A 72089-nucleotide genomic window follows, 5' to 3' on the forward strand; every position below is an offset into this window, starting at 1 on the left:
AATCAGGCCTTGTCACTATAGACATCCAGCTTAAACTTATTGCTGAATGAGTAACAGATAGCAAATCATACATGACCTATTGATTGAGACATGTATTCATTTATCCCCTAAGTATCTGTTGAAAGCCTTGTTTAAGTCTGACACTAGATAAAGTGAAAATAGACCTATAGGATTTAAAATGAAGTAAATATAACAACCTACCCTCAAGAAGTTCCCAATTTTGTTTAATAAAAGATTAAAGAAGTTATAATTAAGGACAAAAGTTATAACTAAATATTAAAATAAAAGAAACGTTCTATAGAAGGGTGAAGAAAAGGGCAAATTAGTTTAGAAGATTAGGAAAAGTTCCTGGCAAGCCATGTTGTAAAGGATGAATTAAATGAAAAGGGTGAGATAGAAAGGAGAGTATATTTTATTTTATTTTTTATTTTGAGAGTCTGTTTATTAATATTAAAGCTGGGAACAGTGAAACAGAGTAAGGACTTAGGGTAGAAGAAAAGCAATAGGAGAGAGACCAGCCGGTGCTCTGCTCCACTCTCTAGAAACGTTCTGGGAAAGAAGTGAGCCAAGGTGGGGCTGCTTTGTCTCCCTGGGAAGTCAGAGAAAAGGGGGCTTTGAAGACAGGTGCAGGGAGTTAGCTCGGGATGAGCTGTCACTGCCCATTGCTACCATGGTTGCAAGCCTCCTGGGATCCTTAGAGCTTAGGGAGAAAAGGTAAAGATACACAGCTGGGGAAGAAAGATGTGGTTATGCTCAAGACTAAGGCATCAGAAACTAAATGGTATCTTCTCTGTATTATAATCACATATATATATATATGTGTACGCGCGCGTAATATGCAAATTAACCAGGCATCATGACCAGCTCAGGAAGAGGCTGCATCATGACAACTCAGGAGGAGATGCGCACACAGATGGGTGGGAGGGGACAGTGTGTTGCCCCTACCCCAGCAGACACACACCAGGGGTGGGGGTGTGCTCCACGTGGCTGTGATGCGGCTCAGAGCACGCCCCTGGTGGGTGGGGGCAGTGGCTGGAGCGAAGCAGCCCAACTCCCAGATGCCTGGTGGCAGCTGGAGCAAAGCAGCCCGGGTTCCAGTGGGTGCAGCAGCAGCCAGAGCAAAGAAGTCCAGGTTTTGGGTGCAAAGCAAGGCCCATTCTTGCGCGAATCTTCATGCATTGGGCGTCTAGTGTATATTATAAAACCAAGTTATACAAGCATGTTACAATTGGATTGATTCCAAATGCAGGATTGAGCATGATTATTCCACGGTGTTTTTTTTTACTTATGTGGATTAGTGAGCCTGTGGAAGAGGTCTTTGCCAGAAGTTTTAACTAGTAAAAGTGGTTTCCGTGGTCTAATTCTATTCTCACCATAGGTAATGTCTTTCAGTCTCTGTGGTAATTCCAGGAGTTTGCCTCCTTTAAGTCCTCTAACAAGTCAATATAACTTAGGTTAGTAAACAGAGATTATATTGATTTCATTCATTCAGAAAACATTCACCGAGTGTTCAGGCACTGTGGATATCAAGATGAATCAGAAATGCGTTCTACCCACAGAGAATTTGGCCTGAGGTGAAGGTATGTCACAGATACTTAGCTGGCATCTCTGTTGAGAACTTGAAATCCAAGTATTTTGTGTTGTTGATCTACTGACTTGGGGTATAGACCAATAAACAGGTGGCATGTGCCAAAGTTATCACTCTGGTATAAAAATGGAGAAAGGCTTGATTGGTATTTTCTCTTTGTTGCCTGGAGCCACTGTTCTTCCTGCTCTCGGGGGAGGGATCTTTCCCTCCAATTCTGGCCACCCTTTCCTGATGCCAGTCCCTACGAGATTGTAAATCTTTTAGTCATCAGATGGTAACCCAACTCCATTAGAGTGTTAACTGTACAACTTCACTACAGTGAAATGTAACTTCAAAGGAGTGATTTAGCTCCCCTCCCCATGCTCTCTCCTAAGGAAACTATAAGAGATAGATATAACATGTATGTGCATATATATGAAAAGATCAGAAACAATTTATTTGTTGATTTGAGAGAAGAGAGAGAAACATCAATTTGTTGTTCCTCTTATTTATATATTCATTGGTTGCTTCTTGTATGTACCCTGACTAGAAATTGAACCCAAAACTTTGGCATATCGGGACAATGCTCTACCCAACTGAGCTACTTGGCCAGGGCTAGAAATATTTTAAATGCCAAACAATTGGGATGTGGTAAGTAAATTAGGGATATCTTTATGATGTAATACTATGCAGCCATTAAAATGTTTTATAGAAAAGAGGAAAATATTCACTATATGATATTATAAAAATTGCTTATAAAACTATAACATGGTATCAATTATGTTTTCCAAATGTGTGTGTTTTCATGTTTCTGTGCACACACGCACACACACACATACACACACACACACTCACACACACACAAAACTAGAACAGAAGACTTAAATTAACAGTGGTTATTTTTGGGTAGTAGGACTACAGGAGAGTTTTCATCTTTGTGGTTTTCCTGTATTTTCAATTTATCCAAAATGTACATGTGTTACTTTCATTATTTGAAACTAATTACATTTTAAAAAATAAAGACCAAAAAGTGGTCTTGCTCTTCCTATTTTGTAGCTCTTTTTGACAAAGAAGTTTCTTTTTTTAAAATATATTTTATTGATTTTTTTTTTTTACAGAGAGGAAGGAAGAGGGATAGACAGAAACATCGACCAGCTGCCTCCTGCACACCCCCAACTGGAGATGTGCCCGCAACCAATGTATTGTACATGCCCTTGACCAAATCGAACCTGGGACCCTTCAATCCACAGACCAACACTCTATCCACTGAGCCAAACCAGTTTCGGTTTGACAAAGAAGTTTCACCAAATTCCCCAAGGCCTGGAACAGAAGGCTATTTTCGAAATGCCAAGTGTGCCAACTTAAAACATTACTTACAGAATCTGTATGTAGACCCAAAGAAAAGAGTCACTTCCCATTCTTTATAGGGCACACTCACCAGAAACTGAATGAAGTCTTCTTACATTTGTTGTTTTTTGTTGTTGTTGTTGTTGTTCAAGGGTTTTTCATTATGATATTCCTGGTGATTCAAATCACCAAATTCTTTGCCATCTCTCCCAGTATACTAGATGCACATGTGCAAACAGGATTGTTGGTGGCCTTCAGTAGTATCCCAGGGATTCTTAGAGAGGCCAGCAAAACAGGCCCTGTTTGTGGAGATAGAACAATATATCAGTTAGGAATGCAGACTCTATAGTCGAAAACCTTCATTGGAATTCTAATACTGAAACGTACTAATTGTGTGAACTTGGGTACATTATTTACTCTTTGTGTCTCAATATCCTCTTATGTCAATTAGGCCACAATAATATCTACCTTATAATGTGTCTATGATGATTAAAAATCATAATGCAAGTTAAGTACTTAGTCCAATGTCTGGCACAAAATAAGTATAAAAAACACAAGCTATAATATTACTATGATCAATACAATAAATAGATAAAAATAAGTATTATGGGAGATCTAAAAGGGTACAATCTCTCCTGGTTGAAAAAAAATGAAAAAAGGCTTTGTAGAAGGAGAAAACTCAGATATTCTAAGATAAGGAGTAGAGACATTTCAGTTGATGGTAACATCAGTGCATAGAGGTGAGGAAGCCATAGAACATAGGTGCTAAACAGTTTTTCTGGACAACACACATATAAAGAAGTCTTTAGGCCCTAGCCAGTTTGACTCAGAGGACAGAGCGCTGGCCTTTAGACCAAAGGGTCCTGGGTTCTATTCTGGTCAACAGCACATATCTCGGAAGGGCGCATACAGGAGGCAACCAATCGATGTGTTTCTCTCACATGCATATTTCTCTGTTTTTCACTCTCTCTTTCGTTCTCTCTAAAAATCAATGAAAAAATATCCAGGAGTAGAAGATTTGGGGGGAAAAATGTCTTTAGGAGACAAGAATGCCAGAAAGAAGTTTAGACTTAGCTTTGAATACTAAAGGCATCTAGCTGAAACCGATTTAGCTCAGTAGATAGAGCATCGGCCTTCGGACTCAGAGGTCCCAGGTTCGATTCCGGTCAAGGGCATGTACCTTGGTTGCGGGCACATCCCCAGTGTGGGGTGTGCAGGAGGAAGCTTATCGGTGTTTCTCTCTCATCGATGTTTCTAATGCTCTATCCCTCTCCCTTCCTCTCCGTGAAAAGTCTACAAAAATATAAAAAAAGAAAAATAATAATAATAAAGGTATCTACTTATTATAATTTTTATCTCCAAATAATTTTTTATATATTTTATTGATTTCAATGAGGAAGGGAGAGAGAGATACTAGAAACATCAATGATGAGAATCATCAATCAGCTGCCTCCTGCACATCCACCACTGAGGATCAGACTTGAAAACCCAGGCATGTGCAGGAAATAGAATCATGACCTCCTAGTTCATAGGCTCATCTTCAACCATTGAGCCATGCCTGTTGAGCCTCAAATAATTTTCATAATATCATATAGAAACCTCTTTTTGCAATTCACCTGAGCATGAATAAAAATACCCAATCTGCCCATCTCAACCCTCCAAGTCTCTAGTTAATACCAAGTTCTAGCCATTGGTAAGTCAAAGAATCTCCTGGATATCACATAAAATGGTCTTCAGGGCAAAGGAAGAAACAAGAAATAGTAGTAACAGAATAAGAAAAGCATGACTCTTTCTATAGCTATACAGATACTTTAAGGCATCAGGAGAGATAAAAGTTATGAAGGTTATGTGTGGTCTTGGTGAGTAGGATCATCTTCAGGATAAACATTTAAATGACATAAAAATATATGCAGAAAAGAAAAAAAGTTCAGGATGGATAACACCTGATTTCAAGATTTCCTATCAAGCTACAGTAACAAGACACCTATGAACCAGGAGGTCATGGAGCTTTTGGCATCAATATGGCCATGTTTCCATGGAGAGAGGCTGTGGCGGTGGAGCTCCCACCTGAGGCATCCGTGTGCCCGGACGGGAGAATGTCGCTTCCTTGGTCTGGGCCACTGTCCAGGCTGTGAGCAAGAGGAAGCTGCAGCCCACCAGAGCCGCCTTTACCCTGACACCTTCGCAGTGAACAAGATAAAATACTTCTTAGTTGGTGCTGAACCAGGGGTTGTAATGGCCTTTCTTATGCTCTAGAATACATGAAAACAGAGAAGATTCTGAAGTTGTTCAAGGTGGAGTCAGAGGGCTCATGGGAAAGGAAGCACAGCCAACACTGTAGGGACAGAAATGGACTATGTCGAAGACAAATTACCCAGTGCATTTGTGTTCAATAACCCAAACATCAAAGGAGCGCGTGGCTGTGGAGAAAGCTTTAATGTTTGACTCCTCAGGACTGCTCTGGCTGTGAGGTCCAGGATAGCTATGGAAGCCCTGGGCTTACTGGAGAAATCATGTGACTGTCATGTGCTTAAGGTTTATAATGCATTGCTGCCTAATGAGACAGTAAAGTAATGCACATTGAAAATGAAACCAGTGTATTAAAAAAAAAAAAAAGACAACTGTTCTACTGATGAAAGGATAGACATACAGATTAATGAAATACAATGGAATAGAAAGCCTGGAAGGTGTAAGACAAATGGAAGTCTCATACATTGCTGGTGGTAATAAAAATATCATACAGCCATTCTGAAAATGGTTTGATAGTTTCTTGTTCTTAAAAATTTTTTTTTAAATATATTTTTATTGATTTCAGAGAGGAAGGGAGAGGGAGAGAGGGAAACATCAATGATGAGAGAATTATTGATTGGCTGCCTCCTGCACATCCCCCACTGGGGATAGAGCCTGCAATCCCGGGCATGTGCCCTGATCAGGAATTAAACCATGACTTCCTGGTCCATAGGTCAGTGCTCAACCACTGAGCAACACTGGTCGGGGCATGATAAAGCTAAACATACACTTGACATATAATCCAGAATTCTACTCCTAGGCATTTACCCAATAGAAATTAAAACAGGTCCAAATAAAGACTTGTCCATTAATGTCCATAGCAACATTATTCATAATAGTCCCAAAGTGTAAACAACCCTCCTATTCATTAATAGGTAAATAGATAAACAAAGTATTATATACCCAGACAATTAAATACCCAGCGATAAAAAGGAGCAAAGTACATGTGCATGCAACATGGATGAATCTCAAGACACATGTATGTACTAAAGGATACAAACTGTGTGATTCCATTTATATAAAACTAGAGGCCCAGTACACAGATTCATGCACAATGAAAGGAAATTAATTAGAAGTTGGCTGGTAGGGCAGGGCAGGGCGGGACTGGGCAAGATGGTCCAGACATGCCCTGGAGCCAACCTCCTGCTGTCCCTCCCTGGCCAACCACACCTGGGGCAGTGCAGGGGCTCAAAGGGTGTCTAGGAGTGAGCGGGGTCCCTCTGGCAGGTGGGGTCTCTCAGTTTGGCCTGTGGGGATTGGGCCAAAGCCGGCAGCCTGACATCCCATGAGGGATCCCAGACTGCAAGAGGGCACTTTGCAAAGTTGCTGTCACTCAGCAGCTCCTGCATTGAGCATCTGCCCCCTCGTGGTCAGTGTGCATCATAGTGACCAGTCGATAGGTTGTTCGGTCACTTAGGCTTTTATATATACAGATTCTAGAAAATGTAAACTAATCTACAGTGGCAAAAAGTAAACCAGCGATCACCTGGGATGGAGATGAAAAGTACCCCAAATGACTGTAAAAGGGCACTTAGGGAACTTTGGGGAGGTTCTTCTATCTTGGTGAAAGAGGTTACACTATTGTCAAAACTCATTATTGTCATGCCCAGTAAGTGTGGCTCAATGGTTTAGTGTACACCTATGAACCAGGAGGTCATGGTTCGATTCCTGGTCAGGGCACATGCCTGGGTTTCGGCTCAAACCCTAGTAGGAGCCTGCAGGAGTTAGTTGGTCGATGATTCTCCCTCATCACTGATATTTCTATCTCTCTCTCCCTTCCTCTTCCTCTCTGAAATGAATAAAAATATATCTTTTAAAAAACACATTGGACTGTATACTTTCAATAAATGCAGTTTATTGTATATAAATTATATCTCAAAAAGTGTGAGAGATATTATATATACCAGGTACAATGCTAAAAGCTTGTGGCACACACAGATGATAAAATATTACTATTTCCTAGGCTGCACAATTAAAAATAATATGTACATAGTTTTCAAGAAAGATAGAAGTAGTTTTCTCCTTCTTCCTTCATTCTTCTCCCCTTCTTCCCCTCAAATCCTCCTCCTCCTTCTCCTTTTTTTGTTGTTTTGTTAATCTTCACCTGAGGATATCTTTTTCCCATTGATTTTTAGAGAGAGTAGAAGTGAGGGGGAAAGACAGAGAGAGAAACATTGTGAAAGAGATGCACTGATTGGTTGCCTCCCATATGCACCTGGACTGGGGCCAGGGATCAAGCCTGCAACAGAGATCCTTGCCCTTGACCAGAATCGAACCCCAGACCATTCAGTCCGATAGCCTGAAACCAAAAGTAGCAAGTAATTTTTGCATAAGATATATAAAATATATTTATTTTCTTACCTTGGTTATATGTAACCAAGGTTACAAGGCGGTGGATTAGTGTCAAGGTCAATTGATCGATCAAAATGCAACTTTTTTAGAGGTTGGTTTCCCTTTAAGTGCCTCATGTTGTTTTGCAAAGTCCATGTAATTTAAAACATGTAATCACCCTTTCAACACAAAAATTTTCCTGATGTTGCCTTATGCCAGCAAAAATAGCACTATCTGATCCAACAGACTAATACTCCTGAGACATCATACAATAACAAACCAATATGAACACTGGGAAAAAGAAAACCAAATATTGACAAAGAAATTAAAGTGTAGTTTTATACTCTTAAGGGACTAACCTCACAGTTCTAAGTTAAACATCAAATCTCAGGGCTGCTTGGGAACCTTTTACTCATACATAGGAGTAAATTTCTTATGGCGGAATAACAATCTTTCAGACAATGTACAGATTACAAATGTGTTTTTTTAATATATTTTATTGATTTTTTTTTTTTTTTTTTTTTTTTTTTTTTTTTTTTTTTTTTTTTTTTTTTTTTTTTTTTTTTTTTTTACAGAGAGGAAGGGAGAGGGATAGAGAGTTAGAAACACTGATGAGAGAGAAACATCAATCAGCTGCCTCCTGAATACTTCCCACCCGGTATATGCCTGCAACCAAGGTACATGCCCTTGCCAGAATCAAACCTGGAACCCTTAAATCCATAGGCCAATGCTCTATCCACTGAGCCAAACCAGTTAGGGCTACAAATGTGTTTTTTTGTTTTTTTGTTTTTAACTTCTGTTTCTCTGGTTTTGATAGGTAAAGTTTTATTTCAGAATTGTGCATTTACTAATAATATTGCAGACTCTCAGATAATAATAGTTACTTAACCTGGCAATAATTATAGACTATTTTTCAGAGAATTAAAAACATAATATGAACCATGCATCAGATAAAACTTTGCCTTCAAACAACAATATACTTGCCTTGGCTGGGTAATTCAATTGTTTAGATGATTATACAGACATGCCAGGATTTAGGTCAGATCCCTAGTCAGGACATACAAGAAGCAACCAATGAATCCTATATAATAAAAACCTAATGTGCTAAGTGTTCAGTCATCTGGTGGGCCATTCAACCAATCAAAGCATAATATGCTAAGGCCGCTCAACTGCTCACTATAACATGCACTGACCACCAGGGGTCAGACAGTCAACTGGTTAACCAGTTGCTATCATGTGCACTGACCACCAGGGGAAGAAGCTCTGACATGTAGGTGAGCTTGCTACTAGGGTCCAGCTGAGTGAGATGGGCCAGACACACCATGGAACCCTCCCATGGTCCCTCCCTGAATGGCCAACCTCCTGCATCCCTCCCTGGCCCTAATAGTGCACCGGTGGAGTTCCTTGGCCTGGCCTGCGCCCTTTTGCAATCCAGGACCCTTCAGGTGGTGTCAAAGAGCTGGTTTCAGTCCGATCCCACCAGCCCAGCCTAAGGACCCCACTACTGCACAAATTCATGCACTGGGGTTCTAGTGTATAAATAAGTGGAACAACAAATCAATGTTTCTGTCCTGCTGGTGTGGCTCAGTAGTTGAGCGTCAAACCTATGAACCAGGACACAGTTTGATCCCTGCTCAGGGCACATGCCTGGGTTGCAGGCTCAAACCTGGTAGGGGGGCATGCAGGAGGCAGCCCATCAATGTTTCTCTCTCATCAATGTTTCTATCTCTCTCTGCCTCTCCCTTCCTCTCTCTCTAAAAAACAATTAAAAATCTTTTTAAAATGTTCATTTGAATGAATACATTTATAAGACATTTCTGATTTTGTCAGCTAAACCAGTAGTTCTCAAAGGGTGGTCCTTAAATCAGCAGCAAGGGCATCACCTTGAGTTTGTTAGAAATGCACAGGCAACTTCGTATGCCTGGGTATGGTCCTGAGCAAACTGATTTAATGAGCTATTCAGATGATTCTTATGCCTGTTACACTTTGAGAACCACTAATCTAGACAGTACTTTTCTTTAAAAGTGAATAGCATTTTCTAAATCTCAAAAATATTATGCTGAGCAAAAGAAGCCAGAAACAAAAGAGTACAGAATGAATTATTCAAAACCTGAATAGTGGTTGCCTGGGGTAGGAGATATTTAAATAGAAAAAAGCATAAGGAAACTTCCTTAAGTGTTGGAAAGTTTTATCTAAATTTTGATGGAATATAGATTACATGGGGGTAAGATAAGTCAAACATATTAAACTGGATACTTAAGACCTGTGCATTTTATATAAGTGAAATACAAACAAAAGAATTAAAATAAAATACTATATTAATGCCATTCTAATTCTCGCTACTTATGTTTTTTCAGGTATATTTTTACATAGCAAGCCTTTCTTTTTTCTTTTCTTCTTCTTCTTCTTCTTCTTCTTCTTCTTCTTCTTCTTCTTTCTTTCTTTCTTTCTTTCTTTCTTTCTTTCTTTTTTTTTTTTTAATATATTTTATTGATTTTTCACAGAGAGGAAGGGAGAGGGATAGATAGCCAGAAACATCGATGAGAGAGAATCATCGACCAGCTGCCTCCTGCACACCCCTACCAGGGATGTGCCTGCAACCAATGTACATGCCCTTGACCGGAATCGAATCCCGGACCTTTCAGTCCGCAGGCCAATGCTCTATCCACTGAGCCAAACCGGTTTCGGCTCTTTTTCCTTTATTTAATTCTTTTTTTTTTTTTTTTTTTTTTTTAAATTGGTTTTAGAGAAAGAGGAAGGGAACAACAAAGAGAGAGAAAACAATGATCAGTTGCCTCCTGTATGCACCCAAACTGCGTACGGAACCCAAAACCGGGGTATGTGCCCTAACTAGGAATTGAAACCACTACCCTTTTGTGAACGAAAGGAGCCACATGCTAACCTGACAAGCTCAGGGGAGGCCTGCTTGGCAGTCTTGCAAACTCAGAGACCTAAAATAACCACAAAAGATGGTTTGAAAATTAAATATTTAAACTACAAACAAGTTATAGTGGGTAGTCATGTCCTAGGCTGATATTTTCCCTAATAAAGATCAACTTAGATCTTCTTTACTGAGCCCATTTGCCTTTTTTCCCTCTAAGATAACATATCTGTGAGATGTCTGGTTAATTTGTAACTTCCCTTTTTCTGGAGCCCCTAGGGCACAACCAAATGTGGTGGGCGCCTGGACGGTTGGCACCAAGACAGATGCCTCAAATTCTTTCTTTATCATGTTAATTGTTCCTGCTCTCACCTAAGTACGAGTCCATCATTCTACTTTTTACCCAATCCTAGGGGTTTCCCACAGCTTTGTTTTATCCCACCTCCTTAATCTGTCACCAATGAATTTCATGTAACCCACCTGTGGTCCCTCCTTTGATTACAATGTATAAATAGAAATGTAACCCCGCCATTCTTCAGAGCATTATCTCAATCTATTGAGGTTCTGCTTCCTGGCATATGTGGACAGTTTGGCTCAAATAAACTCACTAAAATTCTTTACAGGTTTCAATGATTTTTTCGTTAACACTTTGGAGCACCGGGCAATGCTGCAACCAACTGACCCACACTAGCCAGGGCACATAGCAATCTTAAAATTATCTTCAAGATCTTACATAATATGACCCCTACCTACTTTTCTAATATTCTGTTACCAAGCTCTCCCCTACCTGCTTTTATATTTTTCTATTACCAAACCACTATCACTTTTTATACCTTCAACAGCACTAAGCTTTTAGTTTCCCTATGATACATATTTCTATCCTGCCCCAGGACCTTTGCTTACGCAGTTACTGCTCCCTAGAATGTTCCTCTTTCTTCCCCTCCCCCTGGTTAATTCCCATTCTTCTTTCAGTTCTAATTCTTCTGCTTGCCCCTAAGGAAAACCAACCCAAATCTTACTTTATTGTCTGTGTCCATGGAACCCTTTGTAGGGCTGCTGTGAATGCTTGTGCAGGTTGTTCATCTAAACAAGCATTCCAGCTGAGGTGATAAGGCTGAAATTCAGTTTGTGCTTCACTCACAAAGCTTCACACATGTGCCGAGAGCCAATTCCAGCATGTATTAATTACAAGAGTTTTACCAAAAGGTTGGTGAAACTTGGGGAGCTCAACAGGATTGAGCCACAAGTAGTTTACCTATTGGAAAAGGTTCAAAGCATCTCTCCCAAACCTGAATAGGATGATTGTTAACTGCCAGACAGCTCAGGGCATTTTATTGTCTTCTGTTGGCCAATAGGTTATTCCCCAAACAGATAGTTTCTGTAAACCCTTTGATACCATACCCTTTGAAGTGTATATTTCCACCTTGCCTTGGGACAAACTGTGTTTAATAAAAGCACGGTTCCTTGGTCAAGGGTGGAGCCTTCTAGCTCCTTCAGCTGGAAGCTCCTCTGACCCCCAAATACCTACCAAAAAGATCTTTTGTCCCTGGACTCCTTCTTAATCATCTACGCTCAGCCCTTTCTCCAGAATGCTGAACCCTTTGTAAGGCTGGGGGTAAGAACCCTGGCAATTAATGCCCCAATGAGGGGCTCACATGGAGCAGGACTGTGTCAACCTGGAAGAAGAGCTGTCTTCCTCCCTTCCTTCCTTCCTTCCTTCCTTCCTTCCTTCCTTCCTTCCTTCCTTCCTTCCTTCCTTCCTTCCTTCTTTTAATTCTCACCTGAGGATACTTTTCCTATTTATTTATTTATTTATTTTTATTTATTTGAGAGAATCCAAGGGAAATAAGGTTGGAGAGAGAATGTGTGTGTGTGTGTGAGAGAGACAGAGAGAAACATTGAGGAGAGAGAGATGCATGGATTGGTTACCTTCCACATGCGCCCGACCAGTACCTTTATTCATGTGATTATTTGTTTCTCCCACTAGACAGCAAGCTCTATGACCAAGGCCAGGATGGAATCTGCTACCCAAATTGAATCTGTAACCTTTCAGTGCACTCGACACTCTAACCCACATGTGTCAAACACAAGGCCCGCGGGCCAAATCCGTCCCGCCAGGCCTTGCAATGTGGCCCGCACCGCGCTGTCATCACTGCACTCCGCTGTGTTTCCATCACAATGACAGTTTATGACTGTTCAGTAAACCATTCGGCCTGCAATTTAGGCTGGATTTTAGATTTTGGCCCCTTCTCTGATTGAGTTCGACACCCCTACTCTAACCACTTAGACACACCAGCCAGGGTTGGGCTGCCTTTTTCTTTTTTTAAATGTTTTATTGATTTTCAGAGAGAAGAAGGAAGAGGCAGAAAGAGAGAGAAACATCAATGAGAGGGAATCTTTGACTGGCTGCCTCCTGCACACTCACTATTGGGAATCAAGCCCAAACCTGGGGAATGTGCCCTTACCAGGAATGGATCTGTGACCTCCTGGTTCATAGGTTAGATGCTCAATCACTGAGCCACACCAGCTGGGCTGCCATTTTCTAATTCATCAAAGATACAGTCTGCTTGCCAAGCTCTGCTACTCTGGGTTGGTTCTGTCTCTGGGGACACCTTTTTAAAAATAGCACAAAGATACAATGGTGGCAGCAGCAGCCCTGACCACGTGCTTTCCCTTCAGAGTATTTACAACAATTGTAATTTTAGCTTTATTCACCTGATTATTTGTTTTCTCCACTAGACAGTAAGCTCTATGACAGTAAGAAGCTGCCTGGTTTTGCTTAATATCAAGGATTCCCAGCTCCCAGAACAGTGCCTGCCACATAGTGCGTATTCAGGAAACATTTATTAAATGCATGAGAAATTTTTTAATTTTGAAAGAATAATAGGCTTTTTGAAAGAAGGCACAGTGTCTAATTTTCCCTATTTTTATTTCCTCCCTGAACCACAATTACCATACTGCTTTGCACATAAATGGCATTCAGTACATTCCTCTTGGTTGATTTAAAAATATTTAAAGAAGCCATATGATGCTCTGTTCATAGGAAACTAGATCTGCAAGTATATGATTACACACTGAATGAGTGATGATGAACAGCTGCTATTTATGAAGCTGAAAAGACCAAAAAAATGAATAAGAAATCAATTTCAATTGAAATGTGAAGGATTTAATTTAGCTTTTGAAACTCGTTTCCTGATATGAAGTTTACAAGATACCAGAAGACAATACCCAGGGAGTTGTGAATTTTCTTTCCTGTGTAAGATGATCTTTGAAAAATTTCCAAGATAGAACAGCCACTTATTTGAAGGCTAAGCGGTATTTCTGACAAGAGTTCTCATCAGTCTAATAAGAGATCAATTTTATTATTTTTAATATATTCTTATTGACTTCAGAGAGAAAGGGCAAGGGAGAGAGAGTTAGAAACATCAATGATGAGAAAAAATTATTGATTGGCTACCTCCTGCATGCTCCTGACTGGAGATCCAGCCCACAACTGGGGCATATGCCCTTGACTAGAACTGAACCCAGAACTGGTCCACAGGCAAACGCTCTATCTACTGACCAAACTGGCGAGGGCTCAACTTTTATTTTAACTAGAGACCTGGTGCATGAAATTCGTGCACAGGGTGGAGGGGGTGGTGTCCCTCAACCCAACCTGCACCCTCTCCAATCTGGGACCCCTTGAGGGATGTTAAACTGCCCAACCCCATCAGGATCAAGTCTAAACAGGCAGTCAGACATTCCTCTCACAATCCAGGACTGCTAGCTCCCAACTGCTTGCCTGCCTGCCTGCCTTCCTGATTGCCTCTAACTGCTTCTGCCTGCCAGCCTGATCACCTCCTAACCACTCCCATGCCAGGCTTATTGATGTCTAACTGCTCCCCTGCCAGCCTGATTGCCCCCAACTTCCCTCCTCTATTGGCCTGGCCACCCCTAACTGCCCTCCCCTGCAGGGTTGATCGCCTCTAACATCCCTCCCTTGCAGACTTGATCCCTCTCAACTGCCCTCCCTTACAGGCCTGGTGCCTCCCAACTGCCTTCCCCTGCTGGCCATCTTGTGGTGGCCATCTTGTGTCCACATGGGGGCAGGATCTTTTCCACCTGGGGGCAACCATCTTGTGTGCTGGAGTGATGGTCAATCTGCATATTACTCTTTTATAAAATAGGATAGAGGCCTGTTACATGGGTGGGGGCCAGCTGGTTTGCTCTGGAGGGTGTCCCAAATCAGGGTGGGGGTTCCTTTGGGGTGTGGGATGGCCTGCACAAGGGGCCTTTGGTGGTTTGCAGGCCGGCCATTTCCCCTGGTGACCCAAGCAGAGGCCATGGTGTCTGGGATATATTTATCTTCTACAATTGAAACTTTGTAGCTTGGAGAGGAGCCAAGCCTCCTGGTTACTCCATGGCTGCAACCATTTCTGTTTGGATTTGTTTACCTTCTATAGTTGAAATTTTGCATCCTTGAATGGTGGCCGAGGCAGTCCAGGGCAGGTGGAAAGCTTGGCTTCTTCCATTGCCGGGGGAAACCCTAGCCTGTTCTCTCCAGCTCTGTGGCTGCTGCCATTTTTCTTGGGATTTATTTAGATGTTCCCAGATTTTCTTGGAACTTTATTTAGATGTTCCCAGTTTCTCCAGTTATGCACTGTCCCAAGTGAGGCAGTATTTTGTCCTCCATGAGAGTATGAAAGCCTGACCAGTGTGGCTCCATTTGATGAGCATTATCCCATGACCCAGGAGGATGCCAGTTCGATTCCCAGTCAGAGCACATGCCCAAGTTGCAGGCTCGGACCCTAGTAAGGGGGTGCAAGAGGCAGCTGATTGATGTTCTCTCTCATTGATGTTTTTATATCGCTCTTCCTCTCTAAAACCAATAAAAACATATTTTGTTTTAGAAAAAGAATTTACTGTTTAAAAAAGTAGTGTAAAGAAAAACAAATAAAAAGTAGTGTATAAAAAAAGAAAAAACAACAACAAAAATAAAGAGGAAAAAAACCACAAAGAAGCAAGAAAAATACAATAAAATAAGAAAAAGGAAAAAGAAAAAAAACCTGGCTGAGTAGCTCAGCTGGTTAGATTGGTCAGAGCACTGTCCCAATACGCAGAGGCTGTGGGTTCAATCACCAGCCAGGGTATAAACAAGAAGCAACCAATTAATGCATAAATAAGTGGAAAACAGAAATAGATGTTTCACTCACTCTCGCTCTTTCTCTAAAAATCTCTCTCTATATATTTTTTAAAAGAGCCCTGACTGGTATTGGCTCAGTAAAGAAGATCTAAGTTGATCTTTGTCAGGTGAAATATATATGTCAAGTAGATGCTCAAGAAACTTTAGGTCCTTTCTGTTAACAACAACAAAAAAAAAAACCACTTGAAACCTGTAAAGAATTTTTGTGAATTTATTTGAGCCAAACTGTTGACATAGGCCGGGAAGCAGAACCTCAACAGATAGAGATAACGCTCCGAAGAATGGCGGGTTACATTTCTATACTTATATATTGCAATCAAAGGAAAGGGACATAGGTGAGTTACATGAAATTCATTGGTGACAGATTAGGGAGGTGGGACAGAGCAAAGCGGAGGAAACCTCTGGGATAGGGTAAAAGGTGAAATGATGGACGTGAGCTTCTTTTACAGAGATGGATACAGGATACTTTATAATTAACAGCTGACAATTAACTTGATAACAGTAACAATGAGGGAATGTCTTGAGGCCATTTGTTGTGCCCCGAGGGGTCCAGGGTAAAAAGGAAGTTACAAGTTACCCAGACATCTCACTGATATGTTATCTCGCAGGCGTCCTCAAACTTTTTAAAGTGGGGGCCAGATCACGGTCCCTCAGAGAGCTGGAGGGCCAGACTATATGAACTACTAATTCCTACTGTAACACCTCAGCTGTGCTCACTGCCCAAAAAACCTGGTGGGCCGGACGGATCAGACTCCTCTGCGGGCCGTTTGAAGACTCCTGGGAGGCTAGGGAAGGCAAATTGGCTCAGTAAAGATCTAAGGTGAAATATCGGTCTAGAAAATGACTACTCACTATAACCTGTTTGTAGTTAGATATTTAATTTTCAAACCATTTATTGTGGTTATTTTAGGACTCTTGAGTTTGCAAGACCATGATGCAGGCCTCCCCTCAGCTTGTCAGGTTAACATGTGGCTCTTTTCTTTCACACTTCCTATCTCACTTTACATATGAAGACAATGAGGCTCCCAAAACCAAGGAGATAACCAAGTACTACAAAGAGGGTGTATGTGTTTGTGTGTGTGTGATCACTTTCCTTTTCTTGCTGCTCTTCCGTTGTTGTGTCTTAATGATCCATGTAACAAAATCACCAGCCTCACCAATGTATTTGGCATCTGTCAAGCACCTAGATATGCTAACATTTACAGGGATAAACATTTTGGTGATGTATAACAGTTTTGCTGCCTTCCCCTACAATTTGTGATCCTGGTGTGCCAAAAATGACTGTCCGTCCTTTAAGTCTGTCTCACACACAGTTGGGAGATAACCCTTGGCTTTGGGGACTTGGCATTGTTTAGGGCCTGGATGATTCTTTAACAAAAAGAACACTCTGGACTCGTAACTCTAACTGGGGGTCTAAAAATCATTACAAATTTTATCCCTACTTAACTCTGATCCGATATTGGTACCAATTGGGTGAGGATAACCATTCAGTACAGTAAATATTCATCAAGAATTTAGCACTCATCCAAAAACTATGATTTGGTAGCGCTTTGATACCCACCCCGAGGTATGGAAACCCGATGAGACTACCTGGTTCAGCAAACAAGACTTGGAAGAGGTGGGGCTTGGGAGAGGCGGGCCCGAACGTCCCAGCGCGAGAAAACGCCCAGACGCATGCGTCCTGCTTAGCCGGTAACTTCCATTGGCTAGATGGGGGGAGGCAAGTGGAAAGCAGTCTGCGGTTTTAAAATCCCTATTCTTAACCAAAAACTTAACTGTGAACACTATCGTGAATCACTTGCGGAGCCTTATTTTCCGAGTTCGAAATTAAGAACATGGTGGCCTACACCGCTAACGCGAGAGGCTACTCCTCGCGTCTTCCCTGTCCCCCTGGGACACGGGTGGTCTAGTCCATTCCCCAGACTTTCGAGTCCTTGCAGCGGGTCGGAGACCGAAGAATTGGGCCAATTGCGGCGGCTGAAACGTCTTTGGAAGGAGGAAGGGGGCGCGGGAGCATCCCTTTTTGAGTTCCGCCTCTCCTTTCTCCAGGCGGTGGTAGGGAAGGGGAGGGGAAGGACGAAAAAAATACTGGCCCTCGAAAACCAAACGAGCACCACCTCTCCGTGCAGATCGCCCGGAGGGCGGCGGGAAAAGGGCTCTGACGGGAGCGGGGAAAGGGCAGGAGCCGGGAAGCCGCGCGGGAGGGCGCGCGCGCGCCCCTTTTTCAGCAGTGTGGCGGGGTCGCACGCACGCCCGCCTCGGCGGCTGGGCGCGGTTTGCGACAGTGGGGGCAGCGGCGGCGGCGGCGGCGGGGGCAGCTTTGCGGCAGGCTCCGGCCGGGCGTGCTTGACGGCGGTGTGGCGGAGGCCCCGCCCTCGGCGGCAGGAGCCTGGAGGGAGGCGGAGGAATATGTCCGAGAGGGAAGTGTCGACAGCCCCGGCGGGAACAGACATGCCTGCGGCCAAGAAGCAGAAGCTGAGCAGCGACGAGAACAGCAACCCGGACCTCTCTGGAGACGAGAATGTGAGTCGGGGGTGGGGGGCCCTGAGTCGCTCGGGCGGGACTCTGGGGAAAGTTTTCAAAAAGTCTTTTTAAACTGGGAGCGGGGGCGGCCGGCCGGCTGTGTTGGGGGCGGGGACGGGGGGTAGAGAAGGGGGAAGGGCGAGGTGTCACTCTCTCTCCGCTCGGGAAAACGCGGGCGTGGGAGAGAGAACCGAACTCGTCGCCGGGGTTTGGATGGGGGGCCCAGGGCGAGCAGAAACTCGGCGGAACGTGGTCTGGGAGAGCGCGGGGGGCGGAGGGGCGGCCCGGGTTCTTTTTTGCGGGGACGCGGTGTGCTGGGGCCTTGGAGGCACTGAGGGGCACGAGTGCAGGAGCTGAGATTCCGGTTGTTTAAAAGGCAAGTTAGAGATTGCTCTGGGGAAGTTGCGGGGAGAAGAACCCAGCGTGTTAGGGACTCTCGTGAAGGAATTAGGGACCGTGTCACTCCCAGACCCTCAGGGACAGCTGGCAGGGAAGAGTAGGTCGGCAGAGGTTACGATCTCTTAAAAGAAGCCGAAACCGGTTTTGGCTCAATGGATAGAGCGTTAGCCTGTGGTCTGAAAGGTCCCGGGTTCGACTCTGGTCAAGGGCATGTACCTTGGTTGCGGGCATATCCCCCAGTAGGGGTATGTAAGAGGCAGCTGATCCGATGATTCTCTCTCATCGATGTTTCTAACTCTATCCCTCTCTCTTCCTCTCTGTAAAAAAATCATTAAAAAATATATATATTTTTAAAAAATCTCTTAAAAGAAGATGGTGCTCCTGTCCTGTCCGTGGAGATGAGCCTGGGCATGTGCCCGGACTAGAATCCAACCCGTGACCTCCTGGTAGAATAACATTTTTAAATGTGTAAGATACAGTGAAAAGATTAAACACATAATTATAAACTTATGTGATAAAATATTTCGGATATTTAAGAAAATATTTTATTTTCATTTACAAATAAATATAATCAAAACACTAATATTTGTCACGAATACTGTTAGCATTCTTTTAATTTATTAGAGTGACATTGGTTAATAGGATCATGTAGGTTTCATGTGTGGATTTCTGTTACTACAAGGTCTGTATGTTGTACTGTGTGCCCATCATCCAAAGCCAAATCATCTTCTGTCACCATATATTAGGTCCTGTTCACCACCTCCACACCTTCCCTCTGTCAACCACCACACTGCTGTTTGTGTCCACGAGTTTCAGTTTTATATCCCACATATGAGTGAAATCATATGGTTCATAGCTTTTTCCTGCTGACTTATTTCACTTAGCATAATGTCTGCCTTTGCTGTAATTTCTCATTTCCTTTTTTTTTTTTAATTGAATTTATTGGGGTGACACAGTAGAGGGTATTCAGGAGGCAACTGATTAATGTTGTGCTATCACATTGATGTTTCTTTCTTCCTCTCTAAAAAAACAAACAAATATTTTTTAAAAGATGTTAAGGGAAGAAATGTGATACTGTTTTTGGTATCAATAATAGAGGAATAATGCAAACTGTCCAGGATGCCATCACAGTAACAACCAAACAGCAGGCTGTGTAGGGCGACAAGGCCAGCAGGGGGGTTAGTGAGGGACAACCAAACGACTGAATAGCAGGCTGTGTGGGGCGACCAGGTCAATGCGGGGGTGCAGTTGGGTGCGACCAGGCGGCAGGTGGTAGGTGCCGGCAAGCAGGCCAGCAGGCAGAGCAGTTAGGGATGATCAGGCAGGCAGGCAGGCAGGTGAATGGTTAGGAGCCAGCGGTCCCGGATTGCAAGAGGGATGTCCGACTGCCAGTTGTCAGACATTCCCCAAGGGGTCCCAGATTGGAGAGGGCACAGGCTGGGCTGAGGGACACCCACACCCCCCATGCACGAATTTCTTGCACCGGGTCACTAGTCCTATATAATAAAAGCTTAATATGCAAATCAGCTAAATGGCAGAACAACTGGTCTCTATGATGCACACTGAACACCAGGGGCAGATGCTCAATGAGGAGCTGCTCGCTGGTGGTGGTCAGTGCGCTCCCACAGGGGGAGTGCCTCTCAGCCACAAGCTGGACTGATGGCTGGCGAGCGCTGCGGCTGTGGCAGGAGCCTCTCACCTCTGCAGCAGCGCTAAGAATGTCAGTCAGACATTCCTCCCCCCCAACCCCCTCAGCTCCCAGCCTGCTAAAGGGCACAGGCCAGGCTGAGGAACATCCCTCCTCTCCAGGGCATGAATGTTGTGCACCAGGCCTCTAGTATTAAACTAAAAAGCGGGGGGGGGGGGGGGGGGGGGGCCCACAAGTAGGGGGAAGAAAAGGATGCAGTGTGCCCTTATTATTTTCAAATATATTTTTATTGATTTTACAGAGAGGAAGGGAGAGGGTTAGAGAGTTAGGAACACACCTGATAAGCATTGATCAGCTGCTGCCTGCAACCAAGGTGACGGATGCTCTATCCACTGAGCCAAATCGGTCAGGGCTGTGCCCTATAATTAACAATGTTTTGTATGGCTTCTTGTTTAATTTAATTTATTGAAGTGACATTGGCTTCGAGGGTATAGTTCTATAATGCATTGTCTGTATATTGTGCGCACCCCAAGTCAAGTCTCTTTCCATCACAATTTATTTATTCGCCCTTTACCCACTCCTGCCTCCCCTACCCCCAGTTGGCTTCTGGATTAGAATGTAAAGAAACTGGTGAGTAATATATATATTATAGTTTTATTATTTTACTTCTCTAAGGTTAAAAGATAATTTTTAGAAAAAGGTAAGTGAATATATGTTAAATTTTTATTTTACTCATGTGCGGGAACTGGAGAAGTCAAACAGTACAAATTAATAAGGACTAAAGGAATGTTTAGGTGAGATTGCAAATGGGGTCAAACACTTTTTTTCAGAGTGTAAGGGAAGACATTTTGAGCCTCTACCTTTAGAGACAGAATTTGCATTACTGTGGATAACTAATTTAGTTATCCATAACTTGAAAAAGAAATGTAAGGTTGGTCAAATGCAACTAGGAGGACTATAATCTGATACCATTGGAAGAGTGTACTATAGATAATGCATAGTTTTCCATTGAAACCCAAAATTGTTTTCTACCCTAGATATTGACTGTTTAAATACACTGGGAGGTGGGGAGAAATTGGGAAAGAGAAAAACAGTGATTTCAGCCTAGGAACTGAACTTTAAAATTTTACATTTTTATATCCTTTTAAGGCAGATTATGTTTACATTACATTGTTACGATTCATGTTTTTTTAAGCATGTCATTTTGGTAGGAACCATTTACAGCTTTGAAAGCCACCCCCCAAAACTACTTTTTTAAAATGTATAAATCTTTATTGTTGGAAGTATGACATAGGTTTTCCCTTTTCCCCATTAACCTCTTTCAGCCGTTCCCATCTTCCCCCTCCCCCATTAAGTGCATTTTTAATATACTTTTTGTTCCTCTAGTTAAATTTAACCTTTATAATATAAAGCTAGCTTTAGGAAGCCGTAACTTAGAAACAGCCCCTAAGGCAGTGATTCCTGGACTGCATCCTCATAAATGTTAATAGGCACTCCAAGAAAAAAGGCTTTCTCTAGAATGTAGTTAACCACTGCCCTAATGTTACAGATTTAAATAAATCTCTATTTCTAAGGACACATTGTAATATGTAATCAAAGGAGGTAAAATCCTCTTCTGAGATTAGAGGGCCATTAATATATCTTATAGATTAGGTAAAAATTAGGTGGACTTTCAAGGTTTTCTGCTGCCATTTCTACTTTGGACTTACTTTATATAGTATCTGGAGCTTTAACATACAGGATAGGGCAAGAGTTGTCAGTTAATGCAACAGTTTATTATATTCATTAGTTGTTATATTATTTTCCATATGAACAACTGTTAACCTACTTTGCCTCACCCAGTATTTATGAGTATCATTATTTTAGAGCGATGAGTCAAATTTCCGTTGTATAGAATAGTACGTAGGACTTCTTTTAGAGACTTGCAGAGAGGAGGAGAGACAGAGAAACATCCATGTAAAAGAGACACATTGGTTGCCTCCCACACACACCCTGACCTGGGCCAGGGATTGAACCTACAACCTAGGTACATGCCCTTGACGAAATCAAACTCAGGACTGTTCAGCCTGAGAGCTGACTCTATCCACTGAGCCAAACCAGCTATGGCAAGCATGTCAAACTCAAAAGGCTACTAACATGGGCCAAATAAACAAGGCATGCTGGCCATGGGCCATGAGTTTGACATGCTTGGGCTAGGGCGTTAAGTCAGATTTAGGAGTCAGAGATTTGGTTGTGAATTTCAGCAACCTTAACATGCAAAAGACTACTTAGGCTCTCTTTTTGTTTGTTTGTTTTCTTTTAAATTTAATTCTCTTTCTATTTTTATTTTTTATTTGCTACTTCAGTCTCTTACAGTTTTTATCTAACTACTTTCTGTGGGGGAGACCATTGTGTTATTTAAACACAGCATTAGTACTGTTTCTCTAATTAGCTTTTTTTATTTATATTTTTGCTGAAATATAAAATATGGACAATTCTAATGTGTAGCTGGTTTGCTTTTTATCCTTTGGAGATAGGAATAAAATGTTCCATTACTTACAGAATTTATTATTTCTTTTAGGTCATTCAGTACCTGCCTAGTAAAAAGCCTAAGTACCGTATTACTGTTTTATGTAATTTTTTCTAACTTACTGCTTACAGGATGATACTGTCAGTATAGAAAGTGGAACAAACACTGAACGCCCCGATACACCTACAAATACACCAAATGCACCTGGAAGGAAAAGCTGGGGGAAGGGAAAATGGAAGTCAAAGAAGTGCAAATATTCTTTCAAATGTGTAAATAGTCTCAAGGTATGTGCAGAAAGACAAATCCTGTTAGTTGAATGCTAAGCTGCAAAATTAAATTACAGTACTTTTTGAAATTTTGTTTTTATAGTATAGACTTCATACTTATTACAATTCACTCTACTTTCATGTGGCTTTTTGTTTTGTCTTAAATGGGTAATACCTAGTACCGCAAGCTAGTTTTTCTTTATTGAACTCTTATCTGTTGTTTTGTTTGTAACTGTTTTCATAGAAAAGGGTATAAATTAAAAAAATTTTGATTATGTACAAAGCAAGTGGTTGAGGTTATTTATAAGTAACTCTTCAATTGTACTTTCTTTACATTAATGTATTCATTATTGGTTTAAATTTGGGGGCGTTTTCCTTCACTAAGCAGAAATATGCATTACCGTGTCTTATATGTATATGAAAGAATCTTTTCTAAATATGTATTTCAGGTAAAGTCTTCAGAAAGCATAAGCGACTATGGCTATATGGAAATTATTTTCCTGTCTGTAGCAAAATTCTTCAGTGTATGTCATATTATACTCTTAGAAGAGAGAGATTAATCTTGGTTATATATTTTTTATTTATTTTTAAAATATATTTTATTAATTTTAGAGAGGAAGGGAGAGGGAGAGAGAGAAACATCAGTGATGAGAGAGAATCGGATTGTCTCTTGCACGCCCCCTATTGGGGATCCAGCCCACAACCCAGGCATGTGCCCTTGGCTGGAAGCAAACCTCTGGGACCTTTCAGTCTGCAGGCTGATTCTCTATCCATTGAGCCAAACCAGATAGGGCTTGGTTATATATATTTTTAAAAAGCAAAAGTGCCCATTAGTTTCGTATTAATATTCACTTATATCAACCTATTTTTAGATAGTATGTCTAGAGGTTTGTTTTAACTGTCAGTTAAATATTTCGATTAAATATTTCAAAGCATTAAATCTATGGCTTTTTAAGGGTAAAAAATAAAAGTTGTTAGACTTTAAAAATGAAAACAGTCCTTTGAAGTGAATATGAAAATTAATGTTAAATGCCAAGAGATTGCCAGTAAAATCCTGAAAATAACTTTGTGAACACTTGTTTTTTATATACGTTCTTATAACCAGCCTACTAGCAACTAACGGTGTAGTCCATGGCTTCCCCTGTCCCCTATTGGACAATTACCATACTTGTTTATTACAAAACTTGGGATGTTTTTCTTTCAGGACCTAAATTAAGGTTGTTTAAAATTGTCTCTATTGCACTAATAGAAAACAGTGATTTGAGTGGAGTCTGGTGTGCTTCAGTTTACAAGGGAGAAATTAAACCTAATAAAGCTTAGGTAGTGTTAAGCCACTCTTAGCTCACTTAGGTCATTTGTTAATTTCCAATTGCAGAAAAATAAATTTTGTCCTTATGTCCTGAGAAATGAATGCATCTGCCATAATTACCCAGTTTTGTTTTGATTCAGAAAACCATGGTTGGGTGTGAGAACATAGAAGGCAAATATAAAAGTATTTTCGTAAGTAAGTGCTTGTTAACTACCGTATTTTTCGGACCATAAGACGCACTTTTCCCCCCCCAGAAGTGGGAGGAAAAAGTCCCTGCATCTTATGGTCCAAATATAGCCTACACATATACTTTAAAAAAAAAGATTTTTTACTTGCCCGGCTCTGTGTGGTCTCTGTGTGCTTGCCCGGCTCTAAAATGGTTCTAAATGCTGCTGTTTACTTTACAGGGTTGATTACATGTGTTTATGACTGTGATGTTGGGTTTTAATGCACATAAAATATTTTAGGACACTATTTGTTTCAGAATCTTTTTTTCTTCATTTCCCTTCTCTAAAAACTGGTGCGTCTTATGGTCTGGAGCGTCTTATGGTCCGAAAAATACGGTAACTGCTGAATTAAGTATTTGGTTGTCATAAAAATGTCATATACTATAGTATATTTTAAAATGTGAAAACTGGACAAGTAGATATCTTTTTAGAGTCAAAAGTCAGTTTTTGTGGGCTATTTCAAAACAGTGACTTCCATTTTCAAAAAAAGATATAAGGAGGATGGTCAGTCTACTACAGTTTTTTTATTTCTAAAATATATTAATTTTTATTATTTCATGATTATTTTATAGGAAGATCATAAACAGCCATTGTTTGGAGTTCAGTTTAACTGGCACAGTAAAGAAGGAGACCCACTAGTGTTTGCAACTGTAGGAAGCAACAGAGTAAGTGTTAAGAATCTGGCATTTGGTTTGATGATTAGATTCTGGTATTAATATAATAAGTGTAATGATTTTGAGGTAAATTTTGTGTAGCCTGTTTGACATTATTATTCCTTTGTGTGAACATGAAGCATTCTAGAAGTTGTCTCATTAAAGCTAGTATTCATGACTGAAAATACATCTTTATTTCATACTAATGGCCTGGTGAACTAAATTAATGCACATGAAAAGGGAATTAATTAGAGGAAATACTTTAATATTGCTATTTGCCCTTTATAATAGAAGTGTCAGAGATGAAAGAAAATTAGTAAAATGTATATGAAAATCTACCTCCTGTTAGAGTCTAGGGTGTGCTGCGGGACCCAGAGTCAAGTCCCCACCCACCCGTGCACGCGCCTTGAAATCAGACGAGACTCAGACCCGGCCAGCCCTGTTTCCGTCAAGTCCTGCCAGGCGGAGAGGGTCCCCTGTCAAACCCCGCTGGGTCAGGGGGCACGGCCTCAGGTCCCCCAGCAATGTGCCATGCAGCTAATCAGTCATTACAGCGTCACTGCGTGACGACCATTTGCATATTAACCTTTTATTATGATAATGATACTACTCAAAATTGTTCACATAACAGGTTTCTGATTATAGTTTGTCTTAATGATCTGTTTTGAGTGATTGAAAGAATTAATCTTTTGGAAGTGACTGTAACAGTTTATCCTAATTTGGATAAGAAATCTCTTTTTTTAAATATATTTTTATTGATTTCAAAGAGGAAGGGAGAGGGAGAGAGATATAGAAACATCAATGATAAGAGAGAATCATTGATCGAGATCAAGTCTGCAATCTGGGCATGTGCCCTTGATTGGAATTGAACCTGGGACCCTTCAGTCCACAGGCTGATGTTCTATTCAGAGTCAAACCAGCTGGGGCAGGTCTCTGGTTTCTTAAAAAATGAATGTAATTAACGCCTCTTATAAAGGTAAAGCATAGTTACTGAAAATATTTTAATTATTTATAATAAATGTTTTTATTTAAGGAGACCAAGAATATCTTGAACTGAGAAAAAACTGTGCTGGGCATGTTTTTAATGTAAACCAAGCATGTCAAACTCATGGCCAGCAGGCCAAATGCAAATTTGACATGCTTGATATAAACCATTATTTAATTTTTTAGTTGAACCAGGGACTGAACATGGGAATTATAAAGATTTATTCATTCATTCTATTTGCTTCTAAGTAAATGGAGAACAAGAAAATTTCCTAGTGCTTTCTAGAGAGTCTCTGGAATTTTTCTATTAAATTGAAATCACTTCAGGGAAATTTGTTCTCCTATCTTTATTAGGTAACATTCTGGGTATTCATTAATACTATAGTAGAAGTTAGGAGGACTAATATAGAAATAGATTAGTGTATTTAAAAAATAAAGGTGGAGGAAATAGACTAATTGGATATGGGTTGAAAACAAATTCAAGCCACTTCCTCTGCCTTCAACTCAAGAAGGGAAATGAGGTGAATCTGAAAAATGTTCCATAAGTTATTTTAATTGAGTAAAATAAAAATTTTATGTTTAAGTAATTGTGATAAACTTTTTTTTTTTAAATGTATTTTATTGATTTTTCTTACAGAGAGGAAAAGAGAGAGATAGAGAGCTAGAAACGTTGATGAGAGAGACATCAACCAGCTGCCTCTTACACACCCCCTACCGGGGATGTGCCCGCAACCAATGTACATGCCCTTGACCGGAATCGAACCTGGGACCTTTCAGTCCGCAGACCAACGCTCTACCACTGAGCCAAACCGGTTTCGGCTGTGATAAACTTCTTAAAGAAATAAAGGAACGTGATTTTTTAATGTGCACAGTTTCTATTGTCTGTGGTGCATTTAAAAAATATATTTTATAATTGATTTTAGAGAGGAAGGGAGAGAGAGAGATAGAAACATTGATCAGCTGCCTCCTGCACATACCCAACTGGGGATTGAGCCTGCAACCTGGGTATGTGCCCTTAGCCAGAATTGAACCTGGGACTCTTCAGTCCGTAGGCCAATGCTGTATCCACTGAACCAAACCAGGTGGAGCTCTGTAGTGCATTTTTAATGCAGTTTCTTTTCTTTTCTTTTTTTTTTTCTTTTCTTTTTAAATATATTCCATTGATTTTTCTTACAGAGAGGAGGGGGGGGGGAGAGCTAGAAATGTCGATGAGAGAGAAACATCGACCAGCTGCCTTCTTGCACACCCCCTACCGGGGATGTACCCCCAACCATTGTACATGCCCTTGACCGGAATTGAACCTGGGACCTTTCAGTCTGCAGACCGACGCTCTACCGCTGAGCCAAACCAGTTTCGGCTTAATGCAGTTTCTAACTATCTAATGGCCACCATAACGAGAAGGAATCTTTAGACCAAAAGAGGAAGGAGAATTAGCAGAATATAACAATTTATATTGAAATCTGGTTATTGCAATCCTATGTGGATGCTGATATATCCTTTCCTGAGTTTTCAATATATTTGGCTAAAGAAATTGTCTTTCATTGGGGTGGGAATGGGGGGTGTGAGGACAATTATGTGATACCATAATCAATAAAGAAATTTAAAAAAAATTGTCTTTCATTAGTACTCTGAAACTAGGGTACTTTACTTATGGGATGACTGGTTCTGAGCCAGCAAACTGCCTAGCAGTTTTGCACAAATTCTCCACCAGAGGCTCCTGTTTCTATACTGTTTTTATACATATTATTGATTGACAAGACAGAGTCATACTTCTTGGTGGTCAATACTATCACCAATTTGTTATTCATCCTGGCTATAACTAACAAAAATATTATGGTTACATTTTAGGGAACATGTTATCATTAACTGTAAGGCTTTCATATGCTTACTAAGGACCAAAAGTTATAGCATGGAAGGACACAAAGGTGGAAATGATTTTCACATATACCTATATACACCTATATTGTTTTCTGTGTGGTTTTTAATTGAATTTATTGGAGTGATATTTGTTGACAGTGTTTTCTGTTTTTTAGTGTTATTCTGTTTTCAATCAAAATTAACTTAATAAGCAAGTTAGTATTACAGTATTCAATATATTCTGGAAGTTATGTAATACTGTAAATATAATGGCTTCCTCAAATTAAAGGAGCTATTTTAAAGCAGTAGTTTCTGTAATATTTTATTTTAAGTTGTGATTAAAATATGTTTAAAAGCTTAAAAGCATGTGTTTCTGTATTTAAGATAAAATTTACTATATTTTGTTTTCCTTAGGTTACTTTATATGAATGTCACTCACAAGGAGAAATCCGACTATTGCAATCCTATGTGGATGCTGATGTATCCTTTTCTCAGTTTTCAATATCTTTGGCTAAAGGAATTGACTTTTATAAGTACACTGAAATTTTTCTAAATTAATTAGTTCCCCAAAGTTATATTGTTCTTTCTTAACCTTAACCAGTGCTATTCCTTCACTATAACCCAAGAGATTTCTGGTACCTAGTTATCTAGTTTTTCTGGTCTCTAGAAATCCATTATAGGATGGATATGAGAGAGGATGGTACAGGTAACTGGAGATGTTTATTGGAAATCAGTAATAGAAAATTAGAGTAGGAAAAACCTCCTGACTTTTGTTTTTTACCTTACCTAGAATTTTATCATTTTAAAGTAGTTATATTGATGAACTTGAGTTGATTAGAAGGTAAGACTGGAAATCATGCCAAGTATTTGTTCAATAAAGCCTATAGGGAAAAACACATATCCAGTTTGTTTAGGAAATAAAATATTTCAAAACATGGGTTCATGGAAGATAAAAGACTTAAAAACCCAAAGGGATAGAAAAGCTTGGTGATAGGATTTTTCTTCTAGAACCATTTGAAAAACCTAGCAAACAAAAAAAGACAAGGACTTTCCGGCCTTTCCTAGATGGTAAGGAAAGAAGTGACCTGTAGCCATATTGGAAAGGTCTCACACAGGGAAAAGTGAAAAAATGAATAATAAATCATTTTTAAATTAGTAAAAAAGGGTGAGATATAGAGAGCCACCTGAGAAGGCACATGGACATTCTTTTAATTCTTATCAGCTGAGTCCAGGGCACTGGCAGAATCCTCTTATCTGTACTGATTTCTTAATCCATATGCTTGGAATGAGGAACAAATAGGACCTGGACTCACCCAGGTCTCGATATGCTAAATCTTGTACCAAAAAATTAGGAGCTTACCCAGATTTTGATGAATAGGATCTGGGCACACCCAAAACTCCTTTTGACCTTAAACTCCCCTTTGTAAGCCAATAAAAAAAAAAAAAAGGAATTAAAAAACCTGATGAACAATATTAACTGTTGAATATAATAGAATCAGAGGTATGGAAAGGGAGTGGACTGATGATTCTCAGGGAAAAGAGGAGGGGGGGTGCGGGAAGAGAATGAACATAAACTGTGCACCTATGGATGAGGACAAGGGGGGGTGAGGGGGGGTAGTACCTGGTGGAGGGGGAAAAAGGAGGAACTTTTGTAATATGGTTTATTTAAAAAAAAATTTTTTTTTTAAAGAAAAAAAAATAAGTCATTTTTAGAGGCACATAGAAGTATTGGGATAGAGCAAGAGTCTGCAAAGTACAGTCCCTGGGGCTGGCCATCTGTTTGCTTTTGCTTTTTTTTATTAGGTAATGGTCCACCCACCTGTTTTGTAAATTAAGTTTTATTTGGACACAGCCATAACATCCTTTACATATTGTCTGGCTGCTTTCAAACACAGAGTTAAGTTATACAAATAGCTAAATAGTAATAAAAATTTAGTGAAGAACTGATTTTGTATAGATTTTGGACCTAAAAATCTCCATTGTTTAAATCTGGTGATAGAATAATAACAACTTCTGTGTCAAAAACTTTAGCAGGTCTTTCAAGGTTTCCACGTATTATAATCATTTATGTATTTTTCAAGAACAAATTACTTTTCTTAACCGGCATTTGTAGGCGGATGAAAACTTTTACACTTGTGCCTGGACATATGATAGCAATACAAGCCATCCTCTGCTGGCTGTGGCTGGATCTAGAGGCATAATCAGGATAATTAACCCCATAACAATGCAGTGCATAAAGGTGGGTGTTTTTGTTAAATTGTAGATTTGTTTCCTTTTAAATAAACACTTGTGAGAATTTGTCATGTTAAAATTAAAACTAAAGGAATCACTGTCTACAATTTCTATTTTGATGTGTACTCTGCTTGCTTCATTCTTTAGACTCTCTCGGAATCTTTTTTACAGTTGGGTAATGCAAATTAAGTAATGAGTGGGAAAATTATTTTATTTACAATATTTTCTTCTACCTCCGCCTTATTCTGAGAGACTCTGAATGAACAATAACAAAAGAGTAAGTCCATTCTCACACACCCTCACTAGGGTTGAAACCTTGAAAGTTGATATTAAGTTTTGCAAATCAATTTAGTTAGAAGTTTTAAACCCTGAGAGCACATTAGAACCACATGAGGATCTTTTCCATCTTTGCTTTGCCTCTGCTATTCCAGTCAAATTAGATTATCAGCAGGTGGGACTTTAGCATCTTTTATTTTTTTCCCTTCAAATTGATTGGGTGATTTTATTTTTGTATGCATTTTTCTTTGTTGGATGGTTTTAATCTAAAGACAATGTTGATAACCACTACTTTAAGTGAAACGAGTTTTTCATTCTCTTAAAATTAATGAAAAATAATTATTTTTCTTAGCAAACATTTATTCACAGATTAAATATTTTACAATAGAATTTGTTACTTTATATGAAAGTTGATATGTTTTAAATTTATTGTAGCACTATGTTGGGCATGGAAATGCTATCAATGAGCTGAAAGTCCACCCAAGAGACCCAAATCTTCTCCTGTCAGTAAGTAAAGGTAAGAGAAAGAAATTATTATTTATTTATTTATTTATTTTTTAAATATATTTTATTGATTTTTCACAGAGAGGAAGAGAGAGGGATAGAGAGTTAGAAACATCGATGCGAGAGAATCACCGATCAGCTGCCTCTTGCACACCCCCTACTGGGGATGTGCCCGCAACCAACATACATGCCCTTGACCGGAATCGAACCTGGGACCTTTCAGTCCACAGGCCGACGCTCTATCCACTGAGCCAAACCAGTCCCAGCGAAATTATTATTTTTTTTATTATTTTTTTTAATTCGAGAATGTGTCTCTTCCATTAATTTCAGAGAGAGAGAATGGAAAGGAAAAGAGAGAGTGAAACATCAATGTGAGAGAGAAACATAGATCTGTTTGCTTCCTGAACTCTCCCTGAACCCACATACTCAGAAATCTGGATATGTGCCCTGACTGGAAATTGAACCTTAGATCCTTCAGTGCTCCAACCAATTTCTGGTCAGAGTATATGCCCAAGTTTCAGGTTCAGTTCCCCAGTTGGGTGAATGCAAGAGGCAACTGATCAAAGTTTTTCTCTCTCCCTTTTCTTCTCTCTTTAAAATTCAATAAAAACATTCCAAAAATAATTCTACTCAGTCATTTTTCCCTATTCTTTTTGCATTATATATACATATACTTTTTTTTTTTTTTTTTAAATCTTCACCTGAGGATATTTTTTTTCATTGATTTCTACAATAGAAAGAATGCAATCGCCGGGACCGGTTTGGCTCAATGGATGGAGCGTCGGCTTGGGGGTTGAAGGGTCCCGGGTTCGATTCCGGTCAAGGGCATGTACCTTGGTTGCGGGCATATCCCCAGTAGGGGGTGTGCAGGAGGCAGCTGATCGATGACTCTCTCTCATCGATGTTTCTAGCTCTCTATCTCTCTCCCTTCCTCTCTGTATAAAATTAATAAAAAATATATTTAAAAAAAAAAAAAAAAGAATGCAATGAAGGGAGAAGGGTGGGGAGAGATGGGGGGGGGGCAGGCATTAGCATGAGAGAGACGTATGATTGCCTGCCTCCCACACTGGCCCCTACCAGGTCTGGGGAATCTACAACCAAGATACATGCCCTTGACCCTTCCATTTGAGGGCCTGCACTCTAATCACTGAATAAACTGGCTACTCATTCCTCTTATAAATGGATATGGTGGAGGGCAGAGCTAATATTTTGTTCTATGGCATAATGTAAAACTCGTCAAATTTGGTAAATAAGTTACAAATATTTTTAAAACTACAAATATTTATTTTCTTGAAAGTTGGTGCTGATACATACCTAAATCTATATGTGATGTAAATATTTTAAGTGATAAGGGTTTCGTTATTAGTATTTACTATGAATAAGTCTAGCTTCTGTAAGTTTTACTTTGAAAGAGGTTTTGAACATTCACCTCAAATGAGTGATAAAAATTCATCTTAATTTTTTTTATTTCTATACTAGATCATGCTTTACGATTATGGAATATCCAAACTGACACTCTGGTGGCAATATTTGGAGGTGTCGAAGGGCATAGGGATGAAGTTCTAAGTGCTGTAAGTTTAAAGCTGCAGGGCAGTGACTTTCAGATGCACATGGTTGTGAACAATCCCCATCAAACTCTTTCCTTTCATGAAATCATATATATATATATATATATATGTATATATATATATATATAGTGTGAAATCATATATATATATATATATATTCATGTAGCCTGGCAGGCAATCATTTCATTTACTTGTGATATGCACGGTTTTTATCTTATAAATGAAGGAATAAAGCAAGAAAGGCTCCTTGTATTTAATCTGTTCTCATGCACGTGAAAGAATACTATGAACTTGTTTTTTTCCTATATTGATCAAAAACATCACTAAGTTGTTTTGCTTTGCTGTTTCTCAGTTATTAAAGGAAAAGATTAAACTAGTTAGCAATTGCTGGACACGGAGCTACATGCCTGTAGTACCAGCTGAGGAAGGAGGATTGCTTGAGCATAGGAGTTCTGGGCTGTAGTGCACTATGCCGATCAGCTGACAACAGTAAGTTTGGCATCAGTATAGTGACCTGGGAGCTGGGGACCCAAGGTTATCTAAGGAGGGATGAGGGATAAATGGTCCCGGGTTGGAAATGGAGCAGATCAAAGCTCCCATGCTGATCAGTAGTGGGGTCGCACCTGTGAATAGTCACTACACTCCAGCCTGGGCAGCATAGTGAGACCACATCTCTTAAAAAAAAAAAAAAACCCCACACAAACAAAAATGATTAGTTAGGAAATTAAGAAACTATGTTTTATTTGCAGTTGAAATATTAAGTTATTCATTTTTAGGAGTGTTTTGTTGTGCACTGACTGAATTTTGGATAACTTTCTCTCTGATGGCACAGTGTTAACTTTATAACTAGATGCTCAGTGCCTGGATTCATGCACCAGTGGGGTCCCTCGGCCTGGCCTGTGGTTTCTGCTCCTCTGTTGAGCATCTGTTTCCTGATGGTCAGTGCATGTCATAGCTACTGGCCAGCTGGCCGGTTGCTTAGGCTTTTATATAGAGAGATTTATTGATCTTTTATAATGTAAGTATTTTAGGTTTCATATTTTTACATTAATTTAGCTTTACTTATGTTTCATTCATAGCTTACTTAGTTTTACAGCTATTTAGTTCTTATTCGTTAAACTATGTAAAGGAACACCATGTTGTGTTTTTTTGTTTTTGTTTTTAAATATATTTGTATTGATTTCAGAAAAGAAGGGAAAAGGAGAGAGATTGAAACATCAGTGATGAGAATCATTGATTGCTGCCTCCTGCACACCACTGGGGATCGAGCCCACAATCCAGGCATATGCCTTTGGACTCAAACCCGGAACCCTTCAGTCCTCAGGCTGACTCTCTGTCCACTGAGCCAAACTACCTAGGCAGCCGATTTTGAATCATGTAGCATTTTAATTGGAGGTATTAAGTATTCCTATGGTTGACATTTGTGTGCTTTTGTGAGAATCATGCCCTGCCAACTTGAATTTTCTAGTAGTTGCAGTACCAGTCTCCATTTGGCTTTATGTGCGAAAGACCCAAGATTACCATTCTTTATTAAGAATTCTAAATGAGAGCTATGGCATGAACAGTGAGTGCCTTGCTGCTGTTCACCAGATTGGTGAATTCAATAAGCAACAAACCTAAAGTTCCTAAGCTCTTGTGAAACAGTATTCAAAATTAATTCAGAGGTTGGATTAACATGTACTATCTATTGTAGGTGAGTAAGGAAAATATTTTCCTTAAATAGAACTCCCCATTGTTATTTCTTTCTTTTTTTTTTAATGGGAGTATTTATTTTTAAAATAGAATTTATTGGGGTGACATTGGTTAATAAAATTTTATAGGTTTTAGTTGTACAATTCTATTGTATAATACATCATCTGTATATTGTATTGTGTGTCCATCATCACCATCTACTGTTATTTCTTAAAATGAGAACAGGTGACAGTCTATATTTCTTCTCTACAATACAGGAGTTCACTGTTAAAAGAATTGATATGTGACATTATCATTAACGCATGTGCTAAATTAAGTAGCATTCATGTGCCACAGTGTCTTATCCATGAAATAAGGTAGTTACAATTGGTATCTGTTAAATGCCTATTAATACATAGAAATTCTATTTCCCAGTTTACAAAAAACATTAGCAAACGGCAAATGATAAACTTACATTATTTCCCCTTTTTAGACAGTTTTAAAGATTCATTTAAAAAGAACTTAAGACCAATGTAATTGAAGATTTTGACTTACAATACAGATAAAATTTTAGTTGTTTAGTAGCTGCACATACAGCTGTCAGTTTCATCGCTTGATTAGGGCTGAGCAAAAAAATGTAATATAACTATTCAGGTTTTATGTTATACCTCAGTATTCAAATTCATTTTTAATCCTCACCATAGGATATTTTTTCCAGTGATTCCCCCCCCACCCCCCTTAGAGTGGAAAGAAGGGAGGAAGGGAGTGGGGTGGGGAGAGAGAAACATCAATGTAAGGAAGAGACATTGACTGGTTGCCTACAACACCCACTCAGACTGAGTGGCGGGGGATTGAGCCTGCAACCGTTCTTTTAAGCATTTTATGCCCTTGTCCAAGAACAGAGCCCAAGCCCTTAGGTCTGAGGCTGATACTCTAACCATTGAGCAAACTGGCCAGGGCTCGTCAAGTTTATCTTCAAAATCAAGCAAAGAAAATACATTAAAGTTCATTGAAAGATAAAATGAAATTTAAACACTATTTTTGATCTTCCGTAGCTTTTATGCTACTATGGTGGTGACAACTAAATTTTGAGAGCAATAAAAACTTTTATTTCCTACATACACAAAACCCAAAAGTGTTATGGTTTGAAAGTTTTCACAATACTGTACATAGGTGAAAATTGAAGAGTATAGTTTGGAAAAATTAAATATTTAACTTAAGTTCTTTTGTTTTACATACAGGATTATGATCTTTTGGGTGAAAAAATAATGTCCTGTGGTATGGATCACTCTCTTAAACTCTGGAGGATTAATTCAAAGAGAATGATTAATGCAATTAAGGACTCTTATGATTATAACCCAAATAAAACTAACAGGTAACATTTGTGGCATTTAAAATAAGTATCTCATGTTGTGAAACAGATGGTCTTTTTCCAAAATTGTTATATTATTATAAGTCCCCACTAGGTTTAGAAGGCCCTCTTTTAAGAACTTTATGTATCATAAAATCATAAATTTTTAATGGAAGCCATTATTTTTAATATATTTATGTTTCATTTTTTTTAATTGCCTTTAAATTGTGTTTTCTCTAACTTAGTAGCACATTTTACTTAGTTTTGTTCAATGTAAATTTTAATTCAGTATAGTAAATTTTGTTTTTAAAATGGAGTTCTTAGCTTTATTTAATTCATGTTAATATAATGCTTCCATTTAATTGCTACTCATTTCATTAAGTGGAGAAATTTCAAAAGTGGGAGCCTTGCTGGGACTAAGAGGTGGGAACTTTGCAATGTACTTCATATATTTTTTAAATGCCTTGATTCAGTAACTGTCTTTTCAGAATCTTATTTAGGCTATTATTATTATTATTAACACTTTCACCATATTAACTTTATTTGCACTTTTTGTTTTAAGTAAAGAGCTAGAATTTTCTGATTATCGAGCCAGACTATTAAATTTGTAGCCATCAGTAGATATTTCAATTCACTTACATTCATCAAACCTCAGCGGCCTCTAATGATTAGTACAACTTTCAGATTTCTACTTTAAAATACCAAAAGCTTATAAAATCCTAAATTTATGTTTTAAGGAGTTCTGGAATACATAAAAAATTATATTTCCCATTTTACAAAAACAAGAGGGGGTTATGCTGGTCTTCTACTTGAAAGTTTTAACAATTCTATATAATAAAGATGTTATATGCTGATTGACCCTCACACTGTCACAAAGATGGTGGCACCTACAGCCAATAAGGATGGAATATGCTAATTGACAACCATGCCCTCAAAGACTGTGGTGCCCAGGACTGGCCTGAGGCACAGGTAACCAGGGCCTGCTGAGGATTGCGCTGCAGTGGCAGCAGCAGAGGTGTGACAGAGCATTGCCTTCCCCTGATGGCCCAGTCGCCTCCCATCCCTGAGGGCTCCTGGATTGTGAGAGAGGGGGCAGGCCAGGCTGAGGGACCCCTCCCCCTCCAGTGCATGAATTTTCATGCATTGGGCCTCTAGTAGATTATAATATGTATTTGATTTAAAAGCAAATAATAGCTGACCCATGTGGCTCAGTGGTTTAGCATTAATCAGGAGGTCACGGTTCAATTCCTGGTCAGAGCATATACCCAGGTTGCAGGCTCAATCCCCAGTATGGGACTTGTAGAAGGCAGCCAATCAATGATTCTCTTTCATCAATGATGTTTCTATTACTTTCCTCCTCCCTTCTCTCTCTGAAATCAATAAAAAATATTTTTTAAAAAGCAAATAACATAATTATAGCAGAGTTAAGAATTTGTATCAGATCATTAATAACATTTTAATTTTTAAAAGATTTTTGTATTTATTTTTAGAGAGGAAGGAAGAGGGAGAAAAAGAAAAATGTCAATGATGTGAGAGCAAAACATTGATTAGCTGCCTCCAGCACACACCCACCTCCCCACACACAACTATCCTGAAACCCAGGCATGTGCCCTGATTGGGAATCAAACCAGGGACCTTTCAATGCACAGGATGACCCCCATCCAATTGAGCCACACCAGCCAGGGCTAATAAAAGATCCAGAATTTGTATTGGAAGGAATGTTAGAAATGATTCAGCCCAGCATCCTTGTGGGAAAAGTAAAGAGAGGATTTGTGACTTGCCCAAGACATAACTAAGTCATGGCATATCAAACTTCTACAGTTATTTCAGTACAGAAAGTGAATCACTCACTAAATTAGAAATGTTAGGTTTACTTTTAATTAACTGTAGGATTGGTAACAACTTTTAGCTTATAGTCTTTACACAAACATTTTTAAGGGGGATAGGGGGAAATGCTACCATATTTTACTTTCTTCAATATAAGAAAAGTCCTAATTAATATATGTCAAATTCCTGTCAGACATCATTTTCAAAATTGTTGCTCAAGGCAGTACTTTCATGTAATTTTAACTTTAGCAGCCTTTGGAATGATGTGTCATTGTTCCTAGAAAAATAACCAACTTTTTAAAATTTATTTTTATTGATTTCGGAGAGGAAGGGAGAGAGAGAGATAGAAACATCAGTGATGAGAGGGAATCATTGATTGGCTGCCTCCTGCAAACACACACACACACACACACACACACACACACACACACACACACACACACACACACCCACACACACCCACACCCACCCTCGCCCCGGGGATCAAGCCCACAACCCGGTCATGCAACCTTAACTGTAATCAAACCTGGGACCCTTCAGTCTGCATGCCAATGCTCTATCCACTGAGCCAAATCAGCTCCAATAAAATGACCATCTATTAAAATAACCCAGCTGTGTTGATTTTCATAGTCTAATTTAATTTAATTTATTTTTGTTGTTAATCCTCATCCAAGAATATTTTTCCATTGAGTGGAAGAGAGAGGGAAAGACAGAGAGAAACACATTGATTGGTTGCCTCCTAAACAAGCCCTGACTAGGGCCAGGGCCCAAGGAGCCTGTAACCAAGGTACGTGCCGTTGACCGGAATCCAACCTGGGACCCTTTGGTCCACATACTGACGCTTTATCCACCGAGTCAAACCAGCTAGGACTCATAGTCTAATTTTAAAGGATTGAGTACGTATTTTCTCTAAAAATTCCTTTAGGTCTATAAATCAAGATATCTTTGCTTATCACTGGTTAGGATAGTCAGAATTGATTAAATTTGGCCTATATATACATAGTATACAATTTTTATAAATGAAATTTCATAGGATAAAAACAAAATTGAATGGAGCTGATAATGAAGAAAATATAGAAACAAAAATGGAGTGGACGGTAGCTCTCAATAAAAAGATAAGTTTTCTAGGATCAAAGAAAAATCATCATGCATTTTATTTTTCAAAGTTTAGAAATCCAAAAATAAAAATTAGTGTGATTCTACTCTACTTTTTTCTCTTAACTTTTACATTTCCATTCCAGGCCATTTATTTCTCAGAAAATTCACTTTCCTGACTTTTCTACCAGAGACATACATAGGAATTATGTTGATTGTGTGCGATGGTTAGGTGATTTGATACTTTCCAAGGTATGGTAACTGCTGTTAAGCTGTACTTCCATTGTTTATGTGAGTTGGATTATATTTTTAGGGAGCACGGTTTTTTATGCAGTTTGGTAAATTGGATGGCAGATTGGGAAATTGTTTTTTTTTTTTTTTTTTTTTTTTTAGTTTCATGGTATTTTGATAGGTTTGGAAACTTGTTTTAGACATAAGACATTCCAATAAATTATTATAATTTGTGCTTCAATAAAATGAAAAATTTTCATTTGTAAAATGATATTGTTGTGATAATCAGTGTTATTGTAAAGTAACCAATATCTAAAGCTAGTAGTAGGTTTTTTTATGTTTTGTGTCCATTTCAATACACTTTTACATTTAACAAAAACAGGCAGTTGGAGTTGGCTCATGGGCTGTAGTTTGCCAACCCCTTCTCTAGCAAGTTGATGTATATATATAGCAAGTTGATGCTCATAATTTAGAGAAGTTGTTGGTGAAGTCATCTGAACATTTGGGATTGTTAAATTTCTTGTGTGAATTTCAGGGCATTTCACATTTTCTTGGCAGAGCCTAATCTATTTTTTTCTTGATTTACAGCTAGTTTTATCTTTTTTTTTTTCTTTTTTTTTCCTCCCCTTATTTAAACTTTTGATTTTGAAGTTAGATTCACAGGAAGTTTCAAAGATAGTACAGAGAGGCCCCTTCACCCAATTTCCCCCAACAGTTACATAACTACAACACAATATAAAGTCTTGATATTGTACAATGTGTGTGTGTCATTTTATCACATGTGATTTTGTCATTGTAAGAATGTTACAATATGGGGCCTTTTAAGATTTTTTTTTTTTTATTCATTATAATGCCATCCAAGTTGTTGTGTGTCAGTACTTCTCCCTTTTTATTGCTGAGTAGTATTCTATGGTATGGGATGTACCAGTTTATCTAGCCATTCATCTATTGTAGGACATTTTGGTCCTTTCCAGATTGGGGCTAGTACACATAAAGCTGCTAATGAACAATCGTGTATAGGTTTTGTGTGGACTTACTTAAGTTTTCATTTCTCTGGGATAAATGCCTAGAAGGGCAATTGCTGGGTCATGGTTAAGTTTGTTTAGTTTTTTAAGAAACTGCCAAACTATTTTCCAGAGTGGCCGTGCCATTTCTCATTCCCACCAGAAATGTATGAAAGATCGAGTGTCTCGGAAGCGTCGCCAGGATTTGGTATTGTCACTATTTTTTATTTTAGCTGTTCTGATAGGAGTGTAGTGATATCTCATCGTGGTCTTAATTTGCATTTCCCTGATGGCTAGTGATGTTGAACATCTTTCATGTGCTTATTTATCATCTAATATATCCTTTTTGATGATGTCTCTTCATATCTTTGCTCATTTCCCAATTGGTTTGGATTTTGTTTTTATTTTTACTGTTGAGTTTTGAGAATTCTTAAATATATTCTAAATATGAATCCTTGTGTCAGATGAATAGTTTGCAAATATTTTCTTCCAGGTTGTGGCTTGTCTTTTCATCCTCTTAAGGTCTTTTGCAGAACAAATGTCTCTAATTTTGATGAAATTCAATTTGTTGATTTTTTAAAAATTACTTTATGGATCATGCTTTTGATGAGTTTAAAGTGCTCTTTACCAAGCCATATATCCTAAAGATTTTCTCCCGTGTTTTCTTCAAAAAGCTTTATATTAAATATATGATCCTTTAAAGTTAATTTTTGTATAAGGTTTAGGTAGAAGTTTATTTTTTGCCTATAAGTTTCCAATTGTTTTAGCACCACTTACTGAAAGACTATTCTTTCTTCTTTTAATTGCTTCTGTACCTTTGTCACATTGTTTGAACATAAATACTTGTGTGAGGCTGTTTCTGGTTTTTCTTTCTTGTTCCAGTACTCTACCAGTACTACATATAGTTTTGAATGCTCTAGCTCTATAATAAGTCTTGGAATGGGTAGAGTGATTTCTTCCATATTATTCATTTCAAAATTATTTTAGTTATCCTGTTGCTTTGCCTTTCCTATACATTTTAGATTCTTGTCTACACCTATAAAAAATCTTGCAGAGGTTATTTGCAGGGGTGGGGGGAGGGGCGATTTTGCTCAGAATTGTGTTAAACCTGTCTGCTGTCAATTTGGTAGGGAATTAATATCTTAATTATCTTTTGTTCTATATCACTTTGTTAGATATTGACCTATGTATTTATCTTTTTTTTTTTTGAGTGATAGTAAATGGTATTTCTAATTTCTATATGTTCATTGTTAGTATGTAGAAATACAGTTGATCTTTGCATATTAATTTTGAATCCTGTACCTATTAGCTCTAGGGGTGTTTTTGTTAATATCTTGGGATTTTCTGCATAGACCATCTTGTCATTTGCAAATAGGGAGTTTTATATCTTCTTTTCTGATCTGGATGCTTTTTATTTCCTTTTCTTGCAGTATTGCACTGGTAGACTTCCATTACTATGTAGATTAACAGTGTTAAGAGCAGATATCTTGACTTATTTCTGATAGAAAGGAGAAAAAAAATTAATCTTTTACAATTAAGTGTATTAGCTGTATAGTTTTGTAGATATTCTCAATCAAGTTGAGAACGTCCCCTTTTCCTGATTTTTTTAGTTTTATCATGAATGGGTGATGACTTTTGTTAAATGCTTTTTCTGCATCCATTGATATGATCATGTTGTTTCTTTAGTCTGTTAATGCAATACATTGCATTGATTGGTCATTGACTTAATATAGTCTTGTATTCCTGGAATAAGCTTAATTGGTCATACTTATTATAAATTGTTGAATTCTCTTTGCTAATATTTTGTTAAACATTTTTGTGCCTATATTCATGAGGTATGATGCTGATCTGAAGTTTTCTTTTTTATACTGTTTTTGTCAGGTTTTGGTATCGAGAATACTGGTTTCATAAAATTAATTGCAAGTCTACCCTACTGTTTTCTTAAAGAGATTATATGGAATTGGTGTTAATTCTTTAAATGATTGATAGAATTCTCCACTTAAATCATCTGGTTCTAGAAAATTTTGATGGGGAATTTTTAAAACACAGATTTAATTTCCTTAATAGTTTAAGGGCTATTAAAATTAGCTATTTCATAATAGTTAAATTTTAGTGGTAATTTTTGTCATTTGAGGAATTGGTCCATTTCATTTAATGTAAAATTTATGTGTATAGAGTTGTTTGAAGTAGTCCTTGATTATCCTTTTGGTATCTTTAAGGTCTCTAGTGATAGCCTGTTTCATTCCTGAAATTGGTAATTTTTCTTTTTGTCAGTCCTGCTAGGGCTTTATCATTAAAAACAAAAAAACAAACAAAAAAAACTTTTGTTTGCTGTGGGTATATTTTGCGATTTTATTAGTTTCGTAAGGTGAGAGATTATTGACTTAAGACATTTTTAATTAAGCATTTGGTGCAATGAATTTCCACCAGCACCGCTTTAGCTGCATTTCACAAATTCTGATGTGTATTGTTTAGTTACTAGGTATTGGGAGACTTTTTGTTACCTTTCTGTTCTTCATTTCCAGTTTGATTTCACTGTCAGAACACATTCTTTTTTGATTCTTTTACATTTTTTCAGATATGTTTCATGAGCCTATTTTTGGTATATCCCATGGGAGCTTAAAAAGAATATACTGCTATTAGATGAAGTGTTCTGTAAATATTGTTTAGATCCTGTTGTTTGATGATGTGGTTGAACTTATATCTTTGTTGATTTTTCTACTCATGTTATTATTGAGAGATGAGTGTTGTCATTGTGGCTTTTTTCTTTTTAGCTCTATATCTTGCAGCTCTGTTGGTTGGTGCTTAAGACACTTTGCTATATGTCTTATAAAAGGCTTGACCTTTTATCATTATGTAATGTCCTTTTCTAGTGATTTTCTTTGCTTTGAATTTTCCTTCATTTGGGAGTAATTTAGTCAATTTTTCTTTTTTTTTTTTTAATCAGTGCTTGCATGGAATATCCTTTTCCAACTTTCTTCTTTTAATATACATATATCATTATGTCTGAAGTGAGTTTTTTGCAGGCAGCATATATAATACTTGCGTCATGTTTTTTAAATCCACGCTGTCAAACTTTTAGTTGGTATATTCAGACCATTTATATTTGAGCCTTAATATATCAATTATTACATTAAGTCTGCCTTTTTAATTTATCTTGTTTTTTTTCCTCCTAATTCCTATAGGTTGTGTGATCATGTTTTAGAATTTGGAGTGTTTTTTAAATTTCTTTATTGACTAAAGTATCACATTTGTCTTCATCCCCCCCATCCCCATCCTACCTCATGCCCCCATCCCCCTGTTGTCCTTGACCACTGGTTAGGCTCATATGTATGCACACAAGTCCTTTGGTTGATCTCTCCCTTTTATCCCCACCCTCCCTTGAGGTCCAACAGTCTGATCCATGCTTCCTTGTCTCTGGGTCTGTTCTTGTTTATCTGTCTATGTTGTTCATCATTTCTCCTAGATAGTGAGATCATGTTCTACTGGAAATACACTTAGAAGTACCGAAAATCAGCCGAAACCGGTTTGGCTCAATGGATAGAGCGTCGGCTTGGGGACTGAAGGGTCCCGGGTTCGATTCCGGTCAACGGCATGTACCTTGGTTGCGGGCATATCCCCAGTAGGGGGTGTGCAAGAGGCAGCTGATCGATGACTCTCTCCCATCGATGTTTCTAACTCTCTATTATCCCTCTCCCTTCCTCTCTGTACAAAATCAATAAAATATATTTAAAAAAAGAAAAAAAAAAAAAAGAAGTAGTACTGAAAATCAGACAAGCAATAATGGTTATGCTGAAAGGCAAATGAATCAGTCTGTAGTGAGTTTCTTTCTGGGCCAATAATTCTTTTGAGACCCAATTTCAATGTCAAACAGTTCCTTATGTGTACAAGTCAGCAATGATATTTCAGTTCTAGATGGTGGACAAATGGTGGTAATGTAGGTCCCACCCTTTCTGGTTTGGTCCTGGGCAACCTGCAGTGACGCACAGCTGCTGACTGCTATTATGGCAAAGCGGCATCAGCGTCTTCCATTTCTGGACTGCTTCTCTTCTGTCTTCATGGCTGGAGTAGTCCTGTCAAATTCTCTGTTAGAATCCACATGGTCTCAGAGTATAGTATTTTTTTAGTATATTTCTTTGTTTAACTTTTTTGAGGTTTGCCCTATGTGAGAGATAGATAGATAGATAGATAGATAGATAGATAGATAGATAGATAACATATAGATATTTAAGTAATATATAGATATATCTGTGATACATACATTAGACCTTAGGACAGCATGGTGGTTTAGAAGATGCTGACCTCTGTGAAGTCAGAAATCTGTGTGTAACTGCAGTTGATCTTCTGCATATGTAGTCTCACCTGCAGATCGAAAAGATTAACTTTTTTTCAATAGACCTGCACAGTTCAAACCTCTGTTGTTCAAGGGATACCTGTATATCAGTCCACTTAACTATAAATCAACGTTTTACCCTTCAAGTTAGGTTTAGAAACCTTTCTTTTACTTCACTTTTTCCTCCACTTGTGTCTTAAATATTCTCTTTATAATGAAGAACTACATCAAATAATATTGTAGTTTTTGCTTCAACCATTAAATGTAATTTAAAAACTCAATTGGGAATGGTGAAAATTGTATTTACTCATTTTGCATTTTCTTTTGTTCTTAATGTTTTATGTCTCAAAAACCCTTCTTAATATCATTTTCTTTCAGTTCATAAAACTTCCTGTAGCTATTCTTTTAGGGTAGGTCTTCTGGTGACAAATTACCTTTGTTTTTCATAGTCTGAGAATGTCCTTATTTCCTCTTCATTCCTTAAATGTATAGTCACTGTATATAAGATTTTGTATTGCAGTTCTTTTATTAAATATTTGAAAAAAGTTGTGGTTCCTCTTTCTGGTTTCCATGATTTCTGATGAGAAATCTACCATCAGTGGAATTGTTCTTTCTGTTTTAAATGCAGTCAGGATTTTTTTCTTTGTGTTGAATTTCCGTAAGTTTGACGATGATGTATCTTAACACAAGTTTCTTTTGAGTGTATCTTTTTGGGGGTCATTCAACTTCTTGAATTGAAGCATTTTTATGATGGCTACTTTAAAATGCTTGTCAGATAATTCTAATACTATGTCGTCTCTGGGTTGGCATCTGTTTTCTCATTAAAGTTGAGACTTTTATGTTTCATTTATTTATTTGTAGAATACACTTATTAAAGCTGGGGACAGTGGATAAAAAGGAAGGATATAGAGTAGAAGCAGCAACAGGAGAGTGTAGGTGGGGCTGCTATTGGCTCACTGAAGTTAGAAAAGGGGCCTTGGGGACAAGACCGGTTCAGTGGTTTTGCTGCCCACTGTTCCTCTGATTGCAAGTCCATGGGGACCTCAGGGGCTTAAAAAAAGTAGGTGTCTGACAGAGGGCATGGGCATGCTCCAAGGAGAGCGCTGAGATTGAGATCTGGATATTTTGGGTATTATGTTACAACCTGCGGATCTTTTTTTAGATCATCTTCATCAGGCTTCCTCTGATAATTTTTCAACTGGGGAAGGTGAGCACTGCTTCATGATTGGCAGGTAGCAAGGGAAGTTTGTGTTCTCCACTTTATTGATTTGGTGATGGTGTTTCATTATTGCTGGGATGGGAGTTCAGGCTTTCCACTGCAGCTCAGGTGACACTACCCTAGGGGAAGGGGCTAATGGGACTCATTACTGCTCCTCATGTGGTCTCCAATGACATTGCAGATGGTGTCCTCTGATACCCCAGCCAGAGAGAAGGAAGAGTTACCTCATTATCATGAAGGACAGAGTCAGGGTTATTATGTGCTGAGATGCTTAGTTATCACCTGGGAAAGGTTTCCCACTGGAATTTTGCTGGACCATACAGGGGCAGGCCCACAATTTGAGTTTTTTGTTTTTTGTGGGGTATTTTTTGTATTTGGCTGTAGTTAGATAATTTGTTTGAAAATTTTCTCTCTTTCTAGGTTGCCATTTCCTGGTCTTGTGTAGAGAGCAGGCTTTGGGGGCTGGGAGATTGTTTTTTTGTTTTGTTTGTTTGTTTGTCTACACCCCTTAAAATTATTGATTTGCTGACTTTTCCAGCATCTTGCCTGAGATACATAAATGAGGGGGGGGGGGGAGAGATCAGGGAGCTAAATTTCCTGCATGTCCCAGGATATCTAATCATTCTGCCTCCTCTCTACTTTTCAGACTTTTTAAAGTTGTATGTAGTGGGGCAAGTAAGGGAAAGTATATTTAGTCTGTCATTTTGGAAGTAAAAAGGCTGTCAAATTTCTGCTCTTAGAATTTAATCAGATGGTGGGAAAAGATTTCTGCATTTTAAATGGGAAGCTGAACTGAATGAACTATATTAGTGGTCTCAAATCTAGCTCTGCATCAGAATCATTGGGAGCAAATAGATTCCTAGACCTTACCCCACAGCTTGTAAATCTGGTGCAAAGACCTAGGAAAGTAATTTTAAAAAGCTCTTTAGCCATCCATTAACATGGATAGATTCTTTTTACCTCCCTATGCTTTAGTTCTCCCTGAGGGTACTGCACTAGGATCTTTTATCAATGTAGGCAGTAAGAAGCACTTGAACAGCTATTTTACACTTCTGTTTCAGCCTCCTATCCCAGACATTCTGATTCAGTAGGCCTGGGCCAGGATGATTGAGAAAACTGCAGGCTATCAACTCAGTTGTGCACTTAGGGAAGAGTCGTTCAGAGTAGGTGATATCCTAGGTACTTTACAGTAAAGAACTTGTAAATAAATAGTCTTGGGATTTTATATAATATGAAAAGGGCAAAGAAGGAAAAAAGAATGTTGTCCCCACCCTAATCTTCCTGTGGCCCTGCCATTCAAGTGTTTCAATGCTGGTCACACCCACAGGGTTGCCACCTGGGATTATGTAGGCTGTGTCCTGTGAAACTTCATCTACACCAGTAATTTTCAGTCCTGACACCTGTTGAAATACAATGTATGGTGTTTAGTACCTGTATTCAGTAGAGGCCAGAGAGATTGACAGGTGTCCCTTAATGGCAAACCAGAGACCTACACAGTAATCTGAGTAGTGCTCATTGATTTGCAGATATTTTTCCATTGTATTGTTTACACTTGTTGCTTAAGTAGAACGTGTGTAAAGATTTGAAGTTAGACAATAGGAAAAGTATAACTTAGCCTATTTCAATCCTATTCCCATATCAATGTCTTAAAAGTAAACCACTGCTTTTATGCCTTCTACATATACTAGTAATCTGGTCTCTAAATCCCTTTTTGTGAATTCATTAGCTTTCCTATGACATCTGTTGAGCACTTACCATGTAGCACAAACACTGGGAATGAGGATTAATAGTTAACAGATAAAGGGAACCAGTTGGATAGGGAAAGATGAAACTAGTGAAGTAAAAAGCAGGAGCCATATTGAAGAGCTATGTATTCTACTAAATGTAATTTTTACCTTTGCTATAAAACACTTCAAGTCTCTGGATTCTAATGTATCAAGAGCTGAATTTGTATATCACTTACTTAGTAGGTGGATAATCAGGTTCTATGAGCTGTCAGTTCTAAAATGATAATAGAGAAAAGTTTTGTTTCAGTATTTATAATTCATTTCTACAAGTAAATTTTTTTTTCTCATCTCTTTTAAAGTCTTGTGAAAACGCCATTGTGTGCTGGAAACCTGGCAAAATGGAAGATGATATAGACAAAATTAAGCCCAGTGAGTCTAATGTGACTATTCTTGGGCGATTTGATTACAGCATGTGTGACATTTGGTACATGAGATTTTCTATGGATTTCTGGCAAAAGGTAGCAAAATTTTTACATTTTGAAATTATTTTACTTATAACCGTGGTAATTTTAGTTTTCTCTGTTATGCATCTGTAGTTTTCTTTGAGTCTCTATCTTGATGTTCTGTATTAATTGTTTTGGCCCTTGATATTACTTATTCTATCCTTCTGGCTCTGAACACCATCTGTAATACTTATAAATGAAATTGACAGGTGCCAGTAGTGGTATTTAGGTGTTTATTTTCAACAACATCTGTTACTAAAATTTAATGTTTTAGTGATTAAAATTAGTGTTTTTATGTGCCTTTACCTCAGGAAAACTTAACAAACAAACATGAAAGTTAGAGACAAAATACTATTTACCTAAATTTTTAAAGAAATTTGGTATTAGGATTTTGTTGATAATGAGTTATCTGAATATTTATATGAAAGTTTTTGGAAGGTCTTTTGCTACAGTTCTTTTAAGACAGATAGAATAAAGAGTACATGTATTATAGTGTAAATTATAAAGCTCATAATAAATTTGCAACATGCCTTCTTATTTACTTAAGATACCTCTGTAAAGTATTAGTTGCCCCACTTACAAATCAGAAATATAAGATGCAAGAAAGTAATCAAGAGCATAGTTAGAGGTTGGAGCTGAGGTTTTTTTCCAAAGAAAGAAAGATGTCTTAGGATTGCTTGAAATCTTTAAAGCTTATTTTAATAATTTGATGGTGTTGTTTTTGTTTTTAATATATTTATATAGATGCTTGCATTGGGCAATCAGGTTGGCAAACTTTATGTCTGGGATTTAGAAGTAGAAGATCCTCATAAAGCCAAGTAAGTATTTAGAAATTCCTATTTATAATTTCTGCCTTCATATTTTTTTTTCTTGTTTCCAAATACTATATAATTTTAAAGAAGAGATCAGTGCACAAATAAAAGTACCGTCAGGCAGATCTTAGGCAAGCCTTAATAGAAAAAGTAATACAAATAAGAGATTAACTGTAGCTATTAGAGAAAGTATACTATCATGCCCTCACTCTTTTTTACCTTCCATATCTTGTCTTTTGCTACACCAAATACAGAGGAAGTAACTTACACTTACAATGCCATCTTTAAATCATTTATAACATTTGCATATCTTAGACTTCTTTAAAATATTTATTTTTTTATCCTAATGATTGTTTTTCATAAGTACTTTGATTAAAAAAAAAAAAAGTTATGTGGTGCCTCTTGAATTTAAAATATACCCAATTATTTTAAAATTTGAGACTGAGCTCTTAACCCGTTAACCGGGGAGTTCCCTTTTTAATTACACAACGTACAACGGGCGCATACTCAGGACGTGTCAGTACGCCCAGTGGACGTAATTTCATATTATTATTTTTTTTTTTATACTTAATTAAAATAAATGAAATATATATTTTTTCATTTATTTATATATAAAGCACAAAGGAAAATACAAAATTACAAACAAATAGAAAAGAATACCAACAAAAAAATGGAAATATCGAATTAAAAAATTATAATTTTTACAAACAATTATAAAGATTACAAAAAATACATACCGTCCCTCTCAGGGTGCAACATATATTTCAAGGACGTATTCATATGTCCTACCTGTTCCCAATAGTGTTTATGTTTGACGTATTTATAGGTCCCGCTCGGTTAACAGGTTAATAAAGTATGTTCTGTTTTCAAATGCTTTCTATGTGAGTTGGGACAGCTATAATTTTCTAGTTTATTGTTTTAAGTTAGATATTGACAACATTATGTATGTATAGTATTTAACCTGCTGTCATGTTTTCTCTCTAGATGTACAACACTGACTCATCAAAAATGTGTTACTGCTATTCGACAAACCAGTTTTAGCAGGGATAGCAGCATTCTCATAGCTGTTTGTGATGATTCAACTATTTGGCGATGGGACCGACTTCGATGAAATACTTTTCCTAATCAAATTAAAGTGTGTTTTTTGTGTATAGTAGAATTAATGTATCTTGCTAGTAAGGGCACATAGAGCATTTAGAGTTGTCTTTCAGCATTCAATCAGGCTGAGCTGAATGTAGTGATGTTTACATTGTTTACACTCTTTGTACTGTCTCCTGCTCAGACTCTACTGCTTTTAATAAAAATTTATTTTTATAAAGCCACGTATTACTTTAGTTTATTTTCATTGTGATGAAAAGAAATGTTGAAAGTAATAAAATTATGCCTTATCTTTTTGTAGTGATCAATTTCTTGTACGCCTAACGAGAAGGGTATATAATTTAAAGTAAGTAATTATGTTTAAAATTTTAGAGTTGTAACAGTACTGTTTTAATAAACTATCCTTACAGTTAAAAAATATTGCCATTCAATTTATAACTTGGTCATTAGTTACAGTGGAAATATCATTAGCGCAAGGGGAAGGGCAGGGCAAAGAAGCTTAGGCGAAGTGAGTGGAAAAATGGGGAGTATGTTTTATGGTAAGATTCTATCCCCCTTTCTGGAAGGGTATTGGTTAAAAGAAATAGACTGTCTTCTCTTAATAAACTTTGGTTCCACTTTAAAGAGAGAGAGAAATAGCCAAAACCGGTTTGGCTCAGTGGATAGTGTCGGCCTGCGGACTGAAAGGTCCCGGGTTTGATTCCGGTCAAGGGCATGTACATTGGTTGCGGGCACACCCCCAGTCGGGGGTGGGCAAGAGGCAGCTGGTTGATGTTTCTCTCTCATCGACATTTCTAACTCTCAATTCCTCTCTGTGTAAAATCAATAAAATATATTAAAAAAAAAAAAAAAAAAGAAATAGATTAAAGAGTTCATAGGTTGAGAATAGTTGGTTGTTTTGTCCCAAACATAGTGTTTTGCTCATGTTTATGGGCAAGAAACAGCAAGAGTGAAATCCTATTTAATAAAGAGGTAATATGCAAATTGACTGTCACACCCTTGTACAAGATGGCTGGCAGGGGAGGGCAGTTGGGGGCAACCAGGCCAGCAGTGCAGTGGTTAGGGGGTGATCAGGCTGGCAGACAGAAGCAGGGACAATCAGGTAGGGGAGTGGTTGGGAACCAGCAGTCTGAATTGTGAGAGGGATATCCAACTGCCAGTTTAGGCTTCATCACACAAGTATAGGGCCTAAATCAGCTGAGGGTCACCCACCCCCAGTGCACATATTTTGTGCACCAGGCCTCTAGTTGAGATATAAAAGTCCAGAAAAATCCCCAGTTAACACCAAGATGACAGGTGGAAGGTTTAACCAGCAGCAAATGAAGAAAGCCTGGGTGATTATGAAATAAGGTAGGAGGTAAAATGAGAGGAGCCAAGGTAAAATACAAAAGACTGAATTTTGTCAAGGTTTTAGATTCATGAGTATATTTCAATAAATCTGTACCATTCCATGAACATACCACTATTTAATATCTTCTGGGGTATGTTAATTCTTCTAACTTTTTAAAATATATTTTTATTGATTTCGGAGAAGAAGGGAAAGGAGAAGAGATGGAAACAACAATGATGAGAGGGAATTGATTGGCTGCCTCCTGCACAAATCCCACTGGGTATCGAGCCCACAACCCAGGCATGTGTTCTGACCAGGAATTGAACTGTGACCTGGTTCATAAATTGACACTCAGCTTCTGAGCCTCAGGCACTTCTAACTTTTTGCTATTATAAATAATGTTTTTATTAGCCTACCACACAAATTTTTGTGTACTTCTCTGGTTATTACGCTCATTTCTCAGATTTTGTTACTGAATGAAAGTGTATTTTTATTAAGGACGTACCAATTCACTCTAATAGTATATGTTAGTGCCCATTTCAGTTTGTTTTATTTAATTTCTGTGTTTATCTCTGTAGATCAGAAGCCTACAATTTTTTTTCTGTAAGTAGCCAGATAGTAAATATTTTAGGTTTTGTGAGCTATACAGTTTCTGTCACATCAACTCAACTCTGCTATATATGTATAATGTGAAAGGCATAATATGTAAAGCAAGCATGTCAGACTCTTGGCCCACAGGCTACATGCCTCATTTTTTTGGCCCATGTTAGCCTTTGAGTTTGACATGCTTGATGTAAAGGAATGGGCCTGGCTATATTCCAGTAAAACTAATAAAAATAAGGACACTAGCCATTAAAACAACCTGAAGGAGACTCTAAGGTTGCTGAAATTTTAGGTCAACCAAATAGCTCACAATTAATGATCACCGGATAGACAATGAAATAAGCTGCTATGACAGTTGAAGCAATACACAATATTCAGGGACAACCAAAGACCAGATTTTGTATTTATCAGAAATAAGACTCATTTAAAAATGTGTACTCTGCTTATTCCTTGCTTATTCTCCATTTCAACTGTCACCTAATTTACTGTACTAGATGCCTGGTGCATGAATTCATGCACCAGTTGTATCCTTCGGCCTGGCTTGGAGGATTAGGCCGAAACAGCTCTCTGACATCCCCCAAGGGATCCCAGATTGCAAGAGGGTGCAGGCCAGGCCAAGGGACCCCACTGGTGCACAATTGAGGCCAGGGAGAGACACGGGAGGTTGGCCATCTGGGGAGGGACCATGAGAAGGCTCCAGGGCATGTTGGGCCCATAGCTCAGTCCTAATCAGCCTGACCCCAGCAGCAAGCTCACCTACCGGTCAGTGTCTTCCACCTAGTGATCAGTGCATATACGGGGTTGCAGGCATGTACCCAGTAGGAGGTGTGCAGGAGGCAGCTCATCGATGTTCTCATTGATGTTTCTAGCTCTCTTGCCGAAACCGGTTTGGCTCAGTGGTAGAGCGTTGGTCTGCGGACTGGGGGGTCCCGAGTTCGATTCTGGTCAAGGGCATGTACCTTGGTTGCGGGCACATCCCCGGTGGGGGTTGTGCAGGAAACAGCTGGTCGATGTTTCGCATCGACGTTTCTAGCTCTCTATCTCTCTCCCTTCCTCTGTAAAAAAAATCAATAAAATATATATATAAAAAAATGAAAGCCATGTAATTATATATATATATTGTGTGTGTGTGTGTGTGTGTGTGTGTGTGTGTATATATATATATATATATATATATATATATATATATTAAAAAATATATATGAACTTAAAAGTTCAAAGATAAAATTAAGTATGTCAAGTTGGGGACAGCAAAGCGTTAAGCCACCCATGAAGTCTGAGTCCAGTGCCCTGTACTATGCCATGAGCCCATGACGCTGGTCCCGTGCCTGCCTTTCCCCAGCAGCTCTCATCTGGCACTGAAATCTGTTGATGGGTTCTCATTTCTTTTCTAAACTATTTAGTCGTAGCAGTTTCTTTCTGGCTCTATCTTGGTTTCTTTGGTCCATTTAAGTAAAATGAATAGAACAATTCTGCCCCACATTTTTTTCCCCCCAGAAGAAATATAACTCTATTTGTTTCAATAGTAGGAAATAGGGGAGAAGCTGGAAGCCACATTAGCCCTGTGGGCAGGGGACCCAAGTCTAAAGAAACCTCTGAGGCAGAGAATGTAGATGGGTGCTGTTGCAGAGAGGGGCTCAGAAAGGACTGGGATGGGGCTTCGTAGTTTTGCGCTTTGGAAAAGGACTGGATAGAAATTAGATACTTTTAAAGTTGCTTAAAAGCTAATGCTGAGAAGGGTAGAGGTCTAAAGATTTAATGGTCACTTTGTCTGGAAATGCTTAAAGAAGTAAAATGTTCATTGAGGTAAAGGAGAGAGTCATTTGGCTTAACTGCATCTTCAAGCTTGGATGAGGTATCATCAAAGACAGTACTTTTAAAAAATATATATTTTTATTGATTTCAGAAGAGGAAGGGAAAGGGATAGAGACATAGAAACATCAATGAGAGAGAATCATTGATTGGCTGCCTCCTGCATACCCCCAGGGGAGGAATCAAGCCTGCAACCCAGGCATGTGTCTTTGGCCAGAATCAAACCTTGGACCCTTCAGTCCACAGGCCAACACTCTATCCATTGAAATAAACCAGCTAAGGCTAGGACAGTAATTTAAAAAAGAAAACTTTATTGTTGAAAGTACATATGTCCCCTCTTTTCTCCCACTGACTTCTTATACCCTATCCCCAATAGTCTATTGTCTGTGTCCAAGGTTATGCATATATGCATAAAGTTTTTTTGGTTGATCTCTTCCCAGGCACCAACCCTAGGACAGTAATTTTTAAACTTAAAAAATGCAGTCCACTAGAATTGGAGAACATTATGCTGAGTGAAATAAGCCAGTCAATGAAAGAGAAACACCACAATGACCTCACTCATTTATGGATAATAAAGAACATTATAAACTGATGAACCAAAAGATATCAATAGATATAGAGACAGTAAAGCAACAAGCAGACTATCAAATTACAGCGGGGCGGGTAGGGAGATTGAGGGGAGAAAAGAGACAACCGAAGGACTTGTATACATGCATATAAGTACAGCCAATGGACACAAAACTCTGGAGAGGGTGGGTACGTATGGGGGGGGGGGCAATGGTAAAATATGTACACAGATAATTTAATAAAAAAATAAAATTAAAAAGAAAAAAGAAAAAAAAATGCAATCCACAGTAAGAAACAGACTACATATATTATATTCCAATCTCACACATATGCATAAATAAAATGTCCCATGAAACAATACACGTTTGATGTAATGTGAAATTTTCTATTCTTCTTGTAATGCAGTATGACTCACTAAAGTGACTTCACAACTCAATGAATAATGGATCGCAACCAGCAGTCTGAAACACTCAGATCTAAGGGAAATGAGGAAATGAGTCTCGATGGCTTTTACCAAGGACCCACACTGTCAGAAAAACAAGCAAACATAGAAAATGCTACACGGTGTCTTTAACCACAGGTCTTGTTCTAACATTATAAAGTTTGTAACTTTGCCTACTTTCACTTATCACCTCTGGGTTTCCCCTATTGTGATTTGCAGAAAATGATTATCATTTTGGAATGAACTAGTGGATTTCAAAAAGATTCTTGGTATTTTGTGGTCATTTTCTGATGCAGAGCAAGACTGAAAGCAGACTCATTTCACCTGCTCTTTCTTCTTTTACCCTAGGATGATGTGAAGTGTAAAATGTTGGGTGGTTTCTGTTACAATGTGTGTAATGAGTGTAAGAGTGTGTATTTGTGTTTAATGCTAAAACTAGTCAATTGTGAGTTGTCAGAAAAATCACTGGTTGTGAGAAATGTATAGTACTGCATTCACCATTATTTGTGTTTTGTTTGTTTTTTTAACTTGATGCAAAATTACTTTTTAAACTGCTAAATTTTGTATTGGTTTCTCTTTCTGAAAGACTGGGAGTCAAAACTTAATAATCCCAGTTCTGAGTAAGCATTCTGCATTGTTTCTCTCAAATCCCAGAATAAAACCAGCTGCAATAGTATTTGTAACTCCTACACAGACTGAGGTCTCTTTTCCTGGCCAGGGCCCCTCACTGGCTGATGCCCATTCTCTTTCCTTCTGGTGGCCTTGGGACTAGCTCCTGCCAGGCTGCCTCTGGGGCTAAGGCTTCCAGGTAGTCAGGCTGCTCTCTTTAGGCACATCGTAGGGGCTCAGTTAAATGTGTGTCCTCTGGAAAGGGTTTCCACCTTTGTGAGCCTTGCCTGTCTTCCACTTCCCATCAGAATATCTCTGGGTGAGCCTGCTCATTTCAGCGCCTCACTGAGATGAATGCACTGTTGTGGTTTCCTAAGCCAGAAAATCAGTGCCAGACTCAGGGCTTTGGAAGCCTTTCCTTAGTTTTTGAATTTCACTGTTTAACACACTGGTTCATAGTAGGCATTCAGTGAAATATTGAAGGAGCAAAAAATCAGCCTAGGTGCCAGTCAGCAGATGATTGGATCAGAAAACTATGGTACATCTACACAATGGAATACTATGCTGCCATATAAAAGAAAGAATTCTTACCATTTGCAGCAACCTGGATGGAACTGGAGAACATTATGCTAAGTGAAATAAGCCAATCAATGAAAGAAAAATACCACATGATCTCACTCATTTATGGATAATAAAGAACATTATAAACTGATGAACAAAAAGATACAGAGACAGTAAAGCATCAAACAGACTGTCAAATTATAGTGGGAAGGTTGGGGAGATGTGGGGAGATAGATCAACTGAAAGACTTGTATGCATGCATATAAGCATAACCAATGGACGCAAAACTCGGGGGGGTGAGGGCATGTGTGGGGGTGGGAGGGGCAATGGTAAGATATGTACACATATAATACCTTAATAAAAAAATGAAAAAAATATATTTTGAATGTCTAATGAATTTCAGGCAGTATAGGTTGTGCACATGTGTGCACACATATGTGCACATGTGTGTTTATAGAGGTGAACACCCTTAGGCCTATTCCCTATGAAGAGCTGTCCGGGGAAAACAAAGGGAAGATTTGCACCTTATTGGCCTTGACAGCCTTAGTCCCTAGCACACACAGCCTAGCCTTTATATTTTCTTTAGCACTGTTTCCACATTTGAACATGCACTAGAATCACCAGGAAGGCTCATTAAATCACACATTGCTCCGTTTCAGAAGGTTTGGGGTGGGGCCAGAGACTTGGCATTTTAACAAGATCATAGGTCCCTTGGTGCTGTTGGCCCAGGGACCACACTTTGAGAACCACTGAATTTTCAATAGTAGTAACTATACTTAAGTACTGTTTTACTCCCTACCATGTACCAGTACTATGCTAAGCTCCTTATATGTTACTTTATTATTTTTTAAAAGATCTCACACATTTATTACTGAACCATCCTATTGCAGGAGGGGGAAAAAACCAACAGAGTAAAATCACAAGTCCATTAATTCTCCAATTAAAATGCTCCAACTGTCCAGACAGTAGCATCTTTTCAATCATTTAACGGTGTAGGCAACCTGGATACAGCATAAATATGTGAGTCATCTCTCATGAGTGAGTTCTCATAGGCCCAGTTTGGTTCTTCTCCAATGTCTCCTCTTCGAGTTGTACCTGATTTTATTACCAGTTTTCATCCGAATCCATTGGGGAATGGGCCGATTCTGCTTTTGTTTCTTGGCCAGGAACCTCTTGATCCTGAAAGTCTTGTGGGAAGACATGGTGAAGGAGAGGCGAAGCACGCACCTCGATGGCAGAGAAAGAGCTGTTATTTTATTTATTATCCAACAACCCCAGGAAGTACAAGTTATACCATTTTACAGATGAGGAATCTGAGGACTAAAGGTTTTTTGTTTGTTTTTGAGGACCAAAGTTTTAAAATAACTAGTCCTGTGTCGTAAGGGACAGGGTTGAGGTTTGAACTTGCTTTATATCTGGAGTTTAGAAAACAGCTCACACATCATAGGGGTATAATAAATAAATAATTGTTGGAAAGTAATGCATTTTTAAAGTATCTAATGGACTTTTAAAGTATCTAATTTAGGCAAAAAACCTTTTGTGAATGAAGTAGGAGCATGTTCACATATACCGACTGAGTGTTCAGATTCTCTCTCTCTCTCTCTCTCTCTCTCTCTCTCTCTCTCTCTCTCTCTATATATATATATATATATATATATATATATATATTTTTTTTTTACAGAGAGGAGGGGAGAGGGATAGAAAGCTAGAAACATCTATGAGAAACTTCGACCAGTTGCCTCCTGCACACCCCCCACTGGAGATGCGCCCACAACCAAGGTACATGCCCTCGAATGGAATCTAACCTGAGACCCTTTAGTCCATAGGCTGACGGTCTTTCCACTGAGCCAAACCAGTTAGGGCTGACAATCCTAACTTCTTAGAATTAAAATTCTTAGGCCTGATGTACTGAATCAGAGACTCAGATGAGGGCTACCCACCAGTGTTTTAACATGTGCTACAGGTGATTCTAAAGAACCTTAAAAGTTTGGAAACCACTGCCTAAAGTAGGGCTTAGCCAGACCTGTCCAGCTGTTAATGAAGTTTTTGGAACATAGCCACACCCACTTCTTTACTTATTCTTTTATTTATGTACTAAGTTTCCTGTCCTCTTGGAACTTATATTTTCATTATGGGGTTTGTTAATCATATCTTCATCTGTAAGTAACAAATCCAGCTAAAACTGGCTTGACCAATAAAGGAATATATATTTTATCTTGCATAACCAGAAGTACAGAGGTAGAGTACACTCCATGTCTGGTTGATGCCACAGTTCTTGGTGTTACAAGGGTATGACCGGACAGAGACCTCTTAGCCTAAAAACCCTAAACTAATTACTTTCTGATCTTTGCAGAAAACATTTGCTTGACCCTGACCTCAGGAGAACTTCCTCTGATAATCTAGTTGCAGTTTATTTTCTTTCCTTTTTTTGTCCTATTAATTGCAGTTTCAACCTCTCCCAGAAACATAATCTTAAAAAAAAAAATCTTTATTGTACAAAGTGTTACATATGTCCCCTCCCCTCTCTCCTCCTAGTAACTTCTTCTAGCTGGCCCCCACTTCAGGCCTTCACCACCCTACTGTTTGTGTCCATGGGTTATGCATATATGCATACAGGTTCTTTGGTTGATCTCTTTTCACCCACCTACTCTCCCCTACTTTCCCTCTGAGATTTCTGTCTGTTCTATTCTTCTATTTGGGTAGAATGAATATTGATGACAATTAGCACTTGATGCCAGTTGTTTGGGCTATTATTTTTTTAATTTCCTATGAACCTTTTCTGAAAATAGGTGTAGAAAAAAATACATTTTACTATAAAACTCCCATTAATTAAGCACTGCCAGCGTCTATTTTAAGTGTTTTGTGTATGTATTAATTTACTTAATCCTTACAGCAACCCCAGGAGAGATGCAATTATCCTATATAATAAAAGGCTAATATGCAAACTGTCCCCTCCACTAGGAGTTTGACTAGGGGGCGGCTGATTCCACCTGTGCATGAATCCATGCACCGGGTCTCTAGTTATTTTATAAATGGGAGACATTAAAGCCCAAATGTAATTTCAGTTTTACAGCAAATAAGTGGAAGAGCTAGGTGAAGCTGGAAAGAACTACAAAAAAAAAAAAAAAAAAAAGTTGTCAATAAGTACAAAATAGCTGGTTAAAAATTAGCACTGAGCTAAGTGTAGCACAAAGAATCCCTATTTGGTTCAGGACTTGGATTCAGACTCCAATACAGTACTTATTAGTGCTGTGTCAAGATTTGGGGCTGGTGACTCTGGGCATTGTCCTCGCTTACAAAGGGGAGATAATAATGCTTACCTCACCGGGTTTTTGTTAAGGATCTAGAAAAGGAATGAACGTAAAAGCACGCCGCGGGGAAACAGCTCTGGGCCTTGGATTCCCAAATTTGGATCCGCACGTCAATCCCAGCAGGTAAGAACTCCTAGTACTCTTCCCGGAAGCCCGCGCAGGGCCCTCTGGGACTTGTAGTCTCGCCCTGGCTCCGATCGCCTTTCTTTCTACTCATTGGGGCGGGTGGGTGTACGCCCCGGAAGTACTTGTCTCCTGAGAGGCGGGCTGATCGGGGAGGGTGGGTCAGAGGTCCCGGGGCAGGAGGCGTTCCCGCCGCCGGCACAGGCGCTATGTAGCGGCGAGGCTTGAATCCTCCCGCTCGTTCTGGAAGGTGCCTGGGCTCCCCGGGTGTCGCAGCCCCAGGACGTCTAGTCGCCAGCCTGGGCCCCCGTGGCTGAGCGGAGCCGCCGCCGCCGCCATGTTTGGCTGCTTGGTGGCGGGGAGGCTGGTGAGGATGGGGCCGCGTGGGATCCGGCAAGGGGAGGGGGAGGGGGCGAAGCCCTGGGAAGGGGAGGTGCTCGGGTTCGAGGGCTGCGGGTGGGAAAACCCCTCCTGCCTACTTTCTGGCTGGGGGTGTGGAGTGGAGTCGGGGACGCTTGGGTGTCCGTCCTGTTTTGCCCCGGATCCGTCCACAGGAGGAGTAGTCCCGCTGCCTTTTACGGAATGTGCATTACACGCCGGGGAATGAGTGCACGCCTTTTGTCCATTTCTGTCTTGTTAGCCTTCTGTCTGGCGCTTACTTGGCAACTCCCAACTTAGAAACCCTCACGGCTTGTGAGATGGTTCCCGTCCTCCGGTGCTTTTTGCAGTTGAGGAACTGAAGCTCCGTGGGCAGGATCGCTCATGGAGTGAGTGCGATGTGAGTTTGGCATTTGAATCCAGCCTACAGCGCGCTGTTTACCAAGATTAAGGTGCTAGGGGGCCCTTTCCCCCTCCCCATGTGGGAGTCTGTTCTGTGGGACTCTTCCTCCTCTCTACATGGGAGCCTGTCCTTGTTCTTCAATAAATTTCCACCTTTGCTATGCAAAAAAAAAGAGAAGAAGATTTAAGGTGCTCGGAGCATGTTTAGCGGCGGGGTCCCTTTGGAATTGTAAATTGGCTGATGGGAACGCCCGAAGTTTAAGAGGGAGCCAAATCTGAGCTGACTCTGGAAAGATGTGAGCGGCTAGTTTCCTTATTGGTCAGAAGAGGGAGATTAGAATTAAAGGAGACCAGCACCTGGAATTGTTCAGGAATCATCTGGAAGGTGTGTGCTGCTTGCCTCCTTAGAAACCACCGAAGAGGTTAATTTCAGACCTAACTCCTTTTACTTGGAGTTCTTTTTCTTTACCTTTTTCCCCCCTCCCTGATTTGTTCAGTGTTGCAGCCCCTTAGTTGAATGTTACATTCCCCCCCCCCCCCTAATGTATTGTATTATGTACACAGTTCTAAGGAATCACAAAGATAAATTGGAGATGACTGGCCTGAGCAAGTTTTTGTTTGTTTGTTTGTTTGTTTGTTTGTTTTTTGTCTGTCTCTTGGGTGGTTGGGAGGCCTCTTTTGGTGATGGTGATAAATGGGTAATATTGATAAGATAACTTTGGATTATCCTGGCTCTTGATAAAAAAAAAATTGAAAGGCCTAGGATGAGTGTTGGATTCAGATGAAAAGTGTCATCAATGAGTGACTTTGGAAAAAAAATGAGTGTTTTCTTTCTTTGGTTTTTTTTGTTATTGACTTGTTTTATATTTTTCCATTGATTTTAGAGAGAGTGGAAAGAAGAGGGAGGGACAGGGAGAAACATAGATGTGAGAGACACATTGGTTAGTTGTCTCCCAAATGTGCATCATCTGGGGTTGGGGATCAAGCCTGTAACCCAGATACATGCCCTCGATCGGAATGGAACCCAGGACCCTTCAGTCTGTGCGCTGACACTATCCACTGAGCCAAACCAGCTAGTGCTCTTTCTTTCTTTAATTCTCACCCGAGGATATTTTTCCATTGATTTTTAGGGAGAATGGAAGAGATAGGGAAAGACAGAGAGAAACATTAATATGAAAAAAACACATTGATTGGTTGCCTCCTGCAAGATCCCTGACCAGGGCAGGGCCCAAGGAGGAGCCTGGAACCAAATACAGGCCCTTGACTGGAATTGAACCCGGATCCGATGGTCTGCAGGCTGACACTTTATCCACTGAGCCAGACCTGCTAGGGCTCTTTCTTAAAAAAACAAACAAAAAACCCACACACATTTATATATACATATATATCTATAATAATAAAAGCATAATATTCTAATTAGACCAGATGTCCTGGACTAAGCTGGGGCTGTGCGGAAAGCCTAGGTCCCTGGTGCCTGCCAGTGGCTGGAGGGAAGCTGGGGTCCCGGGTGCCAGAGGGAAGCTGTGCTGGCAGCCGTGGGAAGAAAGGCCTACTCTCGCTCAAATTTCGTGCTTTGGGCCTCTGGTGTGTGTGTGTGTGTGTGTGTGTGTGTGTGTGTGTGTGTGTGTCTATATATATAATTCAGATTTTGTGGTTTGGTTAATAGGAAGGCAATACCAATTATAAACAAAATCAAAAACCTTACAGAAGGCAAACTCTAAAGCCATTTGACGAGTTTGCTCAAAATTGATCCTTCTTTTTGCTAATGGATGTGGTATAGGAAGTTATTATAGTAATTTTCTGAAAATTTTGTAAAGCTATGGCTGGGTGGTGCATTTCGTTGGAGGATTTTCCCATACATCAAAAGGTTGCAGGTTTGATTCCTGGTCAGGGCATATACCTAGGTTGCAGGTTTGAATTTCCAGTTGGGTGTGGAGGAGGCACTCCAACAATGTTTCCCTCTCACATTTAATTCTGTCTGACTATCACTTCCTCTCGCTCTAAAATTAATAAGAAATAAAAACATACCCTTGAGTGAGGATTAAAAAATACAACATTTTGTAAAATGAATATTCTTTGTGAAACACTTCTAGACTTCAAAATAAGATCTCATTCTATAAATTCCTGTTCAGTTCTAGAAAAGAAAATTAGATTATCAGATGAGTCAAAACTTTTGAAAGTTCCCACCTAGTACATTCAAGGTAGAATTTTTACATTTTATTTATTTAGTCTCATTATTTGGAGTAAACACTGAATTGGTAAGTATTGAATTATTGCCCCTAGGGGAAATGCAGGGTTAGGTTTCTGTAAGGGTCTGATCATAATTTTACCTATTTGTTTTATGTGTGTTTCTGTTTAAAGTCACCTAATTTAATATGTACTGATTCATTAACATTGGACTTGCCCAGGAGCACAATAACTCACGGCAGAATGAAATTATGTAATACCTATTTTCTCAGTACGGCACCTGACAGCCTTCTTGGGTTAGGAACACTCTTTCAGTTTGGCCATTTTAAGCAGCCAAGTCACCTTAGCCCTGGCTACCCTGGCTGGGTAGCTAAGTTGGTTAGTGTCTTTCCCGTATGCCAAGGTTGTAGGTTACATCTCCAGTCAGGGAACATACAAGAATCAACCAAGGGATGCATAAATAATTGGAATAACAAATTGAGGTGTCTCTCTCACATTAAATAATTTTTTTAAATAAACAGTCAAATCACCAACAATAATATAAACACAGCACTAAATATACTGTGAAAAGGACAGTTGTTTACAGTATGAGAGCCAAAACCAGAAGGCACAAGGATATGAGAGACACTAGTTTTGTTCTGCAGCTCGGAACATGTGCATCAGGCAGCTCAAATGTTTTGCTGCCTTGAAAGTGCAAGGAATAATCATTTGGGGGTTATAAATATGTTTTAGTGAGTAGACAAATTAGCAAATATGGAATCTGCAAATAATGAGGAGTGACTAAATACTTCCAAATTGCTTGCCCATTTTAATTACTCAAAGTTCTTTTTAAAAGTTTACTTATTTATTTTAGCGAGAGAGGAAGGGAGAGAAAAATATTGATTTGCTGTTCCACTTATTTATATATTTATTAGTTGATCTTTGCATGTGCTCTGACCACGGATCGAACCTGCATCCTTAGCATATCTGGATGATGTTCTTACCAACTGAATTAGCCAGGGCTAATTACCTGAGGTTCTTTACCTTCAAATGAGAAGATCAAGGTTTGGGGTTGTGTTTTGAATAACCTTTCATTTTTATAACATTCTGAAGTGATAGTGATTTATTTTTGTAAGTAAAATCCTTTCAGGGGTCTTCTGAAATTATATTTTTAAAATATTACATTAGTGAAATCATTATAAGGTTAAGTATTTTTGAATTACTTTTTTTCAAAATATTTCTAAGTTTGCAATTAGAGTTAGCATACAGTATTATATTAGTTTAAGGTGTATAATATAGTGACACCATATATTGTTAATTAACATATTATTGACCACCAGAGGCCCGGTGCACAACATTCGTGCACTTGGGGAATGGTCCCTCAGCCTGGCCTGAGCCCTCTCGCATCCAGGACCTCTTGGGGAATGTATGCCTGCCTGCCGTGGAGGCAGAAGAGGCTCCCACCACCACTACTGCGCTTGTCAGCTGTGAGCCTAGCTTCTGGTTAAGCAGCACTTCCCCTTTGGAAGCTCACCTACCACCTGGGGTAGCTCCTGCGTTGAGCATATCATAGCAACTGGTGGTTTTGCCGTTTGGTCTATTTGCATATTAGCCTTTTATTATATAGAATATTTCCCTTTGCCAAATTTTACACCCCATATTTTACTAAAATTCACTATTAATATTAGCATTTTATCTAATATATTTGGTAATTCTATAATTAGAGTCAGATTAACCCAATTTTTAAAATATATATTCTATTGATTTTTTTACAGAGAGGAAGAGAGAGGGATAGAGAGCCAGAAACATCGATGAGAGAGAACCATCAATCAGCTGCCTGTTGCACAACCCCCACTGGGGATGTGCCCGCAACCAAGGCATATGCCCCTGACAGGAATTGAACCCAGGACCCTTCAGTACACAGGCTGACACTCCATCCACTGAGCCAAACCCGTTCCGGCAGATTAACCCAATGTTATACTTGACTGTAATCGACTGTATTTGGTAATAGCTTATAGTAATACTAGAAGGCAACAATTTTCAATTGGTGTGCCACAAGAATTTTTAAAACATACAATACCTGACTATTTAGGCAGAGGCACTGTTCCTTTAGATCAGGCGTCTTCAAACTACGGCCCGTGGGCCACATGCGGCCCGCAGAGGAGTCTGATCCGGCCCGCCAGGTTTTTTGGGCAGTGAGTGCAGCCGAGGTGTTACAGTAGGAATTAGTAGTTCATATAGTCCGGCCCTCCAGCTCTCTGAGGGACCGTGATCTGGCCCCCACTTTAAAAAGTTTGAGGACCCCTGCTTTAGATTGTCAAATAAAATTTAAAAATGACAATAGCTGTCCAGTGTGAATGAATCAAAATTCTACCTATTTTTTTTTTAATATGTTTTATTGATTTTTTACAGAGAGGAAGAGAGAGGGATAGAGAGTTAGAAACAACGATCAGCTGCCTCCTGCACAACCCCTACCGGGGATGATGTGCCCGCAACCACTGTACATGCCCTTAACTAGAATCGAACCTAGGACCTTTCAGTCTGTAGGCTGGCGCTCTATCCACTGAGCCAAACCTGTTTCGGCAATTTTTTTTTTGTCAGCTTGGCAAAAAATATATTTTTTGGTGTGCCTCAGAATCTTAATAATTAGTGTATGTGTGCCATGATATGAAAAAGATTGAAAATTGCTGCTATGAGAAGTATAAAAACTCATCAAACTATTGAATTAAGACGAGTTTTTTATTTTCTAGGTGCAAACAGCTGCACAGCAAGTGGCTGAAGATAAATTTGTCTTTGACTTGCCTGATTATGAAAATATCAACCATGTTGTGGTTTTCATGCTGGGGACAATCCCGTTTCCTGAAGGGATGGGAGGATCTGTGTATTTTTCCTATCCCGATTCCAGTGGAATGCCAGTGTGGCAACTCTTAGGATTTGTCACGAATGGAAAACCAAGTGCCATCTTCAAAATTTCAGGTCTTAAGTCTGGTAAGAGTAATATATTGAAATAGTTTCATAATTAAACTGTTTTCTTAATTAGCATAACATAGAAAGTGGCTTTTAAAAAACTTTATTATTTTCTGGTTGCTGACGTAATACATAACTTTTTAAAACAAAATTAGATGATCCTCAAATATTCGAAAAATAGTAAGTGAAAGACTTTAATTCCTCACACTCCCATCCTCTGCCCCTGGAGAAACCACTCACTGTTCTCTTGGTATGATACATGCCATTGTAAAGGGATTTTCCTGCATCAGTGGGTGTTTTAATAAATAATGAGAGGAATCGTCATAATTTGTAATATGCATATCTATGTTTTAAATGAACAGATAAACCAAGTAGACTCATATAGTAAATAAAACGAGTCTTTTTTTTTTTTTTTTTTTTTTTAATGAAGATGTTCAATCTCTTAGATTTGATTACCCCTCAGTGTTCTTTTGGTTGTATTGGTGTTGCAGATTTTAGACTGTATAGGGACATAATCTTTTTTTTTTTTTTAAAATATATTTTATTGATTTTGTACAGAGAGGAAGGGAGAGAGATAGAGAGTTAGAAACATCGATGAGAGAGAGTCATCGATCAATTGCCTCTTGCACACCCCCTACTGGGGATATGCCCGCAACCAAGGTACATGTCCTTGACTGGAATCGAACCCAGGACCCTTCAGTCCCCAAGCCTATGCTCTATCCATTGAACCAAACCGGTCTCGGCGGGACATAATCTTTGCTTAGATTATATTTACCGTATTTTTCGGACCATAAGACGCACTTTTTTCCCCCCAGAAGTGGGGGGAAAAAGTCCCTGCATCTTATGGTCCAAATAGAGCCTACATATATACTTTAAAAAAAAAGTTTTTTTACTTGCCCGGCTCTGTGTGGTCTCTGTGTGCTTGCCCGGCTCTAAAATGGTTCTAAATGCTGCTGTTTACTTTACAGGGTTGATTACATGTGTTTATGACTGTGATGTTGGGTTTTAATGCACATAAAATATTTTAGGACACTATTTGTTTCAGAATCTTTTTTTCTTCATTTCCCTTCTCTAAAAACTGGTGCGTCTTATGGTCTGGAGCGTCTTATGGTCCGAAAAATACGGTAGTTATTTTGTGAAGAAATGTGAGAGTGAACCTACATATCATTTACTCCCATTGAATCTCCGATTTCCTTGAAAATCTAAATGAAAACAGACATGGAAAATTCTTGGAATATAAATATACCAGAGAAAACATAGAGACTGTAGGATGGGATTTTTTAAAAAGGCAGCAAACAAATAATTATATTGCTCTTTATGAGTAATTGACCTAAAACATTGTAACAAAAGGAACAACAACAACAACAAAAAGCTTCCATTAGTATATTAATCTTAAAACTTAGAGTAAGGCAAAAGCATTAGATTAAGAGATTTATTCACTAGGAATGAGATAATTTACAAGGAAGATTTAAATATTTCTGGGAAATGGTAAATGTCATGAATTTGTGTGTATATATAATATAACTTCAAATATATAAAGAAAAATATTGTCATAATGATAAACAGCCTTAATATTTTAATATAACTTGAAAATTAACATATCAAGTAGATTATTAGTAAAGAAGGAAGATTTGAAAAAAACTTAATGAGCTAATAGACATTTATAGAACTCTGCAACTGATAATTAGGTCACACAGATAAGGCAGAAGTAGGTTGATAGTTGTTTGAATGGAAAAGAATCAATAGTTAATACATAATAACAAGAATAAACTCTGTTTCATATACTTATAACTGTAAACCTACTTTGTATACATTTTTTTCACCCTGTATACATTTTTAAGTCCACAGAACATTTATGAAATATCACCACATATTAAGTTACAAAGCACATTGCAGCAAATGGCGTACAATCATTTATGCAACCCACAATGCAGTATAATTACAAATCAAAAGATAAAACATTTATCATGTTTAAAAATATTTAAAAATAATTCATGAGTCGTAGAATAATTGATCATGGAAAACAAACTTCTACAGAAACCAAAACAAACCAAAAACCCCATCACAAACCTTTTGAATGCAGGTAAGATAGTATTAAAGAGATGGACCCATAGGCATGCATATATATGTAAAAAGAGAGATTGAAATTAATGAACTAAATATTTAACTTCAGCATCTCAAAGAAACTAGAAGAAAATAATGCTAAGAATAAAAATTAATGACAGAAAGCAAAGAAACAATAGAGGGGCTTAATAAAATAAAAATTCGATTCTTTGAAAAAACGAATGATGAGCCACTGAAAAGATATATTGAGGAAAAAGAAGGCACAAATGATGTCATTAAAAATGTAAAAATGGGGATGTAACTATAAGTATAGTAGAGAGTAATGTTTATGAGGAATTTTGTGCAAATAATTTAAAAAAATATATATTTATTTTTTTACTGAGAGGATGGAAGAGGGATAGTTAGAAATATTGATGAGAGAGAAACATCAATCAGCTGCCTCCTGCACACCCCCACCCCCCCACTGGGGATGTGCCTGCAACCAAGGTACATGCACTTGACTGGAACCTGGGACCTTTCAGTCCGCAGGCCAACGCTCTATCCACTGAGCCAAACTGGTTAGGGCTTGTGCCAATAAATTTGAGAATAACAAAGGAACAGGTGAAATTGGCTATTTTCTAGAAGAATATACTGAAAACTGTCTAAACAATAAATTTTAAAACCCTGAATATATATAATATCAATAAAAAAGTTAAAATTTGATTTAAAATATAATTCTCCCTTCTACAAGCATCTGTCAGGCCCAGACAATTTTATAAATTCAACTAAACCTTTATGAAACAAATTGTTCATATCTATAATAATAAAAGTGTAATATGCTAATTAGACCAGATGTCCAGGATGACCTTTCAGGGGAAGCCCATGTCCTGGGTGCCAGTGGGAAGCTGGTGTTGGCAGCCGAGGGAAGGAAGGCCTAATCTTGGAACGAATTTCATGCATTGGGCCTCTAGTCTCTTATAAACTGTCAGAAAATAGGAAAAGAGGCAGTTACCTAGTTACATTTGGAAGCTAATATAACCTTTAGGATAAGGACAGCCAGCTAGTGTGGCTCAATGGTTGAGCCTGGAACTATGAACCAGGAGCTCAAGGTTCTGTTGCTGGTCAGGGCACATACTCAGGTTGCAGGCTCCATCCCAATAGGGGGCATGCAGGAGGCAGCCCATCAATGATTCTTTCTCATCTCAACCTCTGAGCCACACCAGCAGGGCATGTCATACCTTTTTATTGTTGGGTAGTTCATTGTTGGATATACCACAACTTGTTTATCCATTTTCCTGTTGATGGACATTTAGATTATTAACAGTATGAGCTTATAAAATAAAGCTGCTAGAAACATTTGTGTTCATCTTTGTATGGACAGATGCTTTCATTTCTTTTGGGTAAATACCTAGGAGTACAGTGGCTGGATCATATGGTACTTATATGTATATTTCAGGAAACTGCCAGAGTGTTTTGCAACACGGTTGTTCCATTTTACATTTCAACCATGTATGAAAGTTCTAGTTCCTCCACATTCTTGTCAACACTTGGTTTGGTTAGTTTTAGGCATTTTACTATGTATATAGTGGTCTCCCATTGTGTTTTATAATTTGCATTTCCCTAATGACTAATGACATTAAGCTTCCCCCCTCCCCCCAAGTGCTTATTTGCTATCTATATATCTTCCTTGGTGAAATGTTTGTTCAAATCTTTTGCCTGTTTATTTATTTTTATTTTTAAATATATTTTATTGGTTTTTTACAGAGACGAAAGGAGAGGGATAGAAAGCTAGAAACATCAATGAGGGAGAAACATCCACCAGCTGCTTCCTGCACAACTTCTACCGGGCATGTGCACGTAACCAAGGTACATGCCCTTGACTGGAATCGAACCTGGGACCTTTCAGTCCACAGACCAATGCTCTATCCACTGAGCCGGTTTCGGCTTTTGCCTGTTTTTTTTAAATTGGGTCATTTTCTTACTGTATTTTGAGACACATACACACACACACACACACACACTTTATACAAGTTACAACTTTGTAAGATATGTGATTTGAAAATATTTTTTTCTTGGCCTTTGGCTTATCTTTTAACAGTGTCTTTTCTAAAACAGAAGTCTTTAGTTTTGATCAAGTCTGTTTTTAAATTTATTCTTTTCTGGATTGTGCTTTTGGTATAAGCAATTTTTGCCTAATTTTCTCCTAGAAGCTTTTCAGTTTTGGATTTACATTTATATCTGAGATCCAATTTGAATTTTTAGTGCAAGGTATGGATTGAAGTTCAATTTTATTTTATTATTTTACAAATGGACATCAAACTGTTCCAATACCATTTGTTGAAAAGATGAAGTTAGAACAATTTTCTGCATTCATCACTTGACATTTCTCTTGGAAACTCTTAAACTGCTCCATTTTAATGTAAAATACAAACATGCAAATGAATATTTATATGAGAATTTATTGTAAACATACACAAATGAATATATGAGTTTTCATGTATTGGTTTACAAAGGAAAGAAAGAAATGGAAATAGGTACTATAGTATTTTTTTTAAACAGTCACTATTGAAAACATGCTTGTAGATAGATGGATATTGATATATAGTAATAAGCAATACAGGAAGCAGAGCAGCTGATTAGGGGGAAGAGAGATATGTTTTTGCTTTTGGTTTGAGGACCCTGTGGAACATGATAGCAATGCCTTAAATATAAAGTGGTGGATTTGTTTGTATAACAATAGACTAGTAGTCAGCTAACTGTTAACCTTTTGCATAGTTGGAAAGTGTAGATCTATTTTGTACCCAGACTCATATGCACTAATATTGGCCACTAGCTAGTAGACCAGGACCTATTGTTTGTTTTTGGAGATACAATAATTAAGTTGTCAATTTAATTGTTCCTACCTTACTCTTTCTTGCTTTGCCCCAGTTCTGCCAACATTTTAAGTTGGGAAAAGGATACAACATCCTTTTATTTGTGATCATCACTATATTCCCTGCAGGAGATGCTTTGGTAGTTGTGAAACTTTCTCCTATACTTTTTGCAATGTCTTTGTCTGTTTTTTCCCTTTTTTCTTGTGACACCAAAAAAAGATTAAGGGTTAGGAGTTGATGCATTCCGTGATCATAAGAGTATTCACTCAATTTGGAAAAAGTTCAGCAATCAAAAATGAATTAATCAAATTGCTCTAACCAAAACATTAACAATAATACTTAGTGAGATATGATTTCTGTTGTGGTCTTAGATAAAACAGTCCAACTCTAATCCCAGAGTAATACTTGATTCAGTACAGGATTATAGATTTATTTCCATTATGATAATTACTAGTTCTTATATTCTCTTGCCTTTTAAAAAATAGTTTCTCATAATTTCCATTATAAGATGTTTACTGATAGTTTATCTATGAAAACAAAACAATTTCAACATAATATTTGTAATGGATAAATCACATGCTTTTATTAAAGAAAAATAAAGCAGCTTAAAATACTTAGAGACTTAGTTCATATCCATATTAAACTAATGATAAAATGCTGTTAAAAATATTTTTTTGTATGTTTTGGAAAAGCACTTTTTAGATGTTTAAAGCACATGTGTCAAACACAAGGCCCGCGGGCCAAATCCGTCCCGCCAGGCCTTGCAATGTGGCCCGCACCGAGCTGTCATCACTGCACTCCGCTGCGTTTCCATCACAATGACAGTTTATGACTGTTCAGTAAACCATTCGGCCCGCGATTTAGGCTGGATTTTAGATTTTGGCCCCTTCTCTGATTGAGTTCGACACCCCTAGTTTAAAGTATTAGAATTCTTAATTTATGTAAAAGACTAGAGGCCCGGTGAACAAAATTTGTGCATGGGGTGGGGATGTGTCCCTCAGCCCAGCTTGCACCCTCTCCAATCTGGGACTCCTCGAGAAATGTCTGACTACCCGTTTAGACCCAATCCCTGTGGTCTGCCTGCCAGACTGATCACCCCCTAACCACTCCCATGCCAGCCTGATTGATGTCTAACTGCTCCCCTGCCAGCCTGTTTGCCCCCAACTTCCCTCCTCTGCCGGCCTGATCACCCCCCTAACTGCCCTCCCCTGCAGGATTGATCGCCTTTAACTGCCCTCCCTTGCAGGCCTGGTTCCTCCCAATTTCCCTCCCCTGCTATCCATCTTGTGGTGGCCATCTTGTGTTGACATAGGGCAGGATCTTTGTCTACATGGGGGCAGCCATTGTGTGTTGAAGTGATGGTCAATCTGCATATTACTCTTATTAGATAGGATAGAGGCCTGGTGCGTGGGTGGGGGCCAGCTGGTTTGCCCTGAAGGGTGTCCCGGATCAGGGTGAGGTTCCCTTAGGGCATGGGGCGGCCTGGGTGAGGGGCCTGAGGTGGTTTGCCAGGCAGCCACGCCCCCTGGCGACCCAGGCAGAGGCCCTGGTATCTGGAATTTATTTACCTTCTACAATTGAAATTTTGTAGCCTGGAGCAGAGCCAAGCCTCCTGCTCGATCCTGCCATTTCTGTTTGGATTTGTTTATCTTCTATAATTGAAACTTTGTATCTTTGAGTGGAGGCCTGGGCAGGCCAGGGTGTGTGGAAAGCTTGGCTTCCTCCATTGCCGGGGAAACCCAAGCCTCCCTTCTGGTAGCCATCTTGGTTGGGTTTATTTGCATACTTGCTCTGATGGCTGGTGGGCATGGATTGTGGGTGTAGTGGAGTGATGGTTAATTTGCATATTACTCTTATATTAGGTAGGATTAGACTTATTTGTATTAGGGAATTATTAAAATTTGTATCAGGGAACTATTAAAGTATAAAAACAGGTGGACTTATAATAGATACTTGAACCTTTGAGGTTCAAAAATATGTTTTATTATATTGAGCAAATCTAGCTAAATAACGCATCAGTGTAAGAGAGAGACATACTGAACTAACTTTAGGCAGTTGTGATTGAAATGAGAATTTAGCCGGGACTGGTTTGGCTCAATGGATAGGGCATCGGCTTGGGGACTGAAGGGTCCCGGGTTCGATTTCGGTCAAGGGCATGTACCTTGGTTGCGGGCATATCCCCAGTAGGGGGTGTGCAAGAGTCAACTGATCGATGACTCTCTCATCGATGTTTCTAACTCTCTTTCTCTCCCTTCCTCTCTGTACAAAATCAATAAAATATATTAAAAAAAAAAAAAAGAAATGAGAATTTATTAAGTAACAAATCTAGCGGAATTTTATTGCAGTAGGGAGGGTGGAAGGTTTGTTTAGAAAGATGAAGCCGATTTCATGTTAAACTTTGGCAATGTTTGCAATTCTCTGATGAATGACGAATAGATTTCTTAACTTTTACAGAACAGTTTTGTTTGTGGAAGCTCAA

At 38.8% G+C, this 72089-nt stretch overlaps 3 protein-coding genes and 1 pseudogene across 7 annotated transcripts in view; 3 read left to right on the forward strand and 1 right to left on the reverse strand.

Moving 5' to 3' along the window:
- Positions 1-4760: 4760 nt before the first annotated feature.
- Positions 4761-5382, forward strand: LOC118713739 (annotated as a pseudogene).
- A 12117-nt stretch (positions 5383-17499) lies between these two features.
- Positions 17500-49643, forward strand: EED (embryonic ectoderm development). Of its 5 annotated transcripts, XM_036426447.2 has the most exons (13): positions 17503-18120; positions 22808-22960; positions 25051-25143; positions 28387-28452; positions 30086-30211; positions 30916-30997; positions 32464-32555; positions 35465-35598; positions 38643-38748; positions 39865-39939; positions 47370-47528; positions 48258-48331; positions 49310-49643. In XM_036426447.2, the coding sequence occupies exons 1-13, from the start codon at positions 18007-18009 to the stop codon at positions 49434-49436; spliced, it is 1401 nt and encodes a 466-aa protein (XP_036282340.1). In that variant the 5' UTR covers positions 17503-18006; the 3' UTR covers positions 49437-49643. The 5 variants fall into 5 exon arrangements, with proteins under 5 accessions (XP_036282342.1, XP_036282340.1, XP_036282344.1 ...); XM_036426449.2 differs by lacking the exon at positions 48258-48331 and having other exon boundaries at positions 17500-18120; XM_036426448.2 differs by lacking the exon at positions 39865-39939 and having other exon boundaries at positions 17506-18120.
- A 6547-nt stretch (positions 49644-56190) lies between these two features.
- Positions 56191-56586, reverse strand: LOC118712577 (60S ribosomal protein L39). The gene has a single exon (XM_036426455.2). The coding sequence runs from the start codon at positions 56547-56549 to the stop codon at positions 56394-56396; it is 156 nt and encodes a 51-aa protein (XP_036282348.1). The 5' UTR covers positions 56550-56586; the 3' UTR covers positions 56191-56393.
- A 2356-nt stretch (positions 56587-58942) lies between these two features.
- HIKESHI (heat shock protein nuclear import factor hikeshi) overlaps positions 58943-72089 on the forward strand; it is a 25318-nt gene continuing 12171 nt past the window's right edge. The window contains exons 1-2 of the mRNA XM_036426454.2: positions 58943-59148; positions 64478-64715. Coding sequence (XP_036282347.1) covers positions 59119-59148; positions 64478-64715 — 268 coding nt within the window. The 5' untranslated portion in view covers positions 58943-59118. The remainder of the gene's footprint in view (positions 59149-64477; positions 64716-72089) is intronic.

Source organism: Pipistrellus kuhlii, unplaced genomic scaffold, assembly GCF_014108245.1.
Source record: "Pipistrellus kuhlii isolate mPipKuh1 unplaced genomic scaffold, mPipKuh1.p scaffold_m20_p_9, whole genome shotgun sequence".
Classification (NCBI taxonomy): Eukaryota; Metazoa; Chordata; class Mammalia; order Chiroptera; family Vespertilionidae; genus Pipistrellus; species Pipistrellus kuhlii.

Coding starts and splice junctions, on each gene's coding strand:
- EED (XM_036426447.2), top strand. CDS start 18,007: ATGTCCGAGAGGGAAGTGTCGACAGCCCCGGCGGGAACAGACATGCCT. Junction 18,121..22,807: donor ACCTCTCTGGAGACGAGAAT/GTGAGTCGGGGG, acceptor TACTGCTTACAG/GATGATACTGTCAGTATAGA. Junction 32,556..35,464: donor GGGATGAAGTTCTAAGTGCT/GTAAGTTTAAAG, acceptor TTTTACATACAG/GATTATGATCTTTTGGGTGA.
- LOC118712577 (XM_036426455.2), bottom strand. CDS start 56,549: ATGTCTTCCCACAAGACTTTCAGGATCAAGAGGTTCCTGGCCAAGAAA.